General features: G+C 43.1%; 1 protein-coding gene across 1 annotated transcript; it reads right to left on the minus strand.

The window, feature by feature from the left end:
* Window positions 1–27242: 27242 nt before the first annotated feature.
* On the minus strand, window positions 27243–56615 carry TRIM42 (tripartite motif containing 42; the record flags this gene model as incomplete). Its single annotated transcript, XM_082655053.1, has 5 exons — window positions 27243–27329; window positions 42030–42254; window positions 45322–46145; window positions 50534–51231; window positions 56278–56615. The coding sequence occupies 5 exons, from the start codon at window positions 56613–56615 to the stop codon at window positions 27243–27245; spliced, it is 2172 nt and encodes a 723-aa protein (XP_082511179.1).
* Window positions 56616–72089: the final 15474 nt, after the last annotated feature.

A 72089-nucleotide genomic window follows, 5' to 3' on the forward strand; every position in this document is an offset into this window, starting at 1 on the left:
CTTGCCTCTGGGCTGGCTTGGGACTAGCTCTTGGCCTGCAGGAGGCAGTGGGAGTGATACTGTGTGATTTCCCAGGCTAGATTCCTAGCAGCTTTGCTGCTTCCCCTGGGTCTCCTAGAAGCCTTGCTCTTGGGGTGTGGCTTCTCAGAACCCAGCTGGCGTGATTATATGAAGCGGGCATGGGTAGTTGCTCTGGTCGACAGCCCAGGCTGAGCTCCTAGGTGATCACCAGTGTGAGCTGCCAGCTGTGTGAGTGAGCCATCTCGGACCATCTTGGTCAAGGCTTCAGGTGGCTCCAACCACAGCCACTGCATGGAGACCCCAAGGGAGGGCCAGTTAGTCAACTCGTCGAACCAAAAGAATGAATGAATGAATGAACAAATAAATAACTAAATAAATTTGGTTTGGTTTTGTTTGAAGCACAGTGTTTTGCACTGGTTTGATAAGCAGTAGTAGAAAAGGGGAACCATCAGATTTATTATTGTGTGCAAACTCCATCATGGCTGATTTATGTCTTGCAGTTAGCTATGAAGCTATCTGGAATTCCCTTTCTAGAATGCAAGGTCCATCTTACCCGAGTTTTGCTGGGCTTAGGGTCCAGCATAGCCTGAAGCCTTGGCCACATGGGTGAAGGGAGAGGATGGGCAGAGAGGACAGCCTGGGGATTCAGCTTGGGGTCCAGAACGTGGTCTGAGTGCCCTGGCTCAGTTCTCAGGCTCAAAGAGGCCACAGTTTCTGCATCGTGAGTGCCTGTAGTGAGCCCAGCGCTTTACAGCTGTGATGTTAGCTCATCTTCCCCAGAGTCCTGTGCAGCAGAGGTGATCACACCTGTTCTATAGATGGATAAAGAGAGGCTCAGAGATGTGGAGATATGATTTCACCCAAGGTCATGGAGCCAATGAGCGTGGTGTCAGGCTTTGTGTCCATTTCTGCCTGATTCTGAAGTCGGGTCTCTTTAAGCTGAGGCCTGGAGCATTCTTAAGGGGGTACTTCTTCCCCCATTCCAAGAGCTGCCCTTTGGCACCAGAGACATACCACACGCGTCTGGGTGGTGGAGGAGGGACAATTTCTCCTAGAGGGTCAAAACCAAGGCCTGCTGTCCATCCCCTTAGAACCCTGTGGTTCCAGAGCCAGGTCAAGGGTCTTCCCTCTGCTGAACTTCCAACCTGAGCATAAGCGATCATTCTCCCCAGAGCCCTGAATTTCCCAGCAGGGCGGACTGGGGGTCCATGCACAGGCAGGTGTCGAGTGGGGGAAGTACTGCTGCCTGGCTGTGCCGAGGCTCTGTCCACTGCCTTCCCACGCCACCTGCTCCTGTCCCCAGGATCCCGAGCCCATCCTGGACCTCTTCATCAACAGAGGCAATGAACTTGGAGAGGTTTAAAGTGGGAAATGTCTGGGCTCCTCTTCTCCCCAACATAGGAACTTACATTTCCCTGCTAGTGGGCTCTCAGCACGCCTGCTTTATCTTCAGGAAACTAATAAGATGTGCTTCAGCCCAAACAGATTTCTACCTAAGCCTATTATCAGATGGCTTGCCAGTCACTCCCTGTCTACCTGCCTAGCTTTCTGCAGAGACGGCGCCTCCTTTAAATTCCAGACAAACTCATTCTCCACAGTCAGACCTATGGTTTGGGTCAGACTCAGGAAAGCTGTCGGTCACTGTGGGCAGAGGGAAGGGCCTGGCTCATCCAGGGGCAGAGGTGGCACTGCCCATGCAGGGGGCTTTCATGTGGGGAGGGGAGATGAGAGTTGTTACAGAACAACACCTGACGGGGGCAGCATGGTCCAGACACCACTTCCTTTAATTGTCATAACAGCCCTGTAAGGGGAGTATTATTATCTCTGTTTACGGTCAGGAAATTGAGGCTCAGAGGTGTTAAGTGATTAAGATTCCCTTCATTCGTTCATTCATTCATTCAGAAACTCTTTACCACCTCAGTGTGGGTTCCCCTGAAGCAGAGCCTGATGCAGGGGTTTGGGCCTGTGTGATGTAGTGAGGGATGCTCTCAGGAGAATCACAGCAGGAAGTGGGGGAAGCAGGTAGCCTGGGGAAAGGGCTGAACAAGGATGTGGTCTCAGGTGTAGTCTCGCCTTGGCCTGAACCACTGAGGGGGCTCTGGAGTATAAGTAGTGCCACAGAGTTGCCCCACCTCAGACAAGCGGGCTGACCTCTTGAACCCTTGTGTCAGCTGGTCACTGCCCCCTGAGGGTGGTGGTACCACCTCCCAGTGTCCCCGGATGAGACAGCTCCTGTCATCCTAAGGCCATTCTCTGGGGACGGTCACATGTGCCAGCTCTTGTAGCAGGAGCTGGTACAACGGATGCTGTAGGTTGACCTACGGTGACTCATTTCACCCAAGAGGACCAGGGTCTGTGTAGGGTAACCTCGCTTTGCCCAGGACTGAAATGTTCCCAGGCTGCAGGATCTTCAGTGCTAAGACCTGGGCCGTCCTGGTGTTTTGCTGAAGGACCTGCTTTCAGCTTCAGGTTCAGAGGATTCACTGGCAAAATAACCACTCCACACTTCAATAAGCAAGAAATAAGGAAATTTATTATATTAGTAGTAGGTTACAGTATAAGGACAAGCTATATATATACATATACATACGCATACATCATCAATGTGGGAGCACTTACATCTCTATGTATGTTACTAGTTTGAGAGAACGTTCATCACCAAATTGAGACGACAAGCAACATCATCAACCTGGGAGAATTTGCATCACCAGGTTGGGAGAACAAGCAATATGTAAAGAGATAGAAGTGCGTACATCACCAATCCATACCCGAGCAATGCTGAGAGGTCCCTGGAACAGCATTCTGGAGTCGTAGCTGGGAAGCTCCCGGGCCATGCATCCACCCCACTGGTGAGACTTCAGAGTGTCGTCCCGAGGAATCCTGCTTTTATCACAAAGCCGCAAGCTAATAATCATCAGTTTACGTGCAAATGTGCAGCTCTGGCTATTATGTTAAGTGCTTGTGTTTCTAATCGTAAGTCTCAGAATGTTCGCTGATCCCCGGGAACTGGCCAGATTCCCAGGGCCCAGGAAGCTTGGCAACTTATTCCCTTTTCTGGTTCTCAAGACCGACTTTCGCGGCTTCTGCTGGTCAGGAGTTTGGCATGAAACTCTTTTCAGGACCTCTGTTCAGTCAAAGGATTATTATTGCCTCTGAAGCCTGAACAAGACTATTTTATTCACTTCCCTAACACCTGGGCAGCCTGACACTAGTAGTGCCCCCTACCTGGCGGCAAAGGACTCTGAGTGGGGCGCCGACCACGTCTCCTGGATTGCCTGAGGGTCACGACGTGTAAAAACTCTTCTTGGTAATGGGGAGGTAGTGGTCAGTGGTAAAAAGACATGGTCCCTGCCCTCAGGAGCCCAGAGTCTGGCTGGGGAGACCCCCAATAAAGGACAATGGCTGCACTGAGCGGAAGGAAGCATGGGAGACTCAGGGAAGGAGGGGTGGGGCCTTTGGAGGCGGACAGATAAGGTTTCCCAGAGGTGATAGCCAGTATGAAGCTGAAAGATGGCTTAGCTGGGTGAAGACGTTGGGCGAGCAAAGGCAAGGGGATATTCTAACAACGAAGATTTCAGATGTAAAGATAGAAACCCAATTCAACTACAGAAAAAATATGGGATCTCCAAGCACAGACTTAGAGATGCTTCCCGTATTAGTTACCTAATGCTGAGAAACACATTTCCAGTGCTTAGTGACTTAAAGCAGCAAATATTTATTATCTCGCAGTTTCTGAGGGTCAGGATTTTGGTAGTGGCTTAGGTGGGTGGTCCTGATTCCAGGTGTTCTATAAGATTGCAGACAAGATATTGGATGGGGCATCCGAAGGCTCGACTAGGGCTGAAAGGTCCACTCGCATGGCTGTGGGCAAGAGCTCTCTGCCTGTTGGCAGGAGACCTGGGTTCCTCACCTGGGTCTTTCTTTAGGGCTGCTTGAACGTCCTCTGACGTGGCAGCTGGCTTCTCCCAGATTAAGAGATTCAAAAGAAAAGAAGATAGAAGTGACTTTAAGACCTACCTTCAAAAGTCTCACCCTATAATTTCTACCACGTTACATATATCAGAAGCCACTCACCAAATCCAGCCCACCCACAATTCCCCAATTAAGCTCCACCTGTTGAAGGGAGGAGTGCCAAATAATTTGTAGACATATTTTAAATTCATCACACCAGGTTTGACTGGATTCAGGGATGAAAATGAAGTCTCTCTCTCTCATTCTTTCTCTCCTACTTCCTTTTCACCAAAACACATATTAGAAATGCCTTGGCTACTCCTGTTAAACCATTTCCCTCTGTTCCTCATTTACTCAATCAGTGTTTATAAGGCACTTACACAAAGCAATGATTAAGCCAAAGGAATGTATTTCTAACAATAAAATATCAGGCATTGTGGAAGGTTGGTAGGGGAGACATTTTGGGGTAAGAAGGATAACTATCTCCTTGTTCCAGGTAGAAAATGATCTCATCCCATAATAATTAAATGTAAGGGACCACTGTTTTTCATATCTTTTTTTTTTTCGTTTCATCCTTATAGCACTTACTGGCTATGCCATCCTACATGAGCACCAGGGTCCTGGCTATATGAGTGTGACCATCAATGCACAGGGTTCAACACCAGTTACAGGCTTGCAGAACTGGGCCAAATAACCACCACCCACAGCAAGAATAGCAGTTTAAAAATTCCAGGCACTGGTCTAAGGGTTCTATACATATTATCTTGTGTGATTCTCACAACAGCTCCAAAAGGTAAGTACTGGTATTACTGTCATTTTGCAGCTGAGAAAACTGAGGCTCAAAGAAGTTGAGTCAGTTGTTCACAGTTACATGCTAAAATGTGGTGGTTTTGAACCCAGGTAATGTGATTCCAACTGCTCTGCTCTCTGCATTCTGCTAAATTGACTTTGGTTAACACACCACATTCTAGGTCAACGACATGATCCTCTGGGTGGAGACTCGCTTATGTGGGTTGCATGTGGCATCTCCATATGTTCTATGGAAATGGCAGATGGATACTATCGTGAACTCCCCACGACCCCTGCGCCCCGCCCGGGAACATTTTATTCTCCGTGAATCTCCAGGCAAAGTCAGGATTTCAACCACTGTCACTCCCTTGGGAAATATCTTACAAGAAATAGCAAAGTAAATCTTAGCAAAAAAAAAAAAAATGCAGCATATTAGAACAGGAGAATATAGCATAACCGCGTGCATTTTCTCTCTGCATCTTCATACAGGTGCACTGCACTGAGGAGGGGCTCTGAAAGCATGCTTGAGCAGCGTCCTGGGAAAGGCCACCCCAAATGTGGTCATTAGGAATGCGGTTCTCTGCCTTTCCTCTTTCTGGGGCATGGCAAGGTCAAAGCTGCGCACACCTGTCCCTTTGAGGTCAGGTGTGGCCGTGTGGCTTGCATTGGCCGGTAGAATGTGAGTGGAGGTGACATGTCTCACTTCCGGGTGGAAGCCGTGCTCCCTCCCTCTGCTGCAGGGCTGGCAAGGCTGCAGATGACACATGTTCTGTCAGCCTGGGTCTCAGAGCGGCACAGCCCAGTGGGCAAGTGATAGGCATGCAGTGAGAGAGAGAGTTACACTTTTCTTAAGCCATTGTTTTTGGAGTTGTTGGCTACTAGATCATGATCTGTCTGTCTGTCCCCCTGCTGAAGGAATTACCCGAGGTCTCTAATTGATCTAAGGGACAGATCCTGCTTTGGGGACTGCTGTAGCTGGATTTGGGATGGACCCATTGCTCACCTCAAAGTCACACTAACCAAAGTAGATTAAAAATGGAAAATTGGAATGAGGATCATAATGACCCTTGATAGATGCATGGACATTTAATTTTTCAAAGACTTTCTGCATTGATCATAATTTTTGCCCAGAATAACAACAAAAACTATATGTGACAGATTCTCTTTTTCAATATCTACCATCCCATTTGCTCCTCTGCAATGTGACCTTGCCCTTCCTCCATCAAGAGATGAGGTTGATTTCCCAATCCTTGATTCTAGGCTGGACTTAGAGTACTTTGACCGATAGAATAAATCCAGTGGACTTTGTGCTTTGCCTGTTCTGGGAGTAGCACTTAATTGACTGCATCTTGTCTGCTGTGTTTAAGCTCTGAGATGAGATACCATGTGGAGAGACGGGGGGGGGGGGGGGGAGGGAGGGAGGGAGGGAGGGAGAGAGAGAGAGAGAGAGAGAGAGAGGGAAAAGATATATTAAGAGGTACTATTGTGCCAGATATGTGAGTGAAGAAGCATCGTAGAACTGGATTCTCCAGCCCCAGAGGCCCCAGCTGATGCCACGTAGGGCTAAGATGAACCACCCAGCTGGATCCTTCCCCAGATGCATGACCCATATAATCGTGAGCAAAACAGATGGTTGTCTTTAGCCACTATGTTTTGTGGTGGTATGTTATGCAGAATTAGACGACCACAGCTTGAAAACCACAGGAAAACCTGGAGATAGCTAAGGCATGAGTTATTTTCTTCTTTTAAGGGTAAGGAAACTGACACTAAATGACGCTAACTCCTTTGCACGGGATAACAGTGCTCCTTGGTGCAGTGAAAAGGGCTAGAACACACATCTTCTGATTATCAGCCTTGTCCAGGGTTTTTCCACAACAAAAGACATCCTGGCACATAGGATGTTTGGAGCGTATTTTGCAGAGGATCTACGTGACAGGAAAATGAAGCTCAGAGAGACTGAGGGCCTAGCTCAAGCTCACCTGGGGAGTCTGGGCCACTGACCAGACATAATCCCCCACCTTTTGACTCCAGGGTCCAGTTCGCTGCCCTACAGTCTTCTGATTTCTCTATTATCTGAAAGAAGAAGAGCGAATTGCTTGAACAATTAAAATGTGTTTTTTTGCCTTTGTTTCTTGGTAACACCCTGTAAAAGCAAGATCATTCTCAGGGGGGATGGTAAATAAAAAGCTATGAAAGTATCTCGTGGCCACAGGCTGAACATTTGAAGGGAAATTTGCTGAGTGTGAGCTGTACTTGAAGCCAAGGGAACCGAGGAGACAAGGCAGCAGTCTGTTCCCACAGCCGGAGACCCCAGCCTCACTCAGACCCCCCTTGGCCATTTGTTTTCTCAAGATAGAAATAAAAATATAAATATCTTGACATGCTTCATATATAATATTTAATAATAATATATATTATAATTTATAAATTATATAGTTTATATAATGGTGCAAACATTTTATCGAGTGGTTTAAAGCCCGTTACTGTCTCCAATATGTTCTCTCACATCTTTCTCTCTCAATAATGTTACCTCTAGAAGATTTTATAGCTTTCTGGTCACTTCTTGGTCACAAGAACCCTGTTTTCAGGTGTTAAAAGGTCTAGTCAGATCTAAATAAAACCCCTAATCTCTCATCTCACTTCTCTTCTTCCAGGTTAGAATGAGCCAGACTGAGGGATCCACAGTGGGAAAGGAGGGTACAGGGACCTTGTCCTGCTCCCTTGATGTCCTTCCATGGCCCTGCTGCTGGCTCCCGCTCCCACTACTTTTTCCCCCAAAGGTACACCCACAGCATCTTACTCCACCTGGCAGTCACTGCTTTTGAATGAGATTCCATCAGACTGCCTCAAGCCCACTAACTCCTGTGTCCACTGGACACATGGGAATCTCATACATCCTTGTCCCACCAAATGGTGGCAGTGCAGCCACCAACTCTGTCCCATTTCTCCTTGTTCTGACATTATGGGCAGCTACTGTCAGGCTCTGCCCTTATATTTCCAGGCATGAGTCTCTAGGCTCACGTATCACAAATCCCAGAGTAAATTATCAAGGTGTATCAGTTAGCTAGTGGTGCAATAATGCTGTGTAACAAACCACCCGCCAAACTCAGCAACATGTAGCAATAAGCACTTATTCTCACAGTCGTGGGACTTCAGTTCAACTGATACAAGCTTGCCTTGTCTGGCAGCTCAGCTTCAAGTGATGGTTCTAGGTGGTCTTGGCTGCTTGCTGCTGGTTGGGCTCAGGTTTGGTTCATGTGTGTTCCTTCAGGGCCAAAACTAAAGGGGGAGCAGCTTCCCTGGGGAAGCTAAACCCGGGAGATGACAGAAGTACAAGAGAACAAACCATGCACACTTCAAATCTCTCCTAATTACCATGTCTGCTAATATCTTGTTGGTCAGAACAAGTCCCATGACTGAGTGCAAATCCAGAGGTGAGGAGGTAGGTGTACTCTGCTCACCATGGGGTCAAAACAAGTCACATGACCAAGTCCAAAATCAGTGGGGTAGGAAAGAACACCCCCATGGAGACGGTTGATTGGAAGGAATATTTGCTCAATAGAAATCTAGTTTACTACAGTCACTAAGATGGGATTTCGTTTCTGCAGCTCAGCTTCTAGCTGGAGAGCAAACTACCAGCCCTCCTTCTTGCAAGCACCTTCAGCCTCTCCAAAGAGTTCTCCTCTTCCTGTCTTGAGCGGGGGCACATCTTCCCCTCCACAGCAGAGGAAGGGAGGAGACCAGTTCTCGAATCCTACTTCATGTTCAATGAGCTCTCTTTGAATGACTCATCTTCTCAGTTATAAGCAGGATGGAGTATTGGTTACTGGACTGGTTTTGCTGTCCTGTAACTAGTCCTGCATGGATGTGTCTAGGGATTCTCTTTAGAATGGGTGTATATGTACCACGTTTTGTTCTAGCTTTGGAGCTTCAGCCAAGCAGAAGAAAAGTCCAATTAGCTGGTCTCTTTCCACAGGATTATCTGTTTCTCCCCCTACTCCCCTGCAACACCAATCAGTGGACACCTTTCTGTGCCAACATATAAACTCTCATTCCTTTTAATGACCTTAGAGTATTTCAAAGTATGGAGATATCATTATTTAAATACCCAAGTTCTTAAATGGTAGGCATTTAATTTGTTTTTATTGTTTTGTTATTTTGAACAGCTTTACAAGAAGTATTCCTGACATACATCTTTATACGCTTGTTTATTTCCATAGAATATACTTCTAATAGTGGGATTGCTGAATTAGCAATAAACTCCAAAAAATAATTTGTGTTTTTTTCATGGGGAAATTGAAAGCTAACATAATTTTTGCATGCAACATTTCCTTACAACCACTACTGCTAGAGGCATTACTTTTTTACATTTGTGTATACTGGCAATTCTGATGTGAAAGTGGAAAGTCCCAATGGTAAATCTGATTTAGAGTTGAGAAGATACAGGCAAGAAAAACACCTCAGTTGCTCCCTTTTCCTTTCTCTAAATTTTATTGTATACATGCTTGAAAGAATGTATTGCCAGGTTGTAGTGCCAGGTTGAAAGAATATCTTAAGACCCAAGGAGAGACCAGTCACTGGAGTTTCTGGTTCTTTGCAGGATCTCCAGATTCTTTGCTGCAGCAGCATTTTGTGTCTTCTGAGCCAGACTAACCTGTCAAATGCAGGAGTGACAAGGAGGACTGTTCAGATAATACCTAGCCACTTAATGGGATGGACAAGCTAAAGATCATGATTGCATCCAGATTCCCTGAATTCATCATGTACACCATGGAACATAAACTCTTATATTGAATGGTAATAAAAGGTAATATCCCAGCATCTATTCTTCTGTCTTTGTTATTTGAGTAATACTATTACATTGTAATAAATTTAAAATATTTTAAACATTTCTTTTCTGATTATTAAAGAAATACAGTCTCTTTAGAAAGTAGAAGAAATGTATAAAGATGCAGAGAAAGATTTACCCCATAATCTCACCACTTCGAGGCCTATAGAATAAATTTGGTGTTTTGGCCCTGATTCATACAAATATTATTGCTTGGTCTGCAAAAAAGGAGTATCACCCCCTGGTGGGAGCTTCCTGAATTGCAGGTAATGCAGGTGATCGATCATTTACTAAGAAAGAAACAACGGAGAAAAGGAAGTGTTAGATTTGTTCACCTTTATTTCAAGACAAACGACCTTGGAAGATTCAGCAAGAGCTGGGGAGAGGGGATGGAAGAAGCACAGGCTTGGAATCAGAGGAGGAACACAGAGGTGACGGAGAGGGTTTCCAAAAAAGATTCATTTATTCAACTCTCTTGTCCTAAGGCACCTCTGCTTGTTAATATTATTAAATTTCTTCATATTTCATTGGCTACAGTATAGTAAGTTGAAGACAGTGTAAACCTGTTGTTTTTGTTTTTGTTTTTGTTTTTGCGGTACGCGGGCCTCTCACTCTTGTGGCCTCTCCCGTTGTGGAGCACAGGCTCCGGACATGCAGGCTCAGCAGCCATGGCTCACGGGCCCAGCCGCTCCGCGGCATGTGGGATCTTCCCGGACTGGGGCACGAACCCGCGTCCCCTGCATCAGCAGGCAGACTCTCAACCACTGCTCCACCAGGGAAGCCCAAACCTGCTGTTTTGATTGAGTAGCTCTTTGGAAGCAAATTGAAACATAGGCTTCCCACATTTGAAAATCAGGCAAAACTATTTAATCTTTCTAACGTTAGTTTCTATAACTTTAAGAGAGCAAGATGAAAGAAAAAAGTAACAAAGACAAACCAACCAACCTAACCACAACCTTTTTCTTTGGGTATTAGATAACTGGCAAAGTGGCTGTGAGGAGAATCTGTGACCCAGGGACCCTGGAAATGGGATTTATTTGCAGGAGCTAAATAAAAGGGGCATGATTCTCTTCCATTTAAACCGTGCTCTAAAAGGTTTCCACTTTAATTATATTAGTCACTACAGGAGGCCCAATGCTCAGGCATTGCCTAGGCAACCCTCTGTCACAGATGCTGATGCTGCACTGGGGGCTGGGGAAGGGCAGCTAGACCATAGCAGGGATTTCTGACCTTGTCAAGTTTGAGGGTCTCCCTAAATGTCGAGCTATTTCTGGTACCTCCACAGGCTAGTGCTTGTGCTTTCAGAAGCTCTTTCTATATTGCATTTGTTCATTGCCACAGCAGCATCAAATTTGAAAAATGCAAGCTCGTGTGTGGAACAGGTGCTGCTACTTTCTTAGGCTGAGCTCACTGCTTGGTGAACATGCCAATTCCAGGGGCTCTTTGGTCGCTCTGTGGCCCAAATACTGGGCCTTTCTAGGCCAGGAGACCTCTGTAAGCCTTTCATGGCAGTGATGGTGACAGCCCTCCCAAGACTGTCCTGGGAAAAACAGCAAAGAGGCCCTCTTACCCTCATCTCAGTGTAAAATTAAAGAGCTCATAGATGGGCAAATTCTCCTAAATGCAGGGCCTTTGATCTTGGAACCCCTGGACTCCCGCAGGGCAGGGCATGGAGGTTGGATGAGGGGCTTCTGGACTGCATCGAAATCCTGTACCAGATCTTGTGTATGTGTGCTTTTTGCTAGGGTCTGTCATTTCTCCAGATTCTCAAAGAGAGTCTAGGAATTTGGGAAAAGTTCAGAACTGCTCTGCCTTAAAAGATGCAGGTCTCACCAAGACACGGCTGAATGGAATGATGGCAATCGCGTGGATTTTCATTGCAATTGTAGCAACAACTCCCAATTACTGGGCATCTGCGTCAGTCTGGCACTGTGTTTGAGGCTGTGGGGATGTATTCTCCTTCTGTAACCCGTGGTCCTCATGAGTGTCCTTCCCGGTGGGTGTTACTCTCCCCTTTCACAGAGCGAACTCCTGCGGCTCAGAGAGTGTCAACACCCCGCCAGGGTCCTGCAGAGACAGAGTGGCAGAGACTGGACAGGGGCCCAGGTCTGGTGCCTTGATGCTGGTGCTTCTCTGGGAAATCACCCTGGGAAGGTGACAATGGCTCAAATGAGGTGTCCTCCTGGGAATCCCTGCAAATGTGTGAGAGATTTTGCCTTCCTATCCTGTCTCTTCCTGGAGAGCTGGGAGGGAGACCTTGTTTTTAGAGTTGGTGTCAATCTCCTGAGAAAATCCACATGTCACAGGCAAAGTCTCAGGTGAGGTCCCTCCAATCAGCAGGTGGGGACTTCCCTGGTGGCACAGTGGTTAAGAATCTGCCTGCCAATGCAGGGAACACTGGTTCGAGCCCTGGTCCGGGGAGATCTCACATGCCATGGAGCAACTAAGCCATTGCGCCACAACTACTGGCCTGCACTCTAGAGCCCATGAGCCACAACTACTGAGCCCGTGTGCCACAACTTCTGAAACCCGCACGCCTAGAGCCCGTGCTCTGCAACAAGAGAAGGCACCGCAATGAGAAGCCCGTGCACCGCAACGAAGAGTAGCCCCTGCTCACCGCAACTAGAGAAAGCCCGTGCGCAGCAACAAAGACCCAAGGCAGCCAAAATTTAAAAAAATTAAAAAGAGATCAGCAGGTGGATTCTCACCTGCAAACCCACAGAGTGCTGGGCTGATCCCAAGGGAAGGTGCCTCATTCATTTCTCTAAAGCTTAGCCGTTCAATTTTGCCCACACAAGACCTCAGCTGCTTTTAAAGTGGGAAACAAACACTTGAGTTCAGGGTGCTAATGTCCGACACTGGACATCAGTGGCTCTTCTGTCACTGGGGGACAGGGGCCCAAAGCCTCTGCTGAGATGAGACAACAGCACAGAGGAAGAGCCTGTCTAGACCTTGTCACAGGGTCTTGGTTGGTGTCTCTGGGTCCAGGTGAGGACTTGGGCCCCTCTTTCAGTGTCTTTGTCCTGAAGGCCACCTGGATGACTTCACTCACCCTCCATGCCATCCCTCGGGTATCATCTGTCTCCTCTGAGACCCTTTCCCGATTCCCAGGGCGTCTCAGCCCTCCTCCCAACACGACCCAGCCTGCCCTGCACGTGCTGTGCCTTTTTCACTAGGTTTCTCTCCTGAGGGCGGGACAGTGCCCCCCTCATCTCTGTGTCCCCAGCACCCTCCCCATCCCCCCTCCCCCTACCAACCTCTCACCTTTCAGCTTCATTCTCAGACTAGCTGTTCGTGAGAAAAGGGTGTGGGGTGAAGGCAGAGCCCTCACCTATCACAGCCTCCAGGGCAAGGCTGCGTTCTGTCTCAACCTCTCTGTGCCACTTACAAGCTGTGTGACCTCGGGCAAGTTACTTAACCTCTCTGTGGCTCAGTTTCCTCACCAGTAAAATGGAGATAATAATAGTGCCTACGTCATAGGGTTTTGTGAAAAGTAAATGAGTTCGTACATGTAAAATGCTTGGTACGGTGCCTGGAATAGAGTCGTAAATGTTAGCTCTTTTGGTTATAATTACTATTATTCATTTTCAGCTCAACAACATATATATGCTCCTCATTAACCACAGGATAAACTTAAAATTTGTTTTTCATTGACCCCTCTAATCTGGCCACAAATCCCCACTTAGGCTTATCACTCATTGGAGATGAAAAACACATCCCTGTGTATTTTTCCTTCTGACGCTTCTGGTCACCAAATGTGTGAGGGTTTTCCCACACCAGGCAATTGTGCATGACACCAGCTGGGTGTCCTTTAATTCACTTCAAATCTGACATTGTCTACCTGGAGTCAGCTTCAGATCCCACCAGGGAAGGGCTTGGTCCCACAAGACTGTCCCCATTTCAGACCTGTCACAATACCCAGGTCTTTACCTGCATTTCTGAGCCACTGGCTACACATCAGCGTTCCTAAAACCCCTCCTTGGATTTGATCATTTGCTAAAACAGCTCACAGAACTCAGGGAAACAATCACCTATGTTTACTAGTTTATTATATAATAAAGGATACAGTTGAACAGCCAGAGGAAGAGATACAATAGGTGAGGTCTGGGAGGGTCCCCAGTTCAGGAGCTTTTGTCCCCATGGAGATGGGGTGCACCACGCTCCAAGCACACGGATGTATTCACTAGCCCGGAAGCTCCTAGAACCTGTACTTTTGGGATTTTTATGGGGCGTCATCATGAAGGCATGATTGATTGTTAACTCCATTTCCAGACCCTCTCCCCTCTCTGGAGGATGGAAGGTGTGGTGCTGAAAAATTGCAAGCTTCCAGTCACGGTTTTGCCTTTCTGGTGACCAACCTCCAAGAGCCACGTAGGAGCCCACCCAGAGTCACCTCAATAGAACAGAAGATGCTCTCATCCCTTAGGAAATTACAAGCGTTTTAGGAGCTCTGCATCAAAAACTGGGGTCAAAGGCTAAATGTTAGAACAAAAGATTCTCCTAGAGCCCCTATTTACAAGGGTTTTAGAAGTTCTGTATCAGGAACCGAGGGCAGAGACTAATGTATATATTTCTTTTTGTTTTACACTCATGCATTTGACACACTAGTCCAGCTTCTACCTCCTTCTTTGTGCTGTTCCACTGCCTACTTCTCGTTTCTCTGCCCCTTTAATTCCCTTCAACTTCTGTGACCCCAGCGATGTTGCATGCCTTCCATGAAACTTGGTCTGGACACAGAGCCCAGTAGGGGTGGCCTTGACTTTCTCCCACTGCTTCAGCTGTGGAAGCCCATGGAGGGCAAAGCCTGCTCTGTCTGCTCCTCTATTTGGCTGGTGCAGTACTTGGTCAATTTTTATGGAGTGAATTTGTGGTCTACTTTGGTGTTCGGAAAGAAACTTCCTAGGCCTGGTTTTATTAAGATGAAAGACTCCCTTTATCTTGATTTTCTTGGAAGGCAAAAAAAAAAAAAAAAAAAAAAAAATCAAAGAAATAAACCCTGAAACATCTACAGTTTTATATAAAAGGCATTATTTCTGAGCTAAATGATTTTTTTCCTAAAGGAAAATTTAGAAATTGTAGCTCCTGGTGGAATTAAAGGAATGAAAATGTAGTCATGCATAGATTCGCAGCAGCTGAAGAACTCTGGGACTCTATTTTGCTACCTTGTACACTTTGGTAAAAAATTCAAGCTTCTGGGCTCGGTTCAGCTTTGCAGTAGCCCGTGTCCCTTGGGCTTCTCCCCAAATTGCATCTTTTCCTAGATTCAGTCAATTATTTGCCTTGGAGTGCATTCGTTTTTCTGAGAACTTCTACACAAGCTGACTCTTCCGGTTGTTCACTGGCAAAGAAATCCTTTGATTTCAAACCAGAATGTCCTCACAAATCATTTGGAACCCAGGGTGACAGGGAAATGTCCCACCTTATCCCTTCCATCACGTCAGCCCTTCCTTTCCTCCCTGTTCCTTTCCTGTCACAGAGCTGTGCCTCTTTATTTTTTATTGGAGTAGAGTTGATTTACAATGTTGTGTTGGTTTCAGGTGTACAGCAAAATGATTCAGTTCTATGTGTATATATTCTTTTTTCAGATTCTTTTCATTATAGGTTATCACAAGATATTGAATACTGTTCCCTGTGCTATACAGTAGGTCCTTGTTGTTTATCTATTTTATATACAGTAGTGTATATCTGCTAATCCCAAACTCCTAATTTATCCTCACCCCTCGCCAACTTTCCCCTTTGGTCGCCATAAATTTGTTTTCTATGTCTGTGAGTCTGTTTGTTTTGCAAATAAGTTCATTTGTATCATTTAAAAAATACTTTGAATTTTATTTAATTTATTTTTTTATACAGCAGGTCCTTATTAGTCATCAATTTTATACACATCAGTGTAAACATGTCAATCCCAATCACCCAATTATCACACCCCCACCCCCACCACCCCCTCGCCACTCTCCCTCCTTGGTGTCCATATGTTTGTTCTCTACATCTGTGTCTCAATTTCTGCCCTGCAAACCAGTTCATCTGTACCATTTTTCTAGGTTCCACATATATGTGTTAATATATAATATTTGTTTTTCTCTTTCTGACTTACTTCACTCTGTATGACAGTCTCTAGATCCATCCACGTCTCAACAAATGAACCAATTTCGTTCCTTTTTATGGCTGAGTAGTATTCCATGGTATATATGTACCATACCTTTATCCATTATTCTGTTGATGGGCATGTATGTGGCTTTCATGACCTGGATATTGTAAATAGTGCTGCAATGAATATTGGGGTGCATGTGTCTTTTTGAATTATGGTTTTCTCTGGGTATATGCCCAGTAGTGGGATTGCTGGGTCATATGGTAATTCAATTTTTAGTTTTTTAAGGAACCTCCATACTGTTCTCCATAATGGTTGTATCCATTTACATTCCCACCAACAGTGCAAGAGGGCTCCCTTTTCTCCACACCCTCTCCAGCATTTGTTGTTTGTAGATTTTCTGATGATGCCCATTCTAACTGGTGTGAGGTGATACCTCATTGTAGTTTTGATTTGCATTTCTCTAATAATTAGTGATGTTGAGGAGCTTTTCATATGCTTCTTGGCCATCTGTATATCTTCTTTGGAGAAATGTCTATTTAGGTCTTCTGCCCAATTTTGGATTGGGTTGTTTGCTTTTTTAATGTGGAGTTGTATGAGCTGTTTATATATTTTGGAGATTAATATTTTGTCCATTGATTTGTTTGCAAATATTTTCTCCCATTCTGAGGGTTGTCTTGTTGTCCTGTTTATGGTTTCCTTTGCTGTGCAAAAGCTTTGAAGTTTCATTAGGTCCCATTTGCTTATTTTTGTTTTTATTTCCATTACTCTAGGAGGTGGATCAAAAAAGATCTTGCTGTGATTTATGTCAAAGCATGTTCTTCTTATGTTTTCCTCTAAGAGTTTTATAGTTTCCAGTCTTACATTTAGGTCTCTAATCCATTTTGAGTTTATTTTTGTGTATGGTGTTAGGCAGTGTTCTAATTTCATTCTTTTACATGCAGCTGTCCAGTTTTCCCAGCACCACTTATTGAAGAGACGGTCTTTTCTCCATTGCATATCCTTGCCTCCTTTGTCATAGATTAGTTGACCATAGGCGTGTGGGTATATCTCTGGGCTTTCTACCTTGTTCCACTGATCTATGTTTCTGTTTTTGTGCCAGTACCATATTGTCTTGATTACTGTAGCTTTGTAGTGTACTCTAAAGTCAGGGAGTCTGATTCCTCCAGCTCCATTTTATTCCCTCAAGACTGCTTTGGCTATTCGGGGTCTTTTGTGTCTCCAAACAAACTTTAAGATTTTTTGTTCTAGTTCCATAAAAAATGCCATTGGTAATTTGATAGGGATTGCACTGAGTTTGTAGATTGCTTTGGATAGTAGAGTCATTTTCACAATATTGATTCTTCCAATCCAAGAACATGGTATACCTCTCCATCTGTTGGTATCATGTTTAATTTCTTTCATCAGTGTCTTATAGTTTTCTGAATACAGGTCTTTTGTCTCCCTAGGTAGGTTTATTCCTAGGTATTTTATTCTTTTTGTTGCAATGGTAAGTGGGAGTGTTTCCTTAATCTCTCTTTCAGATTTTTCATCATTAGTGTATAGGAATGCAAGAGATTTCTGTGCATTAATTTTGTATCCTGCAACTTTACCAAATTCATTGATTAGCTCTAATAGTTTTCTGGTGACATCTTTAGGATTCTCTATGTATAGTATCATGTCATCTGCAAACAGTGACAGTGTTACTTCTTCTTTTCCAATTTGTATTCCTTTTATTTCTTCTTCTTTCCTGATTTCCGTGCCTAGGACTTCCAAAACTATGTTGAATAATAGTGGTGAGAGTGGACAACGTTGTCTTTTTCCTGATCTTAGAGAAAATGCTTTCCGTTTTTCACCATTGATAATGATGCTTGCTGTGGGTTTGTTGTATATGGCCTTTATTATGTTGAGGTAGATTCCCTCTATGCCCACTTTCTGGAGAGTTTTTATCATAAATAGGTGTTGAATTTTGTCAAAAGATTTTTCTGCATCTATTGAGATGATCATATGGCTTTTATTCTTCAATTCGTTAATATGGTGTATCACATTGATTGATTTACGTATATTGAAGAATCCTTGAATCCCTGGGATAAATCCCACTTGATCATGGTGTATGAGCCTTTTAATGTGTTGTTGGATTCTGTTTGCTAGTATTCTGTTGAGGATTTTTGCGTCTATATTCATCAGTGATATTGGTCTGTAATTTTCTTTTTTTGTAGTATCTTTGTCTGGTTTTGGTATCAGGGTGATGGTGGCCTCATAGAATGAGTTTAGGAGTGTTCCTTCCTCTGCAAATTTTTGGAAGCGTTTGAGAAGGATGGGTGTTAGTTCTTCTCTAAATGTTTGATAGAATTCACCTGTGAAGCCATCTGGTCCTGGAATTTTGTTTGTTGGAAGATTTTTAATCACAGTTTCAATTTCATTACTTGTGATTGGTCTGTTCATATTTTCTATTTCCTCCTGGTTCAGTCTTGGAAGGTTATACCTTTCTAAGAATTTGTCCATTTCTTCCGGGTTGTCCATTTTATTGGTGTAGAGTTGCTTGTAGCAGTCTCTTAGGATGCTTTGTATTTCTGTAGTGTCTGTTGTAACTTCTCCTTTTTCATTTCTAATTTTATTGATTTGAGTCCTCTCCCTTTTTTTCTTGATGAGTCTGGATAATGGTTTATCAATTTTGTTTATCTTCTCAAAGAACCAGCTTTTAGTTTTATTGATCCTTGCTATTGTTTTCTTTGTTTCTATTTCATTTATTTCTGCTCTGATCTTTATGATTTCTTTCCTTCTGCTAACTTTGGGTTTTGTTTGTTCTTCTTTCTCTAGTTCCTTTAGGTGTAAGGTTAGATTGTTTATTTGAGATTTTTCTTGTTTCTTGAGGTAGACTTGTATAGCTATAAACTTCCCTCTTAGAACTGCTTTTGCTGCATCCCATAGGTTTTGGATCGTCATTTTTTCATTGTCATGTGTCTGTAGGTATTTTTTGATTTTCTCTTTTATTTCTTCAGTGATCTCTTGGTTATTTAGTAACATATTATTTAGCCTCCATGTGTTTGTGTTTTTTATGTTTTTTCCCTATAATTCATTTCTAGTCTCATGGCCTTGTGGTCATAAATGATGTTTGATATGATTTCAATTTTCTTAAATTTACTGTGGCTTGATTTGTTACCTAAGATGTGATCTATCCTGGAGAATGTTCCATGTGCACTTGAGAAGAAAGTGTAATCTGCTGTTTCTGGATAGAATGTCCTATAAATATCAATTAAATCTATCTGGTCTATTGTGCCATTTAAAGCTTCTTTTTCCTTAATTATTTTCATTTTGGATTATCTGTCTATTGGTGTGAGGTGTTAAAGTCCCCCACTATAACTGTGTTACTGTCAATTTCCTCTTTTATAACTGTTAGCAGTTGCCTTATGTATTGAGGTGCTCCTATGTTGGGTGCATATATATTTATAATTGTTATATCTTCTTCTTGGGTTGATCCCTTGATCATTATGTAGTGTCCTTCTTGTGTCTTGTAACATTCTTTATTTTAAAGTCATTTTATCTGATACAAGTATTGCTATTCCAGCTTTCTTTTGATTTCCATTTGCATGGAATATCTTTTTCCATCCCCTCACTTTCAGTCTGTATGTGTCCCTAGTTCTGAAGTGGGTCTCTTGTAGATAGCATATAGATGGGTGTTGTTTTTGTATCCATTCAGCAAGCCTGTGTCTTTTGATTGGAGCATTTAATCCATTCACGTTTAAGGTAATTATTGATTTGTATGTTCCTATGACCATTTTCTTAATTGTTTTGGGTTTGTTTTTGTAGGTTCTTTTCTTCTCTTGTGTTTCCCACTTAGAGAAGTTCCTTTACCATTTGTTGTAGAGCTGGTTTGGTGGTGCTGAATTCTCTTAGGTTTTGCTTGTCTTTTGATTTCTCCATCGAATCTGAATGAGATCCTTGCTGGGTAGAGTAATCTTGGTTGTAGGTTCTTCCCTTTCATCACTTTAAGTATATCATGCCACTCCCTTCTGACTTGTACATTTTCTGCTGAGAAATCAGCTGTTAACCTTATGGGAGTTCCCTTGCATGTTATTTGTCATTTTTCCCTTGTTGCTTTCGATAATTTTTCTTTGTCTTTAATTTTTGCCAATTTGATTACTATGTGTCTCGGCATGTTTCTCCTTGTGCTTATCCTGTCTGGGACTCTCTGTGCTTCTTGGACTTGGGTGGCTATTTCCTTTCCCATGTTAGGGAAGTTTTTGACTATAATCTCTTCAAATATTTTCTCGGGTCCTTTCTCTCTCTCTTCTCCTTCTGGGACCCCTATAATGCGAATGTTGTTGCGTTTAATATTGTCCCAGAGGTCTCTTAGGCTGTCTTCATTTGTTTTCATTCTTTTTTCTTTATTTTATTCTGCAGCAGTGAATTGCACCATTCTGTCTTCCAGGTCACGTATCCGTTCTTCTGCCTCAATTACTCTGCTATTGATTCCTTCTAGTGTAGTTTTCATTTCAATTATTGTATTGTTCATCTCTGTTTGTTTGTTCTTTAATTCTTCTAGGTCTTTGTTAAACATTTCTTACATCTTCTCGATCTTTGCTCCATTCTTTTTCCGAGGTCCTCAATTATCTTCACTATCATTATTCTGAATTCTTTTTCTGGAAGGTTGCCTATCTCCACTTCATTTAGTTGTTTTTCTGGGGTTTTATCTTGTTCCTTCATCTGGTACATAGCCCACTGACTTTTCATCTTGTCTATCTTTCTGTGAATGTGGTTTTTGTTCCACAGGCTGCAGGATTGTAGCTCTTCTTGCTTCTGCTGTCTGCCCTCTGGTGGATGAGGCTATCTAAGAGGCTTGTGTAAGTTTCCTGATGGGAGGGACTGATGGTGGGTAGAGCTGACTGTTGCTCTGGTGGGCAGAGCTCAGTAAAACTTTACTCCACTTGACTGCTGATGGGTGGGGCTGGGTTCCCTCCCTGTTGGTTGTTTGGCCTGAGGGAACCCAACACTGGAGCCTACCTGGGCTCTTTGGTGGGGCTAATGACAGACTCTGGGAGGGCTCATGCCAAGGAGTACTTCCCAGAACTTCTGCTGCCAGTGTCCTTGTCCCCATTGTGAATCACAGCCACCTCCCGCCTCTGCAGGAGATCCTCCAACACTAGCAGGTAGGTCTGGTTCAGTCTCCCCTGAGGTCAATGCTCCTTCCCCTGGGTTCCAATGCACACACTACTTTGTGTGTGCCCTCCAAGAGTGGAGTCTCTGTTTCCCACAGTCCTGTCGAAGTCCTGCAGTCAAATCCCACTAGGCTTCAAAATCTGATTGTCTAGGAATTCCTCCTCCCTTTGCCAGACCCCCAGGTTGAGAAGCCTGACGTGGGGCTGAGAACCTTCATGCCAGTGGGTGGACTTCTGTGGTATAAGTGTTCTCCAGTCTGTGAGTCACCCACCCAGCAGTTATGGGATTTGATTTTACTGTGATTGCGCCCTTTGTACCGTCTCACTGTGGCTTTTCCTTTGTCTTTGGATGTGAGGTATTTTTTTGGTGAGTTCCAGTGTCTTCCTGTTGATGATTGTCCAGCAGCTAGTTGTGATTCTGGTGTTCTCACAGAAGGAGTGAGAGCATGTCCTTCTACTCCACTATTTTGGTTCCTAATCTCTCACTGATTCTTATTGAGGCCTTTCTTATATATTTTGCCACCAGGTGACTCCTAAACTGCTTGTTCCAAGTGGAAGGTAGTGTGGGACTGTCAAATGGGGATCACGTGCATGATGCCCTGCTTTTCCAGCTTCTAGGGGATGCTCGCATTATGTGTTCTGTGACCCCCTTCCAGGCAATGGTTGTGTCACTCCAACCTCTATCTTCACATCTCCTGCTTCTCCATTTGTATCATTTTTAAAGATTTCACATATAAGTGATATCATGATATTTGTCTTTGTCTGTCTGACTTACTTCACTTAGTACAGTATGATAATCTCTAGGTCCACACTTGTTGATGCAAATGGAATTATTTTGTTCTTTTTTATGGCTGAATAATATTCCATTCCATTAATATTTGATTACATACACGCATATATAGTACATTGTGTGTGTGTGTGTGTGTGTGTGTGTGTGTGTGTGTGTGTGTGTAAAATTTCACTGACCTTGGAATGGATGACATGGTTCAGATGCAGTGAATGTGGAGCACTTGTGTGCATATATGTGTGTGCCCATATGTGTGTGCATGAGTGTGAGTATATTAGTGTATATGTGTGTGTGTGTGCATGACACAGCTGAGTGTGTGGGTCTGGGTGCTGCTGAGAGTTTGTACCAGGAAGACATGGCAGTGGGCAGAAAGAGGGGTACTTGTGGGTAGCAGTGCTCCTGCCAATTTGGGGTTCATATTATCTCTCCGTTCCCTGCATATACCCCTTTATTTATCTCAGAGCAGAGCAACTGTTGAAATGATATCAATAATTTAAATGATATCAACATTTCCCCACATACCCTGTTTTTCATTATCTCTCAAAGCAAAAAGAGAGACATATAGCACAGGGTAAACTCAGAGTTTAACAACTCAAATCAATGAGCATTTTCTGAGGACCTGTGGTGCCCAGCTCCCCATTCATTCCTGTCTCCCTGCCCTTTTGCAAGCCATCCTTGTGGTGCCCTTTCCTCTGGCCTGTGCCTTGTCCAATTCCTGCCCATTCTTCAAAGGCTAGCTCTGGTCCTACTGCAGCCAGGAACCATCTTCCCACAACTCAGGCCACCATCTAGTGGGTCCCAAATGTTTGCTGGTCTGGGAGAGCGCTGCTCCTCATGATCACCCAGAGGCTTTTAGGAAACACCAGTGCCCAGGCCCCTGTGCTATATAATCTGATCAGTGGCTCTGGGGCGGGCCCAGGGCATCTGTATTTTTAAAACACTCCATCAGTGATTCCAATGCTCACTTGGGATGGGGGTAGCTCCAGAGACCAAGCAATATGCCCAGTTGCTTTTCAGTTGGCCTTGTGGTTAGGAAGCAACCTGAAGGTGGGAACTAGCTTTATGTCTCTCTGGTCTCTCCTGAAGAGCCTAGCTGAGCTGGGGACAGTTGATGTCATTAGCATTCTAGCAAATCACAGAATCACATTCACTGATGACTCGAGTTTGTGCCCCTAGCCCAGGCCTATCCTTTGGGTCCTAGTCTTACAAAATTGTGCCAATTATTAAGCTCGTGTCTCCCAGCCCCTACCCTGCCTTTCTGGACTCAGTCTCTGATGCTGAGGGTGGGGCTCTGCAGATACAGCTTTTTTTTTTTTTTTTTTTTTGCCAACTGTCTCCTTGTGGTTCTGCTACTAGGGGACACCAGAGGAAGACTGGATGCCTTGAAGGGGGTGAAGGCAAGAGCTCCTTTCTCTCTTGCTCCCTTTTCTGGGTGGCATCACTGCCCTTCCCAGTGATGGTCCTTCCCAGCCTGTGGCAGTTTAGCTGTTACTGTCAGTTTCCAGATCTTTTCCCCACTCTCCTAGAACTGGCCTCCTGGAACTCTCCCAGAGACACCAGCACCAGTCTGGCAGTGACCCTCGCTCAGAGATCTGGGCCCCAGCTCAGCAGGGCTCCTCCTCTGAGCCTCTGGTTCTGATAACCCCATCCTCTTCCCTTCATTTCCCCAGTCCTAGGGGTGACAGTGGCTCCTAGGGGTGATAGTTGCCACCTCTGTGTTATCCCAGTGTCCCTTTTCTGTCCTGGGTCCTCCAACATCTATTGAACCAATTCTCATATTCAGTTCTCTCTGTTAAACGGACTGGTGTGTTTTCTGTTTTCCAGACTGAATCAGGCTGATACAATAACCAGCTGCTGCTGTTTGATTCTGCTCACTAGTCCCTCAAGTATCTCCATCCATCCAAGGAAGAACTCTAACATTTCCCCAAACTGAAACTTGTCCATTCTCTCCTGTTTGGATCCATCACCCACCTGGTGCTCAATTCAGAATCTTCGACACCATCCTTGATTACTCTCTCCTGCTCACTCATACACACCCCACTGGTCCGAAAGGGCTCTTGATTCCACCTCGAATCTGTCCCCTCAGCCCAGGTAACCACACTTGTGCTAACAGTCCTCCTGCCTTTTCTCTTGGCTCCCTGCAACTCACTGCCCAAACAAAACCAAAAGTAACACTACTGAAATATAAATAGGGTTGTGACATTGACTGGCTTACATCTTCCTGAGATGCATGACCTCTGTGATGGCCCACAAGTTCTGCCAAGGCCATTTACCCATCCTTCTCTCCTCCTTGTTTCTTGCAATGCAGCCTCTGGGACTGTGTTCCTGTTTTTCTTCCTGCCACAGGACCTTGGCACCTGCTGCAGCTCTATCAAAAATGCTTTTCTCCTCTGCTTGTCACATGACTGGTTTCTCTCCTTTCTTAAGGAGACAGGTTTAAATTCACCTCTTGGGAGCCCTTCACTGACAGCCTCTGTTTTAGTCCGTTTGGTTGGCTATAACAAAGTATCATAGACTGGGTGTCTTATAACAACAGAAATTTATTTCTCACAGTTTTAGGGGCTGGAAGTCCAAGATAGGGTGCCAGCATAATCAAGTTCTGGTGAGGACCCTCTTCTGGGGTGCGGATGGCTGTCTTCTCATTGTGGTGGAAAGAGAGTGAGCTAACTCTCTGGCTTCATCTTATAAAGGCACTAATCCCATTCTTGAGGGCCCCACTCTCATGGCCTAATTACCTCCCAAGGTAATTAGGAAACACCATCACTTTGGGGTTAGGGTTTCAGCACATGAATTTTGGAGAACACAACATTCAGGCCATTGCACCCTCTTTAGAATCGATACCTCCCAGCTCCATGCTCCTTTCCTCCCTAGCACTTTTCATCATTTCTAGTCATCTATATACTTATAGCTTTATCTGTCTTCCTCATTAGACTATAAAATATGTGGGGCAGGGACCATGCCTGTTGAATTTCCCACTGTGTTCCTTGCACCCAAGTCTCATTACAGGTGTGTTAAATGAATGAATGAATCTAGAGTGAATATAAAAAGAAAAAGAAAAAATGTAAGAAGAGGAGAGGTACCAGAAAACTACCATTTTCTTAGCTATCAACTGCACTAATATACTATAAGCTCTTTTCAAGTAGACACTGCACCTAATTATCTGTTCCTATAGCCATACACTGTTGTCTAAAGAAAGACTGATAGAGATGCTGAAATACGTAGATATACAGAGAGATTATGGCTGGACAGAGTGGTGTATATAGATGAATCTCTCTGTTATATTTGGCACATATATATATATATATATATATATACACACACACAAACATATATGTACTACTGTGTACGTGCAGAATTACAAATCACTATATTGCATGCCTGTAACTTACATAATATTGCACATTAACTATACTTCAATTAAAAAAATTTCCTCCTTAACAGTATTTTCCACTTTGTAACATGCTTTCGTGTATATTACTCATTTGAATTTGACGACAATCCGAAGAAGCAGGGAAAGAAACATTATTCTTATTTAATTAAAGAACAGCTCTAAAATACCTAATCAAACCACATCATCATATAGACAAAGAAACTGACATCCAGGGTGAGAGAGGGACTCGCTCAAAGCCATGCAACTGGTTAGTAAAGATAAAGTGCTGGTATTACACCAGATCCTTGTCTCCCTTTTTATACCACAGGAAGGGTCCTGGGAGGGTACACTCTGTGTGAATCATAACCCCAGGGAACAAATGATGTGCAAGGGTTTCTGCATCATTAAAAAATTTCACCTTGTGTTTGGAAGAACAGCTCCGCTACCGCTTAAATGGGCCTCTCACAGAATCCCACTAACTTCTTGGTTGCTGAATGCAAGTTTACACATTCTCTAGAGAGGCAAGATCAGGGTGCTGGTGCTTCTCTGATTCTGGCCATCCTACTTGGCTCTGTGAGTAGGTGTGATCATTGTAATGCAAAATTCATATCATTCTTTTTTTTTTTTTAGTTTAATTTCCTTTTAGTTTATCAGTAGTAAGATCCCTGCTGGCATGTCATTTAATTTGCTCCCCGTGCTAATGATGATTTTGAAGGCTTTTACAGAAATGATTATATGGTAATACCAAATCTGATGGTGGATCCAAGCCATCATTTATAGTAATAGGATCATAACGAAGCTCCCGCGGGTATTCCTTCTTGCAGTGCTGTTTGGGGGTGGGGCAGGAATCTGCTTGGCTTCATCTCACATTATTAAAAGATCATTACTAAGGATCCTTCACAGGGAATGGGGCTTTTCTGGCTCTGATGCTGAGTCTCCGGGCAAAATAATGGGTTGCAAAGCCATGGTCCTCCGGGTGAAGCCAGATGAGCTGGCCACACCCGCCATGGGGCAGCTCATGAAAAGGATGGGATTAGAGGAGGTGGAGACCACTGACCACCGGTCCCTTTCCATGCCCACTCCCACTTCTGTGTGTAGACCCTCATGGTGCAAACTGACCTGTCGGGGATGAGTTCACAGGAGGGTGACTCTGTGTGCCTGCCTTCCAGCAGTAGTTCCTCTGTCCCTGTTATTAATGTGCAATGTGAGTTTCACTGAGCCAGCCACTGGGACAGAATGAATGAGATGCCATCTCTGTCCTAAAGACTGGGGACCAATGAGAGCTCCTGAGCATCACGGGCTGGAAGAGGTGTCTCTGTGGGGGATGGGGTGGGGGAGGAGGGCTCGGGGTTTAGTGAGAACCCAGGAGAGGAAGGAGGTATCATCCCCACTTAGACCACCTGGAGAATCAGCAAAGACTTCACACAAGTGGTTGAGCTAGGTCTTGAAAGACTGGTGGTATTTTCTAGGCAGCAGTGGGGTGGGGTTCAGGAGTGGGTCGTTCCAGGCAGATGGGGCCTTTTCAAGCTTGGGTACTTCACATCGTCTGAAGGGCCTGGCCAAGTTCAGTGAGGCTGGAGCTGACACACGACGCTGCCATTCTTTCCTGCCATGCTTCAAAGAACCATAGGAGGGTGCCTCCCACCAGCCCTTCTACTGCTCTTCCTTTGTTTGGGGATCAGAAAGAGTGAGAAGAGGGAGTACTCTCCTTCTTATGGCTCTGGGGCAGACCTCAGACCATGGGGTTAAAGTTATGGGAAGGCAAGTTCAGGCTCAATAACGAGGAAGCGCATTCTAACGACGTTGGCCTTTTCATATTAAAATAGTCTGCATAGTGAGGGAATGAGCTCCCCATCAATCAGTGACTTGCCCAAACACCGACAGCTAGTTAGACCAGGGTCAACATGCGTACCCAGGGAGCCTGACTTCAAAGAGAGTGCCTTTTTAATTTTTTTCAACCAACGCTACCTCATACAAAACACCACAGAATTCTGAGCCTAGGATTAGGTCCGAGCTCATGGAAACGTAGCCACTTGCTGACTTTTGTATCTTAGTTTCTATTTAATGAGCAAACAGCAAGCCATGACATCAGGCATTTCCTTTTATTAGCTCTTAGTAGACTTCTGCTGAAATGGCTCAGATGTCCCAGGAACATGGTCTACAACCTCGTTGAAGAATGTGGGGAGAAAGATACATATACACACGTGTGTGTGTCTACATATGTCTATTCTGTGGTATGTCTCTGAGGTTGCTGCCTGCCCTGCGGGGGGCACTCAGAAGCGTTTCTGGAGGGCAATCCGGATATTCTTCAGCAGGCCCCACTTAGCTCGGCTCTTCCCACGCCCATCCGGTGTTACCACCTGCAATCAGAAGCAGAGAGCCATGGCACCAGCCACAAGGGAAGCAGCAGCTCCCAGGAGCCCGGCCCCGGCTGCGGGCCAGGCGCTACACACATCAGAGCATTAGCTCCTCATGTCAACAGCCACATGAGGCCGGTGCCATGGACCCCATTTTACCAATGAAAAAACGAAGGCACAGAAGAACCAGGTAGCTTTCCTGAAGTCCCGCAGCTAATATGTGGTGGGGTTGGGATTTCACAGACAAGGTCCCACTTTTTAAGGCAGTTCAAGGACTGACTGCTGATTACCGTGTTGTGGTTGTGACCCCAGGTGGGCTTCACCAGAGATTAGCCCCAGGGGTCCTCCCCCCAGTCCCTAGAAATTGCTTCTGTCACAGCTCTTATCATTTGTAAATTTCACTGAATGTGTTTAATTAATTTTCTTACCAGACGGTGAGCACCTTAAATGGGGTGTGGAGGCAATGACAGTCTTTCCTCTCTGTAATCCCAACAGTGGTTATGGTACAGAGAAGTTTCTTAGAAAAGTGAATGAAAGGTGAATAGAACCATTATTTGTACATCTGCCAACTGTTTCTCTTCGCAGCATCATACTATCTCTGATCACAGTGAATAGTCAATGCTCCCTAGAAAAGGCAGCTTACATTGGGTAGCAGAACCCTCCTAGAGGTCTCACCAACTCAGCTTAGATGTGGAGCTCCGTGCCTTACCTTGAAGGCGGTGGACTTCTCCACAACTCTGGTCTGGCACCATTCCTATTCCTTCCTAATACACATTTACTGAGAAGGCATTTAGGGAGTGAGGTTAAGATCCAGGTATGAGAGACAGCCCACAGGATCAATCAGGATTCATGGGGCAGATGGGGCTAGGGGTGCAGTTTGGATGAGGAAGAGCGATGTTTGTACAAAGTATATGCAAAGGCTTTTATGTTTGTTTTCAAAGGGAAAGGGCAAAAAATAGACACCGTTATTATTATGCTCTCTAGTTTTACAAAATTTACTTTTAGTTTTAGAGAAAACAGGGCTTCATGCAAGATAAAGATTATGTTATACCTACGATGTTAGATTATTCATTGCTGGATAAAAATGGACATAACACATAGAGATAATCCTGATAAGGGTGGTATAAATGTGTAAGATATACACACAGAGCTATCAAGGGGCAATGAGGAAGGAATAACAGTGTTATGGTGGGTTGGGAATTGACTCATAAAAATAGGGAATTGAAGTTCTGCCTTAAAGTATAGTCAGGATCTCCAGAGATAAAGACTTGAGTGGGACATGTGAATGGGGCAGTGGGGAATGAGGTGTGTCTGTGAATCAGAGGATCAGATGAAACAGGACAGAAGAAACAGAGAACAGAACTTGAGATACTAAAGAAATTGAAATGATAGTTGGCATTCCCTCCCCTGCCCAAAAGGCTCAGATGGTCTTTCAAATGAATTCTACCAAACTTTTAAGAAAGAGTTGTTCTAGAAAATAGAAAAAGAGCAATAGTTTCCTAGTTCATTTTTCAAGCTAGTAAAATATTGATTCCAGAACCAGACAAAAGAAATATAAGCAAAATATTATAGGTCTGGTTCACGAATGATGAGAGATGCAGTACTCCAAAACAAAATATGAGCTAACTAAAACCAAGTATATTAAAAAAATAATACATCATGATCACATAGGGTTTAGTCCATGAATGCAAGTAGAGTTTAACATCAGAAAAATCAGTGTCATTAATTTCATTAATGCCTAAAGGAGAAAAGTCATATGATTATCTCAAATAATACAAAAAATTCACAAAGTTGCACAAGCTCTCAGAAATTTAGAAGTAGAAACAATTTTCCTTAACTTAATAAGGTTTATATATAAAATTTACCACTGAATTATACACTTCAAAAGAGTGAATTTCTTAGTATGTGAACTATATTTTAATAAAACTTTTATAAAAAATGAAAAGTCAGAGCACTGTTAAAAAAAACTAAATCAAAAATCATCATAGCTCAATGGAGAAACATTAAGATCAGGAATAAGACAAGGATATTAACTCTCACAGCCACCATTTTCTGTAGGACCAATAGCCCTGGCCAAAGCTATAAGGAAAGAAAAAGAAATAGTGGTTCAAGACTTGTAAGGAAAGAGGTAAAACTATCATTATTTATAGATGATAGGATCATACGCCTGGAAAAACAAGCAGAATCAACAGAGAGACTCTCAGAATAATGAGATATTATTGATATTGCTGGAATCAAGATTATCCTACAAACACAATAGTTTTTATTCTAAACCAGCAGTACATTAGAAAGTATAATCAGATATAAAAATAACATTAATAATATCAACTAAATCTGTAAAATATCTGGTTTAACCAGGAATATATAGTACCTCTATGGGAAGATTTTAAAACTCCATACTATTCTCCATAGTGGCTGTACCAATTCACATTCCCAACAGTGCAAGAGGGTTCCCTTTTCGCCACACACTCTCCAGCATTTATTGTTTATAGATTTTTTGATGATGGCCATTCTGACTGGTGTGAAATGATATCTTGTTGTAGTTTTGATTTGCATTTCTCTAATGATTAATGATGTTGAGCATTCTTTCATGTGTTTGTTGGCAATCTGTATATCTTCTTTGGGGAAATGTCTATTTAGGTCTTCTGCTTATCTTTGGATTGGGCTGTTTGTTATTTTGATATTGAGCTGCATGAGCTGCTTGTAAATTTTGGAGATTAATCCTTTGTCAGTTGCTTCATTTGCAAATATTTTCTTCCATTCTGAGGGTTGTCTTTTCATCTTGTTTATGGTTTCTTTTGCTGTGCAAAAGCTTTTAAGTTTCATTAGGTCCCATTTTGTTTATTTTTGTTTTTATTTCCATTTCTCTAGGAGGTAGGTCAAAAAGGATCTTGCTGTGATTTATGTCATAGAGTGTTCTACGTATGATTTCCTCTAAGAGTTTTAAAGTGTCTGGCCTTACATTTAGGTATTTAATCCATTTTGAGTTAATTTTTGTGTATGGTGGTAGGGAGTGTTCTAATTTCATTCTTTTACATGTAGCTGTCCAGTTTTCCCAGCACAACTTATTGAAGAGACTGTCTTTTCTCCATTGTATATCCTTGCCTCCTTTATCAAAGATAAGGTGTCCATATGTGTGTGGGTTTATCTCTGGGCTTTCTATCCTGTTCCATTGATCTATATTTCTGTTTTTGTGCCAGTACCATACTCTCTTGACTACTGTAGCTTTGTAGTATAGTCTGAAGACAGGGAGTCTGATTCCTCCAGCTCCGTTTTTCTTTCTCAAGATTGCTTTGGCTATTTGGGGTCTTTTGTGTTTCCATACAAATTGTGAGACTTTTTGTTCTAGTTCTGTGAAAAATGCCAGTGGTAGTTTGATAGGGATTGCACTGAATCTGTAGATTGGTTTGGGTAGTATAGTCATTTTCACAATGTTGATTCTTCCAAGCCAGGAACATGGTATACCTTTCCATCTATTTGTATCATCTTTAATTTCTTTCATCAGTGTCTTATAATTTTCCACATACAGGTCTTTTGTCTCCTTAGGTAGGTTTATTCCTAGATATTTTATTCTTTTTGTTGCAATGGTAAATGGGAGTGTTTTCTTAATTTCACTTTCAGATTTTTCATCATTAGTGTATCAGAATGCAAGAGATTTCTGTGCATTAATTTTGTATCCTGCTACTTTACCAAATTCATTGATTAGCTTTAATAGTTTTCTGGTAGCATCTTTCGGATTCTCCATGTACAGTATCATGTCATCTACAAACAGTGGCAACATTACTTCTTTTCCGACTTGGATTCCCTTCATTTCTTTTTCTTCTCTTATTGCTGTGGGTAAACTTCCAAAACTATGCTGAATAATAGTGGTGAGAGTGGGCAACCTTGTCTTGTTCCTGATCTTAATGGAAATGGTTTCAGTTTTTCACCATTGAGGATGATGTTGGCTGTGGGTCTGTCATATATGGTCTTTATTATGTTGAGGTAAATTTCCTCTTTGCCTACTTTCTGGAGCGTTTTTATCATATATGGGTTTTGAATTTTGTCAAAAGCTTTCTCTGGATCTATTGAGATGATCATATGGTTTTTATACTTCAATTTGTTAATATGGTGTATCACATTGATTGATTTCAGTATACCGAAGAATCCTTGCATTCCTGGGATAAACCCCACTTGATCATGCTGTATGATCCTTTTAATGTGCTGTTAGATTCTGTTTGCTAGTATTTTGTTGAGGATTTTTGCATCTATGTTCATCAGTGATATTGGCCTGTAGTTTTCTTTCTTTGTGACATCTTTGTCTGGTTTTGGTATCAAGGTGATGGTGGCCTTGTAGAATGAGTTTGGGAGTGTTCCTCTCTCTGCTATATTTTGGAAGAGTTTGAGAAAGTTAGGTGTTAGCTCTTCTCTAAATGTTTGATAGAATGCACTATGAAGCCATCTGCTCCTTGGCTTTTTTTCTTGGAAGACTTTTAATCGCAGTTTCAATTTCAGTGCTTGTGATTGGTCTGTTCATATTTTCTATTTCTTCCTGGTTCAGTCTCGGAAGGTTGTGCATTTCTAAGAATTTGCCCATTTCTTTCAGGTTGTCCATTTTATTGGCATATAGTTGCTTGTAGTAATCTCTCATGATCCTTTGTATTTCTGCAGTGTCAGCTGTTACTTCTCCTTTTTCATTTCTAATTCTATTGATTTGAGTCTTCTCCATTTTTTTCTTGATGAGTCTGGCTAATGTTTTATCAATTTTGTTTATCTTCTCAAAGAACCAGCTTTTAGTTTTATTGCTCTTTGCTATCATTTCCTTCATTTCTTTTTCATTTACTTCTGATCTGATCTTTATGATTTCCTTCCTTCTGCTAACTTTGGGGTTTTTTTTTTTTGTTCTTCTTTCTCTAATTGCTTTAGCTGTAAGGTTAGGTTGTTTTTTTGAGATGTTTCTTTTTTTAAGGTAAGATTGTATTGCTATAAACTTCCCTGATAAAACTGCTTTTGCTGCATCCCATAGGTTTTGGGTCATCATGTTTTCATTGTCATTTGTTTCTAGGTATTTTTTGATTTCCTTTGATTTCTTCAGTAATCTCTTGGTTATTAAGTAGTGTATTGTTTAGCCTCCATGTGTTTGTATTTTTTACAGATTTTTTCCTGTAATTGATATCTAGTCTCATAGCGTTGTGGTCGGAAAAGATACTTGATATGATTTCAATTTTCTTAAATTTACCAGGGCTTGATTTATGACCCAAGATATGATCTATCCTGGAGAATGTTCCATAAGTACTTGAGAAGAAAGTGTATTCTGTTGTTTTTGGATGGAATGTCCTATAAATATCAATTAAGTCCATCTTGTTTATTGTATCATTTAAAGCTTGTGTTTCCTTATTTATTTTCATTTTGGATGATCTGTCCATTGGTGAAAGTGGAGTGTTCAAGTCCCCTACTATGATTGTGTTACTGTCGATTTCCCCTCTTATGGCTGTTAGTATTTGCCTTATGTATTGAAGGTGCTCCTATGTTGGGTGCATATATTTTACAATTGTTATATCTTCTTCTTGGATTGATCCCTTGATCATTATATAGTGTCCTTCTTTGTCTCTTGTAATAGTCTTTTTTTAAAGTCTATTTTGTCTGATATGAGAATTGCTACTCCAGCTTTCTTTTGATTTCCATCTGCATGGAATATCTTTCTCCATCCCCTCTCTTTCAGTCTGTATATGTCCCTAGGTCTGAAGTGGGTCTCTTGTAGACAGCATATATATGGGTCTTGTTTTTGTATGCATTCAGGCAGTCTATGTCTTTTGGTTGGAGCATTTAATCCATTTACATTTAAGGAAATTATCAATATGTATGCTCCTATTACCATTTTCTTAATTGTTTTGGGTTTGTTATTGTCTTTTCCTTCTCTTGTGCTTCTTGCCTAGAGAAGTTCCTTTAGCATTTACTATAAAGCTGATTTGGTGGTGCTGAATTCTCTTAGCTTTTGCTTGCCTGTAAAGGTTTTAGTTTCTCTGTCAAATCTGAACGAGATTCTTGCTGGATAGAGTGATCTTGGTTGTAGGTTTTTCTCCTTTATCACTTTAAATATGTCCTGCCACTCCCTTCTGGCTTGCAGAGTTTCTGCTGAAAGGTCAGCTTTAACCGTATGGTGATTCCCTTGTATGTTATTTGTTGTTTTTCTGTTGCTACTTTTAATATTTTTTTTCTTTGTATTTAACTTTTGATAGTTTGCTTAATATGTGTCTTGGCGTGTTTCTCCTTGGATTTTCCTGTATGGGACTCTCTGTGCTTCCTGGACTTGATTAACTATTTCCTTTCCCATATTAGGGAAGTTTTCAACTATAATCTCTTCAAATATTTTCTCAGTCCCTTTCTTTTTCTCTTCTTCTTCTGGAACCCCTATAATTTGAATGTTGATGGGTTTAGTGTTGTCCCAGATGTCTCAGAGACTGTCCTCAATTCTTTTCATTTTTTTTTCTTTATTCTGCTCTGCAGTAGTTATTTCCACTATTTTATCTTCCAGGTCACGTATTAGTTCTTCTGCCTCAGTTATTATGCTATTGGTCCCTTCTAGAGAATTTTTAATTTCATTTATTGTGTTGTTCATCACTGTTTGTTTGCTCTTTAGTTCTTCTAGGTCCTTGTTGAACGTTTCTTGTATTTTCTCCATTCTATTTCCAAGATGTGGGATCATCTTTACTATCATTATTCTGAATTCTTTTTCATGTAGACTGCCTATTTCCTCTTCATTTGTTAAGTCTGGTGGGTTTTTACCTTGCTCCTTCATCTGCTGTGTGTTTCTCTGTCTTCTCATTTGGTTAACTTACGGTGTTTGGGGTCTCCCTTTCATAGGCTGCAGGTTCGTAGTTCCCATTGTTTTTAGTGTCTGCCCCCAGCGGCTAAGGTTGGTTCTGTGGGTTGTGTAGGCTTCCTGGTGGAGGGGACTTGTGCCTGTGTTCTGGTGGGTGAGGCTGTATCTTGTCTTTCTGGTGGGCAGGTCCACGTCTGGTGGTGTGTCTTAGAGTATTTGTGGGCTTATTATGATTTTAGGCAGCCTCTCTGTTAATGGGTGGATTGTGTTCCTGTCTTGCTAGTTGTTTGGCATAGGGTGTCCCGCACTAGAGCTTGCTGGTCGTTGAGTGGAGCTGGGTCTTGGCATTGAGATGGAGATCTCTGGGAGATTATCGCCATTTGATATTAAGTGGAGCTGGGAGGTCTCTGGTGGACCAATGTTCTGAACTTGGCTCTCCCACCTCAGAGGCACAGCCCTCACACCTGGCTGGAGCACCAAGAACCTGTCATCCACATGGCTCAGAATAAAAGGGAGAAAAAGAAAGAATGAAAGAAAGAAAGAAAGAAAGAAAGAAGAATATAAAATAAAATAAAGTTATTAAATTAAAAATAATTATTAAAATAATTTTTTTAAAGTAATTTTAAAAAAAAAGAAAGAAAGAAAGAAAGAAGAGAGCAACCAAACCAAAACACAAATCCACCAATGAGAACAAGTGGTAAAAACTATACTAAAAAACAAAACAAAACAGAAAAACCAAATAAACAGAAAAAAGATGGGCAGACAGAACCCTAGGACAAATGGTAAAAGCAAAGCTATACAGACAAAATCACACTAAGAAGCATAAACATACACACTCACAAAAAGAGGAAAAGGGGGAAAAAAAAAGTATCGTTGCTCCCAAAGTCCACCTCCTCAATTTGGGATGATTTGTTGTCTATTCAGGTATTCCACAGATGCAGGGTACATCAAGTTGATTGTGGAGATTTAATCTGCTGCTACTGAGGCTGCTGGGAGAGATTTTCCTTTCTCTTCTTTGTTCGCACAGCTCCTGGTGTTCAGCTTTGGATTTGGACCCGCCTCTGCGTGTAGGTCGCTGGAGGGCGTCTGTTCTTTGCTCAGACAGGACGGGGTTAAAGTAGCCGCTGATTCGGGGGCTCCGGCTCACTCAGGCCGGGGGTGGGGAGGGGTACGGATGCGGGGCGAGCAGAGGCCGACGTGACATTACAGCAGCATGAGGCCCACCGTGCGTTCTCCCGGGGAAGTTGTCCCTGGATCCCGGGACCCTGGCAGTGGCGGGCTGTACAGCCTCCCTGGAAGGGAGGTGTGGAGAGTGACCTGTGCTTGCACACAGGCTTCTTGGTGGCGGCAGCAGCAGCCTGAGCGTCCCATGCCAGTCTCTGGGTCCGCGCTGATAGCTGCGCCTTGCGCCTGTCCCTGGAGCTCCTTTAAGCAGCACTCTTAATCCCCTCTCCTCGCGCACCAGCAAACAAAGAGGCAAGAAAAAGTCTCTTGCCTCTTAGGCAGGTCCAGACTTTTCCCCGGACTCCCTCTCAGCTAGCCGTGGTGCACTAACCCCCTGCAGGCTGTGTTCACGCCGCAAACCCCAGTTCTCTCCCTGTGCTCTGACCGAAGCCCGAGCCTCAGCTCCCAGCCCCGGCCGTCCCGGCGGGTGAGCAGACAAGCCTCTCGGGCTGGTGAGTGCTGGTCAGCACTGATCCTCTGTGCGGGAATCTCTCCGCTTTGCCCTCTGCACCCCTGTTGCTGCGCTCTCCTCCACACCTCTGAAGCTTCCCCCCCTCCGCCTCCCGCAGTCTCCGCCCACGAAGGGGCTTCCTAGTGTGTGGAAACCTTTCCTCCTTCACAGCTCCCTCCCACTGGTGCAGGTCCGTCCCTATTCTTTTGTCTCTGTTTTTTCTTTTTTCTTTTGCTCTACCCAGGTACGTGGGGAGTTTCTTGCCTTTTGCGAGGTCTGAAGTCTTCTGCCAGTGTTCAGCAGGTGTTCTGTAGGAGTTGTTCCACATGTAGATGTATTTCTGATGTATTTGTGGGAAGGTGATCTCCACGTCTTACTCTTCCGCCATCTTCAGAAATTCTCCATTTTAAGGATTTTTAAAACAAAACTTCAAAAGGTCAAACCATGAAAAAAATAATTGATGACTTTGATAACATCAAAATTGAAGATTTCTGCTGTTTCATGACATACACGATGAACAAAGTTATAGACAAATGTCAGAATGGAGAAGATATTATCAATGTCTAAAGCCATTATCTAGACTATATAAGGTCATACTACAAATCACCTAGGAAAAGAAAAATGCAATAGGAAAATGGGCAAAAGATATTTAGCATGCTATTTACAGAAGAGGAAATCCTGAAAACAACCATATGAAATGAAATTTTAAACAATAAGGAGATAGTACTTTATACCTATTGGGCTAGCAAAATAGTAAAAGCTGGATCATGTCAAATGTAGGTGGGGCTTAAGATATGGGGTCCTCATTCATTCCTTATGGAAGAGTACATGCGTGCAGTCCAATCAAGTATGCACACACTCTACCCCCCAGCAATTTCACTCATGCTGTACGTCTGATAGGGGCTGAATTGTGTCCTCCCAAAATTCTTGTGTTGAAGTCCTATTCCCAGTACTTCAGAATGTGACTTATTTAGAGATAGTGCCTTTAAAGAGGCAATTAAGTTAAAATGAGGTCATTATGGAGGGTCCTAATCCAATCTGACTGTTGTCCTTATAAGGAGAGGAAGTTTGGACACACAGAGACACACCAGAGGTGCACTCACACAAGAAAGGGCCCTGTGAGGGCACAGGGAGAAGGCAGATGTCTGCAAGCCAAGGGGAGAAGCCTCAGAAGAAAGCAGACCCACCAAAACCTTGACCTTAGACTCCTGGCCTCCAGAACTGTGAGAAAATACATTTCTGTTGTTTATGCCACTGAGTCTGCAGCATTTTGATGTGGCAGCCCTAGCAAACTAATACAATGTCCCAGAGAAAGTCCCACGTCCCTATCCCACCCACAAAATGTCAGGAATGAGGCTGTTTACTACAGCATTATTGGAGGTCACCTGGGTGTCCATCCTGGCTGAATAGACAGGTAAAACTTGGTGAACAAACGCACACTGTAAAGGATGAGGCAGCATTAGGAGTTAGGGACTAAATGTGCCCAGTGACATGGATGGATCATTAAAAACACAGTGTTCAGGGGAAAACGGTAAGACACAGTAAGTTATGTAACAATACTAGCATTTGTGCAAATTAATAACACATTCAAAACAATACACGCCATGTAAGAACACATAAAGGCAGCAAGATGCACATAAAACATATTAGAATGGATATCTAAGGAGCGTCACAAAAGGAAACAAATACATAAACAAGAAAAGGGCCCTGCATGTACCAGTACTGGTAAAGGACCATGAATTGAGGTGTCTGACTAATTCAACCTTCTGTGTATGAGGTTAAAAATGATAGGTCCAGCTTGAGCCTGAATTAGACTCATTGCAGGGTTCTAACCTATTGGCAGGGCAAGTAGGGAGGGACCAATAGGGTTCTATTTACGTGAACGATCAAGAGGCCTTTGGGAAAAGAATGAATTCTAAGGAGATGACTGCAAACCACTTTGATTTCGTTTCAGGGCATGGAGTCACGGTGAGTATGTGGGTAGGTGAGCAGGTAGTTTTGGGGTAGTTATTCCAAATGTGGACTAGTGTTGGTCACTCAAATTCCTCTAACCCCAACCCCTGAAGATGTGTGTCTCAGCCTAAGGTGGAGTGTCTGCAGTAGGGACAGAAGAAAAACCAGAGGGGGATTTCATGAAACTGAAGTAAGATGCCCAGGAAGGCCAAGCAGCCCTGCTCTGTGGCTGGAGTTCCAGCCTGAGTGTGGCCTGAGCAGGTAGGAAGAAGTACTGCAGATGCTCAGTTTATCTGGCAGGACCACTTCCTGAGCACACGTGAGGCACTGTTGGGGGGTGGGATCCAGTATAGACTGAGAAGGAATTTGAGAGGATGGGTGGGGCGAAGGGTGGGTGCCTTTCCTGAAGAGCTATAGGGAAAGACCCAGAACAGTACCAGTGTGTGAGTATTCTGGGGCCTGAATGTTTACCTCCAAGTCAGATGTAACCTGAGATATCTGGTCTACCTCAGATTGTGGTAGGCAGAATAATGGCCCCCCAAGTCCATGTCCTCCTCCCAGGAACCGGTGAACATTTTATGTTACATGGCAAAGGGGGATTAAGGTTGCTAGTCAGCTGGCTTGAAGATAGGGAGATTATCCTGAATCATCAGGTGGATCCAGTATGATCCCAAGAGTCCTTCAAAGTCGAAGAGGAGGCAGAATCGAACCAGAGGGATGATGGTGTGAGAAGGACTCAGCCTAGCGTTATTGGCTTTGGATATGGAAGAAGAGGCCATGAGCCAAGGAATGTGGGCAGCTGCGTGAAGCCGGAAAAGGGGAGGAAATGAACTTTCCCCTAGAGCCTCCGGAAAGCACACAGCCCTGCTCACACCTTAGATTTCTGATCTCCGGAATTGTTAAGTTAATAGGTAAAACTGTATTGTGTAAGCTACTAATTTGTTACAGCGGCAACAGGAAACCAGTGCGCATGTGGAAAGTTAGATATTTCATAGGAAGACTTCCTGGAAGTTAGCAGAGATTTGCAGTCAGAGGGAGACATCAAGGTGAGGAGGCTGTTTTCAAAAATGGGGGCCGTGGTCATCAGGTACACTGAGGTTTAGATGAAAAGCAGGAGGAGGAACTGAGGTCACAGGGTATGTGATTTGCCTAAAAACACATCTCCATTCCTTCAAAAAATATCAACAAGGCACTGGGGCATTAGAAGCTCTCAGCTGGGGACTTGGGAGCCAAGAGAGGTGAGGAAGGCCGGCACGATGTCCTCGCTGAGCTTGCCGCCTAGCAGACCGGGGGCTTGGACCCAGGTACACCCGCCCAAGTCCAAAGATCTTCCCAACGCATGATCTTGCCTCGCAAGAAAAATAAAAGTGCCGTTCTCACGGCTGTTGCTCTGACAACATTCTCCCAGAGAGTGGTGCCAGGTCCCTAAGGCTGAGCCCACTCTGCCTAGACTTTGCTGCATCTGATTATCTGATTATGGTACAGGGGACGAAGAGCTCCTGCCTTAGATGAGACCTAGGTTCCCACTCAACTCCTTTGAGTTACACGAGTAACTCCTTTGAGTTACATGAGTTCCTCTCTGAGCCTCAGTTTCCTCATCTGTAAAATGGAGGCAATAACTCCCTGCCTTCCGAGCGGTTGGGATGATCAGTGATAATGAATATACAGTGTCTGACACAGAGTCAGCCTTCAATAAGTGAGACCTTTAAAAAGCATTAAAGTTAATTTTCATGCTTTGTCTATTAGACTACATATAAAATCCCTTAAAAAAAAATCAAGCGACAGACTATGAAAATCAAATATAAAAGGTGTTATTTCACTTCCTTTACAAAAGGATGTATGGTGGAAATATTGCATTTTGGATAAGAAATGATTCTGCTGCCTTGTTACAGCATTTTAAATGAAACCTTTCAGGAATACCTGCTTAGAACTGATGCTGAAGGAAAAATACTTCGATTTTATAGGAAGGAGCTAAAGTCATTACTTTTATGAAGCTTTATAAATGTCATTCAAACACACCATCTTCTTTTCATTTGCTATTGAAGCCTTTACTTATGCAAATCATGACAAATGTGAAGGAAAGCCAAGCTTCCCCTGGAATGCTAATATAATCACAAAGAGGGAGGAAGAATTACTTCTGAAGGAAAAATCTATATTGCAGCTCTGTGAGTCAGATGAAAATGAAGCTTCCAGAAAACCTCATTAGTTAGTGCTCTGCTCATTAAGAAATTGTGTTAAAAAGCAAAGAAGCTGGAATGAGTTTCCTTCCCTTATAGGGAGTGCAAATTCATCACATAAACACAATTTCAGGGGGATTGTTATTTCTTGATTGATGGTAAAAAACACTTAACAGCTCTCAGGCATCTTATGGTACTTTGTAATTATTAATTTTATTTATTTAGACGTTCGTTCATAGATTCATTTGTTTGGTCACGTTTTCACTCATGTATTAATTCAATAACCATTAAGAACCATTAAGCTATGTGCACAGTGCTGGTAAAGCATTGTGGCAGAAGGAAAGATGAATTAGACGTGAATTTTGTTTTCAAGGGGTTCAAAATTTAAGATGGATGACAAAATATCTACCTGAGAAAGGCTGACACACTCCTGTCTCTCCACCCCCATCCTTGGCCCTAGCATCTAAAAATGACTTAAGATACACACAAAAAAATATTAGTAACAGCACCGAGTGCGCCCTTCATGAGGAATTAAAAAAAAAATGAGAAGGCAGATCGAATTAGATTGAAGGAAAACTCCACAGTCAAAAGGACCTGCTGTCAAACATGGTAGCAACTGTGGGTGTTCCGTGCTCTGGAGAGAAGAGTATCAACAAGAATTGGTCTATGGGGCAACTGACGGACAGGGTACCTGGCTGGGGTCTAACACGAGGAGTAACCAGGCGACTTTCTCATCCCACGTCCTTCCCGTGTGAGTGTCTGACCTCCGTGGAGGGGGAGGGGATGCACATGGGTGCCAGACTCCAGAAGCAGAGCATCGGGATGGAGTAGAGAGCCCCCTCCGCCTGCCTCCAGGAGACTTGCTTCTGGTATAATGACCAAGAGCATAATCCTGCCCCACCCTACATCCTGCTTCCCTTTATCACCAGAGGTAGCAACCAATCAGATTCTCTTCTGCAAACATGTGACCAGAGCCCAAGGGCGTGAAGCTAGTCAGATTGTGTTGGTCGCACAGAGCATGGGCCAGGAACCTCCAAAACCACATGCAAGCTGCATTTAGGGGAGGAGAAACAATGGGCTAGCTGAAAATGGTGCAGATTTAGAGAGAAGCAGAGATGGAAGGAGGGGCTGTGGGCGACACAGAGGGAGGGAATAGAGAGAGAGGGATTGATTGAGAGATTGAGAATAAACTGATGGCTTTCCAGTTTTTTTGGGTATCAGATGTATGTCCTGGCTGGAAGGGGTCTCATGAGACTCCCTTCTCTCTCGGGCTTTTCAATAGCCGAAATGAATGGATTTATTCTCTTTACTTCTAAAGAATCCCTGATTAAGACTTAATCTACTCTGATTCCTAAGAACACCATCATGGCTGTACAGTAAGATAGCTCTAGGCAGTCTTGACATTTTTCTTCCCTTTCTCCTTTGAATATCAATAAAATTATACCCATGAATGTATTTCCCCTGGGGATATAAAGCAGAATCAACCTTGCATCACAAAAAAGATAGGAATAATCTTGTCCCTTCCATTATTTGGAGTCCATCCTGGCTTACTCACTGGCTATTCCTTAACTTTCAGATAAACAACAAATAAATTTTTTTAGTATTATAAGTATATCCTAAATACTGCATGAGACATACTAACACTAAAAATTTATTCACTGCATTGTATAATTATAAATTAATAATTAAATTTAGATTAATTATAATTTATATTGCTTCAATCTGATACCCTATCCTTGCTTTGATTCACCACTGACGCTAATACTTAACTCTTTTTTTATCCTTCTCACACCACAATTATTTGTTTGCTAGACCCTGAGCTCCGTGAAGGCAAGAATTACGTCTTATTTTCCTCGGAACTCTACATACTAACACAATACCTGGCACAAATGTTTTCTGAATCAAAGCGAACTGACGATTCTCATTTGCAAAGTTGGCTGAGGCCAGAGGCCCTCCCTGTGCCCTTGAGTTAATCAGTTTTCTGGGAGTAGAGAGGGAGGTCATATGGTGGGTTCCATGACCTCATGATCAATCCTAACAGAGCTGCATCCATAATGGATGAAGAACTTCCAACTGAGAAATAAAGTGCCTGGTACCTTGCAGATGTCACTCCACTGCCCAGGACCGTTATCGTTGACGGCTCTCACTTTAAACAGATACTCGGTGTTGGGGGTCAGGTTGTGCAGCTCCAGGTTCTGCTGCGTTATATCCCGAATTTGTGCACAGAGCTCTGCCTGCACATTGTTAGGAGGGGAATTAATGAGTTCGTAGAATTCCATCTCAAAAGAGTCCACGTCTTCTATTGGGCATGTCCAGTAAACCTAGGAAGAAATGAACATGTCAGTGGGTTACTAGCACACACCATTCAGCTTTCTTTCCCATGAAGATCTGTGTCGTGGAATCTCTGGGGTGAGTTTAAGCTGACTCATCCCCTCTAGCTGCTGAAGACTTTGAATTAGACCTTGTGCAACAGTCCTGAAAGGCTTCGTGATGAATCCTGACGTGAGGCTTTCAATGCGTTTCAAGAACAGAAGAATGCTCCTCTGGCTTCTGCTCCTGTCACTGTGGAGGTGAACTTGTCCTCCTGACACCACTAACCAAAGTGGCTACCATTTATTGAACACATATTATGCACCAGATTCTGTGTCAGACATTGCCTGCCTCGTTTAGTCCTCACAGTTCCCTAGGAGGGAGATTTCATTATCCCATTTTACAGTGGAGGCTCAGGAGGCTTACATTCAGCGATTCCAATGGAACCACAGACTACTAAAGTTGAACAGTGTATCTAGTTCAACTCTCTGTTTCATACACAAGGAAGTAGAGTCCCAAAGAGGTGAAGTGACTTATCCAACTCATGGAGAATATATGTTCACACTCAAAGCATAAAATGTCACCTCTTGGGAAGAGGTATATTAACAAGTGTCAATTAGCAGAGTGTGCCTGGCATATAAATATTTTATAATAATTGCATTTTTAAACAGATATTGCATGGTTTATTTAAATGTTAATAAATTTAAATGTTATTGTGTATAAAGTTAATTTATAATTACTCATAAGTATATAAATTTTAAAATTTGTATTGATTTGTATAATTAATTTATAATTTTTTTATGAATTTACACTTTTAAAACTGTACATGTACGTGACTTGTTAATAAAAATTAACTTATCTTTTCTGATTATCAAAACATACTCATTTAAAATACATACCTGGAAAATACAGAAAAATTATAAGGAAAGAAAGAAAATAAACATCTCTTTTAATCCCACAATTCAGTTAATAATTCATTATATTTCTTTCCAATTTTGGAATATACACAAGCACACAAATACATATAATTTGGATTATTATTGCTCTGATTCCTGCTTTCTTTCACTTATTACATTTTATATATGTCCCTATATCATTAAAAATTCAGCAAAGCACCATTTTAATAACTGCCCTATAAGTGATTTACTCCTTCTATAGCTGAACATTTAGGTTGTTTCTAATTTTACACTCTAATAAGTAATGATGCATTGAACACTTTGGGGCATGAATCTTCATTGAATTTTTAATCACTTCCTTGGGAACGAGTTCTAGAAATAAAGTTGAGTTTTTATGAAAAAACTCTTTAGGATTTTTAAGGTACAGAGTGACAAGTATAAGGCTAACTTAAAGAATATTTCCCATGCCAAAAGAACACTGTTAGTCAACCATCACTTGAGAGAGATGCCAACACAGATTTCGTCTCCTGCATTACTGAGTACTATGATTCCTGCGTGAATTACATCCCGTGATCCTGAAATACGGATCAATGCTATTTTTACATCAAATACCACTGTTTGGCAGTAGGTTTAGGTGTCCTATCTTGAGAGTCAATAACTTGACTGGATTTTTTCTGTGTAGGGTCCTTTCTTGAGCTCATCAAGGGACCATTTATAGGTGGCATAGGGTGACTGTTCTCCAAGCCCAAGTACAGAGCAGGTATCACCAGTCCTTCCCCTACAGAGCAAGATCCCGCCCACCTCCCAAGTGGTCTGAGTTGTGTGAGATGAGACCTAATGCCATCCCTGATATAATATCACATACACTGCAGGTTTTGCTGATCTATGATCATTTGGAAATGTAGGTTCAGCTGCTCCGTTGCGGGCATCTGTTACGTGAAGGGCAGAGATACTTTTGCTGTGTCTGACAGCCTATGGGAGGGTATGTTGTACATGTTCTACCTTGCAACATAAGGTCATTCTTGGGGTCAATTATAAATGCCAAGACATAGATTATAATGTCTCAGGAAAATAGAAAAGTAAGGCTTGGTCAGTGTCTGCCTTTCATTTTCTTGTTTTTAGACCCTTGATACTAAATTGTGGTCTGCAGACCGGCAGCAATGCCAACATCTGGAAGTTTGTTAGAAGCGTAGAATCTCAGGCCCCACTGAGACCCACTGAAGCAGAATCTGCATTTTAACAAGATCCTCAGGTGCATATTAATGTTTGAGAACCACTAGTTTAGGATTCAAGGATGCTAAAAGTCTTTGTGAGTGTTCTCGGATCATGGAGACAAAAGATGGGCTCTGCCACATGGAAGCAGGCAGTGGGTTGGCTTGGGAGATATCCCTGTAGGACCCCAAGAGGAGGCAAGATATGCTCTGATAGAATATCTTTTTTCCTCCCTGGACTTTAATAAAACATTCTAGAAACAATTCAATTTAGGTTCAGCTGGATTTGAAAGGAATGTTGAGAGATGCGCCATTTGTTCATGTTAGGCCTAGAAGGTCAAAGAACAGCCATGTCCCCTGAAGCTGGGTGATGGTAGCTGTAGAGGTCTGTGAGACATCCACACACCTCCAATGCCACCCCCCACCCCCTTCCCCAAAAAGCTGAATCTCGGGAGATAAGGATTGGAACTCCATTGGGGATTATCCTTCTAATCTTTCCAAATCATGAAGACTCTGGATAGTTTCTTTAGAAGAAGTAGCAGTTTAGAGGAATCACAGCTGATAGACAACGGAGCCTGCTTTTCTAATTCCAATTTCTGTGCTCCCTCTACTGCTACACGTTCTCCTCTGGAAAATATTACCCTCTCCAAGAAGTCTCTTCAAATTACTTTGTTTCCCAAATTGTGCTCTCTTTCAATAGAGAAGCTGCCTTTGAAGTGGAGTTGGGGCTTTCAGATGTACTTCTGGCTATGAGTTAAATACATTGTTTGGTTTAAAACAATCTTGGGCTACTTAAGATTTTGGGAACTTATCCCTTTTGAATGGACTGACCACAAAGAGTCTAGAGGGACAGATTTGAGTGACCGGACCCTGGAGGTCAAACAAGTAAGTGCAACCTTTCCTGACTACCCCACTCCATTCCATAGCCCACACCCTCCTATCTTCCCTACAGGGCCCAGAGCCTTTCTTACCTTGGCAGCTCTCGGATACACCAGAGTCTGGTAGATAAGAATTGGGCCTGGAGTCTTCAGGGAGCTATCATTGAACGAGTACCAGTTGTGGAAGCTGCTGCTGTCCTGCACAGGCTGGTTTTCTACCCCTGCACTCCAGTAAGTGTAGAGGCTGTCTGTGGGCTTGGCAGGTCCAGCGGACTGGGCTCGCCCGTAGGCCTCCAGACCCATCTCGGTCTTCTCACAGTTGGGGCCATTAAAGGACAATAGGGAGGAGCTCCGCTGGCATATCTGCTGGTTGCTGAAGCTGTGGGTGCTGCAAGTGACCTTCCTGGCAATCATCGTTTCTGAGTGCAGGGGGTAGGGTGATGGCAGGGAGTTCCCCGAGGAACACACCTTCTTGGGCCCTGCGGGGAAGAGTTCGTGGATGGCATTGGAGAGCTCAGCAAAGTCCAAGGGCATGCAGTTCAAGGAGTGGAACCGGAGCTGTGGGTCTGGCCTGTAGGTATTCTGGATGCCGTCCTCGATCTGGTCCACCAGAATCTTGGCCGACTGCAGGAACGCCACTTGGCCTGTCTCCTTCAGGGCTTCCTTGGAGTAGGCGATCAGGCCACCCATCTCGTTCACTTTCATGGTGGTGACATACACATAGTGTTCAATCTCCTTCTGCCTGGACACTTCCAGGTTCTCTATCTGCTCCATGATGGTTTTCTCTTTCTCCTGGAGAATGCTACGCAGCTTGAGGAATCCATTTCTGATCTCTTTGCGCTTTACCTCCTTGTCAGCTTTGAAGCTGTTTTTTAAAATGTTGAATTCCATGAGGTCATTATCAATTTCGTATCGGACTGCAAAACAACCAAGTGAGTTACTTCGGTTAAATTTTTCATTTCTCCAGATGTCAAAGCCAGTGGCAAACTGGAGCAAACTAACTTGGACTCCAAAGATGTGGGTGGAAAGGGAGGGAAACCACTTGTTGCTGGGCTGAAAGATGCTAGCATAGGTTTATAAAATGAATGTGGCCTCTCTCCATACACCCCTCTCTTTCTCCTTGTGTAATACTTCCCTTGGGTAGGACAGCCATCCTTCCCTGGCATACTTCTATCTAGTAATCCCTGCAGCCTTGGGTCTAAAGTTGGGAGTTCAAGGCCACCTTTGATGTTAGTTTTCACCAGACTTCACTTGTCAGCAAGTTTTACTTGAGAAGAGATGATGTCACAAAGTGATGGATTTCCCCTGTGTGAAAACTTAAGCTTTTGCAGGGGTGGGAGAAAGAACTAAATTTCTGATGACTGCTTCTAAATACTGCCTTGCCTTGTTCATCAAAACCCAGCCCTAGACAATGGTGGCAGATCAACAAAGTTCCCCTTCACTGTGTTTGCTCTTTAACATGTTCCTTTTCTCTGCTGGGGACTTTGACTCCCTTGGGTTCAGCTGGGCTCCCTCTCTTACTTACTCCCCACTTACTTTCCAGAAAGCATCTGCTGTTACACTTCAAGGAAAACCGAGTTTATCCTGCCGCCTCTCACGTGGCATTTGGATTTTAAGTTCACTCAGTCATTCAACAAACATGTGACACCTGTTCCATGTCACATGCTTTTCTAGGCTCTAGGGATACAGATATGAGTGTGAGAGGTCACTGATGTTCCAGGCACGCATAAACCCAACGATACTGCAGTGTGGAAGATGCTGGGGCAGGATGAGCATGTAGGCCACCTCTGTCTGTGAAATGGCAACTTCACAGTTGCCATTTATAGGGTCTTAGGCAATAGACAGTGGTTTATAGGGTCTTTATAGGCATTAGGCAGTGATTTCAAGACACGTCAACCTTCTGTGGCCTATGCTAGAGGTAAGGTCCTCCCCATGAAAGGCTGACTCTGCAGTGATTTGATGGGCTATAATCCTCTCCAAATTTTACTCAGCAGTGGGGGTGACCAAGTCATGTTTCTTAACATAGCCCTGGGTCCACAGTAAGTTGGATCTCTGTGGGTGGTGGCACAGAGATGTGCATTACAATAAGAGAAACCCTCGGGTTCTGGCAGACCATGAGAACAGGACCACAGCTGTCTCAGTTACCACCATGACTAGGATGTGTAGAAGTGCTAGAATGGTGTTTGTTGAGTGAAAGCCATTCTGTCCTGTTTTCTAACATCTTTGGGGTGAACGTCAGCAGTGTTGCTCTCTGGCCTGCTTTCTGAAGCCCCCATTTCCTCTGCTCACCTCCTCCCTCACACTGGCCCAGAAGGGATGGGGAGGCAATACAGATGGGGGCTGAACAGGAGACTGTCAGGATGTGATTGCAGTGGTGCTGAGAAATGCTCCCTGCCCTCTCCACGTGCAAGCCCTGCTGTGACTTAGGGCTCCTGAAATTCCACGTTATACATTAATTCCTTTGACTCTTCAATAGTTACTCACTGTTAGAAGAAATCTGAATAGGAAATTCCTTGCTTTATTAGGGATTAGTTAGGCTCCTTAGAGCTGAGTCTGGAGAGGTAGGATAAAAATGTCTTAGATGAGGGGGAAGATGCCCCTTACAAATAAGGCAGTTTTGCAAGAGCTGGTCTTAGAACAAAGTCAAAGCAAGGTCTCTTTCAGGCACTATATTTAAAACTAGGTACTATTTTTTTTTTTTTTTTTTTTGAGGTACGTGGGCCTCTCACTGTTGCGGCCTCTCCCATTGCGGAGCACAGGCTCCGGACGCGCAGGCTTAGCGGCCATGGCTCACGGGCCCAGCCGCTCCGCGGCACGTGGGATCTTCCCTGACTGGGGCACGAACCCGCGTCCCCTGCATCGGCAGGCAGACTCTCAACCACTGCACCACCAGGGAAGCCCAAAACTAGCTACTCTTTATTAAATGTTTATATAGATCCAATCCATACATTATCCTGTATCACACATATGGATCATATCTATATATTATCATACATTACATATAACTTCAGAAGAGGAAGATGTTGTTTCCATTTATAGATGAAGACACTAAGGCTCAGAGAGGTTAAGTGACTGCCCAGTGTCACACAGCAAGTAACTAGAAGGACCCAGGGCCTGTCCCTAATTCTATTTGTCTAACTCCAGAGCCTATGTTCTTAATTGCTCCAGTTGCCCTTCTCAGTGTTCTGTGACATCAGAATCACCTGGGGTACTTAAAAAGGAATCCAGCCAAGCTCAGGCCACGGGTTCCGCCTTAAGAAAACCCTCTAGGAACCAATGGGGGCTTCCATTGGCCTGGCAACGTGGCTCCTGTAGGCTTTCTTTAATATAGGGGCTTCCCTGGTGCTGTTCCCAAATTGAATAAGTGTCAATTGACAAACAATGTTTCTAGGCATGGAGCAATTGAGAAATCAAGTTATTCCTGAAATATTCATGCTGGTGAGAGGCCCTGGGGGACATATTTAGCAAAGTCTGCCCCGACCCACTTCTATGTCCAATGGGACCTTCCTGTGCAGCTCAGCGGAAAGCTGCCTCCTTGTCGATCTGTTCAGACCTGTTTGTATGGACACTGACATTTCTGACAGGGGAGAGGCTGGGTTGATCTGGAGCACGCTGGTCATTTGACTCTAGGCCACCACGTAGGGAAACAGACCACAGGTGTGGTGGTGGTTCCCATTGTTTTTCAATCTCTTTATCTTTAGATTCTGGTCACTGTTTAGCAGAATAGGTTGTCAAATGAATGTTGTGGAATTAACATGGACTTCGGAGTCAGAGAGACCGGCTCTGCCATTTACTAGGGGACTTGTGCCAGTTCCTTCTTGGAATCCCAGTTGTCTATCCTGGGGTTGGGGTGGAATATTAGTGCCTGTACTGTAGGATTATGGAGAGGATTAGACATAAGTCCTCTAAAAGGCCCCGGTAAAATAGGTCTCTGTTCAAGGAAGCTATTCCCAGGGGCAAAGAGCCTAAAAGGATCCCCGAGATCCTCATGTCTAACCTGGTGGATATACGCCCAGAAATTATTGGGCTCTTTGCCGAACCCTGTGAAATATCACTGTACTGGGTTCCATCACGAAAACCTGAGTCAGTTTCCCTTATAGAAACTATAACTATATTATATGTAGCCAACATAAAATAACCATGAGCAGGCGTGCAGAGGAAAAGTGAGCTGTTGACTACAACCTTACTGGCTATTTCTGGGTTTTCCCATTATTATGTATTTGCTATCAGTTCCTTTACTGTGCTGCTTGCAACTTCAAGGGAAATTTAAAACTGTGGTAACTCTCAGCATCGACTTAATTCTTTTCCCCTTTAAATTGGGAAGATACTGAAGAAATCCATCTTTAGGGACAAAACACCTTAGAAAGGCTCACAGAACTTCAGGATACTACAGGGTCAATCTCTTCCTTCTCCAAAGGAAGACATGAGGCCCAAGGTCATGAAAATTATAACCAAGATTATAGAATCTTTATGTACTTATTATGGGCTAGATCGTTTTTTGCATGCTTCAGTTAGAGTATCTCATTTAATCCTCACAACCACCCAATGAGGAAAGAACAAATTGTTCAGGGAAGAACAAATCTGACGTCGTATTAGATCTGTTCCTTTTGCTTTAACCTTTGTGCTTTGTTAACATGTGGTTAGTCCTGCAGGCTCTGCACCTTTTGTAAAAGAATGTTGCCTATAGCCTGAAATATACGGGATAGCCTATTCTCAAGGCTCTCATCTTTAAAAGTCCATTCACATAGAGATAAAAAGTTGCAGAACAGAGAATAACATTTGTCTTGTTGGAGGTTTGCAGGAACATCGTGACCTGACCTATGTGGACAGCTGCAAGAACAAAGGATACAGACACCAAGAAGCTTGCAGCAACCAACCTGACCTCTCCCTCACCTTGCTTTTAAAAGTGCCTTGCTGAACCCCCTCCCAGAGCTTGGGGTTTTGGGGGACAGGAGCCACCTGTCTCCTTGCCTGACCCTGCAATAAATCTTTCTCTGGTCCAAACTCCAACCTATTGTCAGTTTGTTTGGCCCCACTGTGTGCCGGGCACACGAACTTGCATTGGGTAACACCATTATCCCCATTTTATAGATGAGAAAACCAAGGCACAGGGAGGTTAAGTGGCTGGCGGTAGTTGCCAGATGTGGATTCCAGGCCACTGACTTGCAGCCTGGCTCAGTGTCTCCCAGGGCTTGGACTGCCCCACCAGGTGGAGGTAAGGCTCTCTCTAAACAGATCCTCCCAAATCACCTTCCCCATCAGTTCCTGAGCTAGGAGTGCTGGAGGGAGAAGAGGGGACCAGGACCTGCTTTGAACTTGGCGATGGCGCTGAAGAGCGCGGCAGCCCTCTCGGAGCAGGCATCGATGAGGCTGATGGTGTCGTGGTCATTGTGTAGGGCAGTCTTGCAGAAGCTGCAGAGCAACGCGTGGTCGTTCCGGCAGTACTCAATGACGCGGCTGGACGGGTGGTGGATGCAGATCTTCTCGTCCTGGTCCTCGGTGCTGGTGTCCACGAACACGTGGTCCTGCATGGCCACGTCCGAGTGGAAGGTCTTGAGGCACTCGTTGCACAGGTTGAGGCGGCAGGTGATGCAGCGCTTGTAGGCGATGCTCTGGCTGCGGCAGACCTGGCAGACGATAGGCCCGCTGGAGCGGTCGAAGCGCCACCTGAGGTAGCCATGCTGCTGCATGTAGCGCTTGGTGAGGCGTCCGCGCAGGTAGTTCTCGGGCAGCAGCATCTTGTGGCTGTAGGGCATGCAGTGCGAGCGGTTGCACACGGGGCAGATGAGGATGAAGAAGTTCTCGGTGACCTCGGCGTGCTTCTGCAGCTGCCGCAGGCACTTCTCGCACAGGCTGTGGTGGCAGGGTAGTATGAAGGAGTGCAGGCGCAGCTGGCTGCAGATGGGGCACAACAGGTGGCTGACCAGGTTGCTTTTCGCGGGCATCATCTTCACCTTATCCAGTTGCGTGTCGCTGCTCCCGATGCGCAGGGCCATCTTGGAGCTGCAACGGGAAGCAAACACGGGACCTCAGGAGGAGAGCTCCGTTTCTCCACCTCGGAAGGAACCGGGGTGTCACTGAGCTGCTTTGTGGTGTGATGGGGAGGGGCATGGCTGTGCCGGGGTGGAGTGGGGAGCGGGCGGATGGTGCCTGGGTTCTAAACCCCCCTCCACCATCCTTTAGCTGGGCGACACCAGGTAAGTTAATTAACCTCTCTCTGCCTCTCTCCTCGTTATAAAATTCGTACTCGCCTGATAGAGTTTCTTGAGAAAATTAAAATTGATTTGAATACCTGCATGGCCTTAGAGCAGTCCCTGGAACACAGTAAGTGCGATACAACTGCTTGTTAATTTTTGAGCAAGAGAAAAACAGTCCAGAGGGGCTGGCACTGTCAGCTGGGTCTTGGGGTTCTGTTGGCCCTGGATAATATCACAGAACACCCACAGCAGACAAGGCCATTCTGGGACTGTGATGGAGCAAAACAGAAACAAGACCACTTCTTCATGTTTGAACTCAGACAAAAGCAAGAACATTGTCCAAACCACAAAAATGATCAAACATCCCCTGTCCTGGTTAAGGACAGTGACTGCTGCTTTTTCACCAGTTGCAGCATCAGGCTCAACTCTGTTCTTCCCACCTTCTAGGCAAGATTTATTAAGATACCTAATAGGAGATTTACCCCTGCGTCCTCACCTAACATGCGCCTAAATCCTGTAATCACTTAGTGATGCCTTCTTACGGAGACACCTCACACTTGCTTGTGGTGTATCTCTCAGTTGTTGCACTGGGCCAGTAAATCCAGTCTCCTCTGGGCACTGACATTACTATTGTGTGTGAAATGGAACATAGAAGAAGGTGGGCAAAGTGTTCTTCACAGGACACCAGGAGGTTAGTTGCCCAGCCAAGCCCAGCCCCCGTGTGTTCTGATCACCAGACCTCAACTATGACCTAAGGGGCTAGGTGTTACGGGCGGGTTGCACATGGTGAAATGCGCTTTAGAGTTGCACTTTTGAGATAAGTTTCTTCACCTCTCTCACCCTCAGTAAATCAAAGCTCACAATACTACTTCCTTCATGAGGATTTTAAAGTCCCCATGAGATAATCCACGATAAGTGCTTAACTCCCTGGACATAGTAAGCATTCAATGAATGGCCACTATAGTGACTCCCCTCTGTTCCTAGCCAGCTCATGTCCACAGCAGGGGAAAACAGTGGTCAAGTCTATGAAAAATATGTGCTTGTACGGTGTGTGTGTGTGTGTGTGTGTGTTGAATCTTTCTCTAATATCTGAGGCTGATTTCATATATTGTAAGAACTATGGATGAAGTAAGTGCATACTTGTAAACTTTCAAGTGCATGTTCTAAGAAGCTACAATCAGGGCAAAAGCAGTTTATGAAAATAAATGAATTAGCCATGGGGATGGAGGTATAAAACATACTTATTTGGACCTAGAGTCTGTCATACAGCGTGAAGTAAGTCAGAAAGAGGAAAACAAATACTGTATGTTAACACATATATATGGGATCTAAAAAAAAACAATGGTTCTGAAGAACCTAGGGGCAGGACAGGAATAAAGACACAGATGTAGAGAATGGACTTGAGGACATGGGGAGGGGGAAGTGTAAGCTGGGACGAAGTGAGAGAGTGGCATGGACATATATACACTACCAAACGTAAAATAGATAGCTAGCGGGAAGCAGCCGCATAGCACAGGGAGATCAGCTCGTTACTTTGTGACCACCTAGAGGGGTGGGATAGGGAGGGTGGGAGGGAGACGCAAGAGGGAAGGGATGTGGGGATATATGTATATGTATAGCTGATTCACTTTGTTATACAGCAGAAACTAACACACATTGTAAAGCAATTATACTCCAATAAAGATGTTTAAAAAGAAAACACACTGATTTTGTGACTATTCCTATCCCTTCTTCTCTGTTTGTATTAGCGATGTCTAGGGGTTGCGTTTGGCATTCTGCCTGTGTTCTCTTTTGCGTTCTTGCAGTCCCTATAAGCCTCTGGATCCTTCCCCATTCCCTTGGCCAGGGACCCAGGTCTCAGAGCCCAGGCAGTCAAGGGTGATACCCGAACATGTTGGAAGGGAGTGGCACCATGGGGACAGTGCCGGTTATGGAGACGCGGGCACCTGGATAGCTCATCCCTTAGAGATCTGCATGCTGGTGTCCAAGCCTGCCAGACTCAATGTTCTCAGCTCTGCTCCTTCTCTGCTTTCTCAGCCTCTCTGCTTTCTCCTGCTCCAGCTTTGGAGGGGTCATCTGGAGGGGGGAGGGCAGATGTATACATGAGAGCTGGGTGGATTTCTCTAGTTTCATAAGGTGGGGCTATGAGAATCAGTGTGTAATATAAAGGGAGACAGCACGAGAAATCAGAAAGAAGGAGGGAGAGAGGAGGGTGCTGGGGAAAGAGAAAGACAGAACAGGGAGAAGAGACAGGTGTTAATGGCCCAGGGAGTTGGGGTGAAGGTGAAAAAGGAAGTGAGAAAAAGAGATGAGTAAAGGCAAAGGGGGATGAATGAGATCAGACTGAGGCAGGATGAGGAAAATGCTGAGAAGGAAGCAGTGACGAGGAACAGGGGAGGCGGTGGGCCAGACACCAGGAGAGAGGCCAGGTGGAAGATAAGCCTCAGCGGACCCAGCACCAACCCCCTGACACTTGCAATAGCATCTCTGATCATCGTCAGAAAGCCTCAGGCTTGGACTTGGGCATTCAGTGGTCATGATTCCACGCCACAACCATCACCAAGCCCAGCAGCCTTGTCTTTTTGTTGAGATAACTGGCCTCTGCTCCTCTGTACCGTGGCAGCCTCCTCGCAAATTTAGGCCTGTTCCCCTTGTACTTGGGTTCCCATATATCACCTGGCAAGTCTCCTGGCTTCCCTTCTTTTTCCCTCCAGGCCATTCTGCACTTTAGCGCCACCTGGGGGCAGGAGAGTTTTTTAAAAATTCTGATGCCCAGGACATACCTGAAGCCAATGAAATCAGAATGTCTGGGGGTGGGGGCCAGGCATCAGTAGTTTTTAAAGATCCCCAGGTGATTCTAATGCAAAACAAGGTTTGGGAGCTACTGGTCTAAGCATCTCCAAAACACCAGTGTCATCCTTCCCCTGTTGAAATGGGCTTGGTGACTCTTCATTGCTGATGTGCAGGAAATGGGGCAGTTGAGAGGAGAGAGGGGTGTGAGAGTTACTTTCTGCACCTTAGAACTTCTGCACTTGAATCCAGAACCCCTGGGTTCTCTGTTCGTGCAAACACCATGCGAGGTCCATGAACTGAGAGTAATTTTTATTAACCAGCTACAAAGGGCTGAACTGTGAGAGAGATCATATCCTTCCCCTGAATTCACGGAGCGTTTGCTCACAAAATTGTTTTTCCAGCCTCGAAAGGCTTCCAACCTGCCTCTCATCTTTCCGCCTCTCCAAGTGCTGTCATCTTAGAATGCTGAGTTTTGGTCTTTCCCCTCTAAGAAGTCTGCCTCTGCTCTTCCAGATGCCCCTCATGTGTGACATGAAGAGACCGCCTTGGTCAGGGCAGGAAGAGGCTATGCAGTGCCTGACACAGAGGGTTAATGCCCTAAGTGAGAAATTGCGACCCTCAGTGCCATGACTTCTGGGTAGGAACAAAGAGAAGGCTGGCAGGAGCTCATGGCCACCTGGGGTACTTACACAAGCCATAGGGGTCGAAAGCGGCCTGTGGAAGTTACTCTTTTCCAATGAGTGTTGCAGATATCAAGGGTTCAGAGGAGGAAGGGCAATTTATATTTTTATATCACATAACAGATTTCAAAGCAATATTAAGCCCCTGAATCATCGCAGGTACCATACTGTCTATTTTGCAGGACAGCATTTTAATTTAAGCATACAGACTCTAGGTTCAAATTCTGACTGCATCTTACTAGTTGTGTGATCTTGGGCCACTCAACCTCTCAAATGCTCAGTTTCTTCACTGGTGTGATGGGCATGAGGTAGGGGTTACCTGGGGTCACGCACGTGGTTCCCGGCAAGTTGCTTACACACTAAGTATTAGCTATTAGTATTTTGTAGAGGTGAGAATGGTGGGGTTCAGGAGAGCTCAGCACTCACTCACACAGCTGAGGGAGCTTGGGTTTGGAACTCAGGTCTATACTGATTAGTGACTGTTTAGGACACGTACACTTAATTGCTACAAAGTGTAGTTTTTTTTTTTTCTTGCAGTTGAGGTAAATTTTATTGCTACATTTTGAAACACAAAAAATATTTAAAATAATAGCACCATTGAATATATGTTTTTACTGTTACATCAAGTGCAAAACAGACTTTATAGTATTTTTAGCTCTTTTTTTCTTCTAGTTTTATTGAGATGTAATTGACATATAGCACTGTATAAGTTTAAGGTGTACAACATAATGATTTGATTTACAAATACCACACAGTGATTATCACAGTAAGTTTAATGAACATCTATCAACTCGTACAGATACAAAATTAAAGAAATAGAAAAAAATTAAAAATTAAAAAAATTTTTCTTGGGCTAAGAACTCAGGATTTATTCTCTTAACTTTCATATGTAACTGACAGCAGCGTTCATTATATATATCCTGTGGTACATCACATCCCTAGTAACCTATCTATCATAACTGGAAGTCTGTGCCTTTTGGCTGCCTCATCCAATGCCCCACCCCTACCCCCTGTCTCTGGTAATCACACATCTGATCTTCTCCTATGAGTTTTTTTGTTTTTGAAGAGTAATTGACCTACAACACTATGTTAGTTCCCGTTACACAACGTGTAGTGAGTTGCTATTTCTATACATTTCAAAAAGAATATCGCGATGTCTAGTTACCAACTCTCACCATACAATGACTGTGTGATATATTTGCACCAAGACATATTGTAACGAGAGTTAATTGCTCCCAAGTTCCTGGCCTCCCTTTTTCAGATAAAGAGGTGGAATTGGGGCGGGGCTGCTGACCTGCCCTGTCCCCACAGCTGGCAGGGGCCCCCCGCCCCCAGTTTTCCTGAGCCCCGGCGGCCCGCGTCGGTTGCGCGGCACTTACAAGGTACGGATGCTGGGTAGGTGCCTCCTGCGGAACGTGATGGCGGCATAGCGGCAGCAGCGGCTCTCATAGTACTGGCACTTGCGGTTGCTGCTGGTTGTACAGCAACACTTACAGTCGGGGTCATTGGCCCAGGAGCAGCAGCAGAAGTGGCAGTTAGGGCTCTCGGAGAAGGTGCAGTGGCAGCATTGGCAGTCGCGCTCATCCTTGTAAGGACAGGGAAAGCAGGTGCAGTTCCGCTCCGAGGTGAAGAGGAACTTGAAGCACAGACAGGAGCATAAGCGGGGACACCTCTGCCATGTGAAACATGGAGCGCAAAGACACGTGGCAGTCTCCATGGCGCCTACACGATTGCCACCCGCTCCCTGGAGCTCTTGGTGCCTCCTCTACCAGGATCCTGCTGTCCGTTCTCCCGTGGAGGGGTCCTTCCTCCCCTGGATGAGGCAGTCAGCTTGGAGGTTTCAAGAGGTTGGCTGTTGTGAGGCCTTCACAGGCGGTGTCCCTGCTAGGAATCTCACGGGCTGGCATTTACATAGATCAGTTCCAGGCCATTTGCTTATGTCACAATCCCTGTCTCCCCACCATATCTCACCACACAGGATAAGAGGGAGGGTGGGATCTGGGGGGTAGTGGCAGGTGGGCTGACAGATACTCCCTGTTTCCAGAGGACCAGCTCCAGAGGAGTGTCAATGAAGAGAGCATCCTGTCCTGTATCACACTTTGGGTTATTGGCTGGATTTCCGAAGCTATTTCTCTTTGCTTGGTCCTTTTCCTGCAACTTGGGCAAGTTGACTTCAGGGTATGTCTTCATGGGCTGAAAGCCTGGGTATGATGCATTGGAAAATACAGACTGACATGATATTCCTCTCCTTGGGCTTTTTTTTGTATTGATAGAACCTTTATTTGATGAACAAAGTGCAGTGTTTACAAACAATAATACCACATATAAAGGGAATCACCATTTGGAGAAAGAATTAAAGGAAAAACAGATATAGGTTCTTTAAAGCACTTCTGTCAGTAGTGATTGAGTTTATCAGTTGCTGCATAGTCACTGCTGATTTTTATGAGGCTTCAGGCGTTAGTCACTGTGAATATTTCTTGGCATTTTTTGCAGCCTCATGGGGTTAGACTGAGACTCAAGCTCTGTTTCCTACGCCCCTGCACTCTTCCCCAGTTCTATCTCACTGTATCCCTTTTATTAAGAGGCTGGAACTCTACATGAGACTCTTTATCTCTTCTTTTAGTATATGCTCAGCATCTCTAGAAATGACCTTCTATTTTAGGAGAGAATTTTGCTTTCCACTTTATGCAGCTTGCAAAGATCGAAAGAGCAGAAATTTCATTATCATACCATATATATAATATGAACACTGTCTTATTTTTTCCAGAAAGAAGCAGAGGTGGGAGCTGAATTTGGCTGTAGGAATTTATTGCATAATATATTCTCTCTTCCTATGATTATCAACTTTATAATAAGAAAGAACATTCACTGAGTGCTAACTGTTCCAGCCACACTTTGATTTTAGATTCCTACAGATGAGAATTTTGGATCATAGGCTATATACTTTATTTATGTATTTATTTATAATTACTAAATTGCTTACTTAAATGAATGTGACAGTTCATACTGACAGCAGTGGTGTATGAGAGACACTTTTTCCACACATGCTTTCTCAAACAGAGTTTTATCAATATTCCTATCTGTTCTCTAGACACAGAGGTTTGAGTTTCACTCCTGAATTTATTTTCATCATTGGTCTGTGCAAGACTTCCTCTTTTTAAAAGAAAAATAAAATTTTTATTAAGATATAATTCACTATTTAAAAAAATTATTTATTTTAATTAATTAATTTTTAAAATTTTGGCTGTGTTGGGTCTTTGTTGCTGCGCGAGAGCTTTTCTCTAGTTGCAGCGAGCGGGGGTACTCTTCGTTGCGGTGCGCAGGCTTCTCATTGCGGTGGCTTCTCTTGTTGCAGAGCTTGTGGGCTTGTGGGCTTCAGTAGCTGTGGCTCTCGGGCTCTAGAGCACAGGCTCAGTAGCTGTGGCACACGGGCTTAGCTGCTCTGCGGTATGTGGGATCTTCCTGCACCAGGGCTCGAACCCGTGTCCCCTGCATTGGCAGGTGGATTCTTAACCACTGCACCACCAGGGAAGTCCCATAATTCATTGACTATTAAACCCACTGTTTTAAAGTGAACAGTTCAATGGTTTTTAATATATTATATAATATATTATATTATTAATATATTATATATATTATATTTTAATATAATATATTATATATAAAATATATTGTGAATATATTTTAATATATTCACAATTCACAAGATTGTGTAACTATCACCAAGATTTATTTCCAGAACATTTTCATCACCCCAAAAAGACACACTGTACTCATTAGCTATCATTCTCTATACAGAGACTGTGCCCCATCCCCACAGTCTCTGGCAGATATTAATCTATTTTCTGTGTCTATAGATTTGTCTATTCTGGACATTTCATATAAATGGAATCATATAATATGTGGTCGTTTGAATCTGGTTTCTTTCATTTAACTTAATGTTTTCAAGGTTCACGCATGTATCGATATTTCCCTTTTTTATGACTGAATAATACCTTTATAATAATACATTTGGATTGTTTCCACTTTTTGGCCAATATGAATAATGTTACTGTGAACATTTGTGTACAAGTTTTTGTATGAACATGTGTTTTCATTTCTCTTGAGTGTATACCTAGCAGTGGAATTGCTGGGTTATATGGTAACTCTATGTTTAACTTTTTGAGGAAATTCCAAACTGTTTCCAAAACAGCTGCACCATCTTACATTTTTACATTCCCACCAACAATATTATGAGGGTTACAATTCCTCTACATCCTTACCAAAACTTGTTATCATTTTTTAAAAATAATAATTATTATAGCCATCATGGTGGGTATGAAGTGGAATCTCATTGTGGTTTAGACTTGAATTTCCCTGATGACTAATGATGTTGAGAACATTTTGATGTGCTTATTGGCCATTTGTATATCTTCTTTGGAGAAATGTCTACTCAAATCCTTTGTCCATTTTATTTTATTTATTTTTTTAATTAATTAATTAATTAATTTTTGGCTGCATTGGGTCTTCGTTGCTGCACATGGGCTTTCTCTAGTTGCGGTGAGTGGGCTCTAGTTCGTTGCAGTGCGTGGGCTTCTCATTGCAGTGGCTTCTCTTGTTGTGGAGCATGGGCTCTAGGCACATGGGCTTCAGTAGTTGTGGCTCGTGGGCTCTAGGGCACAGGCTCCATAGTTGTGGTGCATGGGCTTATTTGCTCCGCGGCACGTGGGATCTTCCCTGACCAGGGCTCGAACCTGTGTCCCCTGCACAGGCAGGCAGATTCTTAACCACTTTGCCACGAGGGAAGTCCCCCTTTGCCCATTTCAAAATTGAGTTGTCTTTTTTATTGTTGAGTTGTAACAGAGTTCTTTGAATAATATAGATACTACACCATTACCAGATATATGATTTGTAAATATTTTTTTCCATTCTGTTTTTAGTCTTTTCACTTTTTTTCACAGTGTCCTTTTTAAAAATTGTTTTCCTTTTTTGCGGTACGCAGGCCTCTCACTGTCGTGGCCTCTTCCGTTGCAGAGCACAGGCTCTGGACGCGCAGGCTTGGTGGCCATAGCTCACAGGCCCAGCTGCTCCACGGCATGTGGGATCCTCCCAGACCGGGGCACGAACCCACGTCCCCTGCATTGGCAGGTGGACTCCCAACCACCGCACCACCAGGGAAGCCAAAAAAAATTTTTATTGGAGTATAGTTGATTTACAATATTGTGTTAGTTTCAGGTGTACAGCAAGTTCATAGTGTCCTTTGAAGGACAAAAGCTTTAATTTTGATGAAGTCTAATTTATCTATATTTTTGTTGTTATTGCTTGCTCTTTTGGTGTCATTTACGAAACCTTTGCCTAATGCAAGATCATGAAGATTTATACCTATGTTCTCTCTTAACACTTTATAGTTTGAGCTATTACACTTAGATCTTTGATCCATTTTGAATTAATTTTTAAATTTGATTTGAGAAAATCCATTGACCACAGATGTACAGTTTACTATTGGACTCTATTCTATTCCTTTGATCTATATGTCTATCCTTATGTTGACCACACTGTTTTGACATTGCAGCTTTGTAGTAGGTTTTAAAATTGGGAAATGTGAGCTCTCCACATTCTTTTTTCTTGTAAAGATTATCTTGGATCTTCTGAACCTCATGTATTTCAGTATAAATTTTAGGATCAGCTTTTCTATTTTTTCACAAGAGGCCATTAGAATCTTGACAGGGATTGCATTTAATCTTTAGATGACTCTGGGGAGTACTGCCATCGTAACAATATTAAGTTTTCCAATCCTTGAACACAGGATGCTCTTCCATTTATTTAGGTCTTTTAAGATTTCTGTCAACAATGTTTTTTAGTTTTCAGTGTACAAATCTGGCACTTATATGGTTAAGTTTATTCCTAAGTATCTTTTTTGGATACTACTGTAAATGAAATTGTTTCTTAATTTTATTTTTGTACCGTTCATTGTTAGTGCATAGAAATATAACTGATTTTTCTATATTGGTCTTGTATCCCGCAATGTTGATGAATTCATTATTAGCTCTAATCTTTAAAAACATTTTTTTAATTTTTTTAAACTTCATGCCATCTGTGAATAGAGATACTTTTAAATGATGTTTTTGAATATGACACCAAAAGCATAGGCAACAAAAGCACAAATAGATGAGTGGGACTACATCAAACTAAAAACTTCTGCACAGCAAAGGGAATAATCAATAGCATGAAGAGGCAACCTATGAAATGGGAGAAAATATTTGCAAACCATATATTTGATAAGGGGTTAATTTCTAAAATATATGAAGAACTCATACAACTCAAGAACAAAAAAAAGACCCAGATCGTCCAACTAAAAAGTGGGCAAAAGACCCTAATGAACGTTCTTTTTCCAAAGAAGACATACGGACAGTCAACAGGTACATAAAAAGGTGCTCAACATCACTGATCGTCAGGTAAATGCCAATTAAATCCACAATGAGATATCACCTCAGGAAGTGGAGAAAAGGGAAGCCTTGTGCACTGTTGGTGGGACTGTGAAATGTTACAGCCACTGTCAAAACAGTATGGCAGTTTCTCAAAAAATTAAAAATAGAACTAACATATGATCCAGAAATCCCACTTCTGGTTATATAGCTAAAGGAAAAGAAATCAGTATCTTGAAGAGATGTCTGCCCTCCTATGTTCATTGCAGCATTAGTCACAATAGTCAAGATATGGAAAAAACTTAAGTGTTCACTGAAAAAAGTGGAAAAAGAAAATGTGATCCGCACACACACACTCGTACTGGAATATTCAGTCATAAAAAAGGAAATCCTGCCATTTGTGCGACAACATGGGTGAGCCTGCAGGATATTATGCTATGTGAAATAAGTCAGGCAGAGAAAGACAATTATTGCATTACCTCACTTATATGTGGATTCTGAAAAAAGAAGTCAAACTCATAGAAACAGAGAGTAGAATGGTGGTTTCCATGGGGGTTGGGGGATATGGACAGATGTTGGTTAGGGAGTACAACTTCCATTTATAAGGTGTATAAGTTCTAGGGATCTTATGTACAGCATGGTGAATAGAGTTAATATTATAGACTTGAAATTCGCTAAAAGAGTAGATCTTAAGCATTCTCACCATACCAAAGGTTATGGATGTATTAATTAACTTGATTGTAGTAATCGTTTCACAGTTTATATGTATATCAAGTCATCAAGTTGTATACTTTAAATATATACAATTTTACCTCTTAATTATTCCTCATGTAAAGCTGGGGGAAAAAAAAATAAACATACAAAAATCAATGACCAAATGTCATGAAGAACCTAGGGGTAAGACAGGAATAAAGACACAGACTTACTGGAGAATGGACTTGAGGATGTGGGGAGGGGGAAGGGTGAGCTGTGATGAAGCGAGAGAGAGGCATGGACATATATACACTACCAAACGTAAAATAGATAGCTAGTGGGAATCAGCTGCATAGCACAGGGATATCAGCTCGGTGCTTTGTGACCGCCTGGAGGGGTGGGATAGGGAAGGTGGGAGGGAGGGAGACACAAGAGGGAAGAGATTTGGGAACATATGTATATGTATAACTGATTCACTTTGTTATACAGCAGAAACTAACACACCATTGTAAAGCAATTATACCCCAATAAAGATGTTAAAAAAAAATCAATGACCTTCATATACACAAACAAAAACAGAAGATGTAAAAGGAAAAAATACCCATTTACATTCACAAACAAAACAAAAGCAAAAACCAAAGTATATAGGTATAAACTTGACCAGAAAAGTTCAAAATCTATATCAGGAAAGCTCTAAAACACCCTTGAAAGACTTAAATGTAGACTTGAGCAAATGGAAATATGTACCATATTTATGGATAGGAAAACTCAACATCTTAAAGATGTCAGTCTCCCTAAATTAACACATTCAATGCAATTCTGATAAAAATAGAATTTTTTTCTGATGCTAGAAATGTTGATTACAATGTTTACTTAAAGAACAAATAAGCAAGAATAGTCAGGAAAATTCTGATGGAGAATAGAAATAAGGGGTGTACTTGTACTAAATATTTTTTAAAAATTTAATGCCTCTATAATTAAACAGCATTGGTGTTGGTGAAGAAATAGACTGACACTGAAAGATAAATAGAAAAATACAAATAGACCAAATTGCATATGGAAATTTAATATGTATATAAAGGCAGCATCTCAGGTCAATGGGGAAAAAACAAGGTACTTAAGCTATGTGGTTAGGAGGATTAGATAGTCTTCTGTAAAAAAATAAAATTTAATCCATTCTTCACACCAAGATAAATGCTGAGTGGATAAGAGATTTAAATGTGGTGAAAAACTAAATCATACAAATAATAAAAGGAAACATGGATTAATGGCTTTGTAACTTGGGAGTGGGGAAAACCTTCCTAATTATGACAAAAATGCAAAAGCAATAAAGGAGAAGATTGATAAATTTGATTATGTAAATAAAAATATTTTAAAGGACTGAAACAAAACACAAACAAAAAAGTGAAACAAAACCCTCACAAAAGTACCCAACCCACCCCCCATTAACAAAGTAGAAAGATAATGAAAAATTGAAAGCAATGTGTAAACTATGGGCAAAGATTTGATATCTTTAACATCTAAGGAGCTTCTAAATATTGTAGATGGAAAAGATCAGGTTTCCTTCAGAAAAATGAGCTAAAAATATGAAGTTTAGAGTAAAAATGTTATTAGCCTTTAATCAATATAAAGGTTCTTACCTTTGTTCATCATAAGTGAAATGCAAAATAAATCAACACTGAGATACCATTTTCCACCCATCGGATTACCAAAATGGCAAAAAATTGAGAACATACTCTCTTGGCAAAGCTCTAGATGAACAGAAGTTCTCATGTATTATTGGTGAGAATGTTACAAATGGCACAAACACTAGGGAGGGGAATTTGACATAATTCTTGAAATCTCATCTACCTGTTCACTCAGCAATTCCAGTTCTAAGACTTTCTCCCAAAGATATACTGACAAAAATGCAGTAAAAGTTCATTCATGGTGTTATTTATTACAGCACTATTTGTAATAGCACAAGACTAGAAACAATCCAAATGTCCATCATCGAGGAATTGATAAACTGAAGTACATCCACACAGTGGTATCTAATGCAGTTATATAAAAGAATGAGAAAAGACCTCTGTTGATTGTTTGAAAATGATTTCCAAGGTATTCTTCTCAATGCAAAAAGGTGTAGAAATGTGCATGTAATATCCTACCATTCATCTCAGAAAAGGTCTTAAGTCATTGGTTTATCCTGACATATGAGATAGAAGGATAAACCAGAAATTTAGATTTATGAGGGAGTGCAAGACCAAGGTTGAGGGGAAAATATATCTTAATTTATAGAATTGATTTAGAAACCACTTAAATATTTTAAATAATTATAGCACAAAATTAAACTAAAAAGAGCAATCCTAATACTAAAAGCAAAATGAAAACATGAGCCTGTGACTTGAGTTGGTGGCATAGCCATACAAAGAGGAATTGTCTTGTTAGTTTATTTTTTTATTAAAATTTTTTTAACATCTTTATTGGAGTATAATTGCTTTACAATGGTGTGTTAGTTTCTGCTTTCTAACAAAGTGAATCAGTTATACATATACATACATCCCCGTATCTCCTCCCTCTTGCGTCTCCCTCCCTCCCACCCTTTCTATCCCACCCCTCTTGGTGGTCACAGAGCACCGAGCTGATCTCCCTGTGCTATGCGGCTGCTTCCCTGTGCTATACTAGCTATCTAGTTTACATTTGGTAGCATATATAAGTCCATGCCACTCTCTCACTTTGTCCCAGCTTATCCTTCCTCCTCCTCGTGTCCTCAAGTCCATTCTCTAAGTTAGTTTAAAACACGGTAATTTGATTGTACATTCCCAGTGGGGTTTATCCCTAAGTAGAAGCAAAACAAAGCAAAGAGAAATCTTATGTTCCTTCAGTAATCGTATTGTTAATGGTAGTGTTGGTATTGTTATTCTGAAAGGGTTGTGTGTGTATTTTTCAATAAAATAAATGAGAAATTTTGTTGATGTCAATGAGAATCACAATTTTTGGCATGGGAGAAAACATACAGATGGGTGACTGCTGAAGTTAAGAAAATCAGTAGTCCTGATTTCAATTAAAAATACCAATATCAACTCACGATGTATTTTACCTGAAAAAAAAATTTCTTAACTCTGGCCACTGAAAAGGTCAAGAAACCACAACTTATCCACTAATAATGAACCCCCTTGTGGTCTCTGAATTTCAGCAACACGAACCAGGGCTCTTTGGAGAAATGGATGATCCCAGGTCTGGGGCAGGAAATGTACAAGACAAATGTGGGTTTAGATCTACATTTTACAAAATTCCACAGGTCCCTTTTGGCACTAGTTCTTTTAGCTTTGCTAGAGAATATAGGACAAGAAGAACAGCATGCCAGCAGGGCAGGGGAAGGAGTGACAGCTCAGGTATAAAGGAATGAGACCAAATGAGTGGGTATAGTGATGCTGTGGTGCACCGTCCAGGTATCCTTGTTAAGTCTGAGATACTCACTCCTCTTGTTGTCTGGAGTGTTGGCTGCTCGCAGCGCACACCTGAATCTTTCTCTGGAAATTGCTTTCAGTGGAGGAGAGCTGCCTTGCTAAAGATTACACCCCTATTCAGGGAGCAGTCCTGCCTAAATTGGGACCACTTTAAAGGGCCATCCCAGCTACTGAGGAAGTCCTATTAGAATGGCTGAGGAGTCCAGTTGTAACTATATTACAGTTTAGCTCTTCCCGCTGCACAATCCTGTTTTCTTCACTCCCTAAAACCCTCCCCAATAAACCTCTTGTGCATAAATCTCCACCTAGTAGTTTGTTTCTTGGGAAACCTGGCCCAAGAGATGGGTATGGGAGCCATTCTGGCTTATAAGCCCCACCCCCATATAAGCCAATATGTTTTGTTTCCTCCCAGGGGAATAACTTCCAGGGGTCCTAGCAAGGGGCATGCACAGTTACAAGAATGCATTGCATTCAGAGAAGCTCAAACTATGGATTTCCCCTAGGTATTTATTTATAGTTAATTCATAGTCCTCCAGGCAAGGTATAGTTTACTAACTAGAAGTCATTCCGTAAGCAAGGTTGCCTGGTAACATAGATGACTTCCACCTTGATTATGTTTCCAGGGGAACAGAGCTAGGAAGTTAACTCAAGGTCATTTTTCTCATAGAGAAAGAGAAAGAGTTTGTTAACCCTTCATTCACATTTAAAAACCTATGAATTCATAAAGATAACCAAAATAAAATAAAAATCCCAACGATCCTCTCTTAGAGGATACTAGGAAACTAACTTGTTACTTTGAAACCTTGTAATAAAGGGAGAGAATTTATTTAGACTCTGTTGTATGAACTATGCTTCAGGATAATGAGTTGATAAAGGGAATTTTCTCTTTATAGAAGTATCCCGGCTAATAAATGAAGAGGGATGGAATTGAATTATCATCCATTGCAACTCCTACTGAAAAGATGAATCTAGACAATATCACCAGGGACTGCTAATAGATGACTATATTAAACAGTAAATGTAGGGACTTCCCTGGTGGCACAGTGGTTAAAATTCTCCCTACCAATGCAGGGGACACGGGTTCTAGCCCTGGTTCGGGAAGATCCCACATGCCACGGAGCAACAAAACCCGTGCGCCACAACTACCGAGCCCGTGTGTCACAACTACTGAAGCCCAGGCACCTAGAGCCCATGCTCTGCAACAAAAGGCACTGCAATGAGATGCCCGCAAAATGCAATGAAGAGTAGCCCCTGCCCGCCGCAAATAGAGAAAGCCCTCACACAGCAACAGAGACCCAACGACCCAGGAACTACTAATAGAGCCAAACCAGAGACAACCAGACATTGTTGGGTCATTATTTTTTTTAAAAAAAACCTCATTATTTAAAAAAAAAAAAAGACAAAAACTCTACCTGTGCATTTTTGTGTACTATGTGTATATGAGAGGGAGACCAGAGGGGTGTTGACATGGGTTCCTTGGGGTCGGGGGAGTGGGAAAGTGTTTGGGTGGATGCTGGAGAGATGAGGCTGCTGAAAAACGCTGGTAAAAATATGAGGAAGCTATGACGTGGCCCCTGGCAGGTGGGCTCTATAGCACGAGCATGGGTTGTGGGATCAGGCTGCGTTCCGGTTCAGCTTTGCCCCTTACCAGGGGTGTCAACGTGGAGAGTTCAACAGTGTTCATGGAGCACTTCCTGTGTGCCTGGCTGGCCTAAGAGCTGGTGATACAGCAGTAAAGATGCAGTTCCTGTCCTTTGGAAGCTGTCATGCTAATGAGGGAAGGAGAAAGGTCGACATGTATAAGTTGCACAGGGTGCAATGGGCATATTGCTTACCTTTTATGAACCTCAGTTTCCTTATTCATAAAACGAGTTACGACATCTGCTTCACAGGGTAACTATGAGGTTTAAATAGGTACAACATGAGTCTCACTGCACCATCTTGGGCCACAGTCTTCTGCAACCTGTTGGTATTTCCTCCAGGGGCGGGAAGATGAGCACTGAGAGTGGGTAAGGTGGGGCAGGGGCTTCGGTCAGGGAAAGTCAGTCTGAGAGCTAAGACAGAAGAGTGAGGTAGAACTGTATGATGGTTTCTTGAGAACACAGAAAAAAGGAGCCAAATGAGTGCATTTATCCTTCACTTGAAATCATTCACTTCATGCTTACTACCTTATACAGCAGTGAACACAATAGACCAAGATCTGTGCCCCTTCAGAGGTAATTATCCAAAAAGCAGAGACAGACAATAGACATTAAAAGGAATAAATGAGTAAATTCTGTGATACATTAAAGTTCTATGGGAAAGAGGAAAAGCAGAGCAGGGGAAGTGTATTAGTTAGCTAGGGCTGCTGAACAAAATATCACAGACTGGGTGGCATAAACAGCAGAAATGTATTGTCTCACAGGTCTGGGGGCTGGAGGTCTGGGATCAAGACCAGGCTCCCCTGCAGGCTCTAGGGGAGGATTTGTACCAGGCACCTCTCCTAGCTTCTGGTAGCTCCCTGGTAGTTCCTGTGGCATCTTAACTTCAGTCTTCACGTGACATTCTCCCTCTCCGCATGTGTGTCTCAATGTCCAAATTTTACCTTTTTATAAGGAGACCAGTCATATTAGACTGGAGGCCACCCTACTCCAGGATGACCTCATCTTAACTAATTACACTGACCATGACCCTATTTCCAAATAAGGTCAGATTTGGAGTTATTGGGGGTTGGGACTTTAACATGGATTTACAGAACAGGAAGGGAGATTGAAGTGTCCAAGGGGTTGAGCAGCCTGCAGTGTTAAATAGGGAATCTTGTTGAGAAGGGGACACTGGAGAGAAGGTTTGAAGGAGGTAGGGAGTGAGCCATGTAGATATCTGGAGAAAAGAAGGGTGTCCCAAATAGAGGGGACAACCAGTGCAAAGGCACCTTGGCAGGAATGTGCTTGAGATTTTCCAGGAGCAGCAGGAAGGCAGCATGGCTGCAGCAGAGAGTATGTGGAGTGAACCAGCAGCTGAAGTCAGATGGGATCAGGCCCAGATCATGCAGCCCTTGGAGGCCCGTGAAGGACTTTGGCTTTTATCAGGTATCAGTGGTTCTGGGCAGAGTGGCTATGTTGATAGGACACTGTGGATGGGTGGGGAAGTGGTTAGGAAGTCATGGCTGTGACCCAGGTGGGAGATGACTGAGATAAGACTGGCATCCTCTACACCCACCCCACTGTTCTCCATTCCCCATCACTCATCTTAATCTCTAGCGGTTCTTTAATCCTTGAAGAATGTGAGCTGGTAGTGGCTTAAAGAAATGTTTTGAATGGTTGTCCAATGAATCCTAGGTTTTGGAGGCAGTGCCTTGGGGCCATGTGAGGGTGCAGGAAATCCTAAATGGAGGAACTCCCAGGTATTCCCACCCATTCCCCCTGCCTCTGCTTCATTGCCCATTTTATCCAGAAAATTCAATATCTATGGTTTGTATAGAGGGGCTCATTAAAGAGTTTTATTTGAAAGCAAGAAGATTCCTGCTTCTTAAAAATTACCCATTGTCTTACAGCATTTCTCCTGTCTGAGATATTTTAAAGCCCTCTAACTCCAAAGAAATGAATCTCTAACGGTGGAATTTTAGACAATGGTTCTACTTGTTTTGCTACAAATAGAATTTTTTACTTCATCAAATAATAATGATGATGACAACGATAACTAATATTAATTGAGGGCTAAACTTGCCCGTGTTTAGGATCCTGCCTAGGATTATAAAGAATGAAGCTATTCATAGTCATAGATTCGTGAAGTCATTCATGTTGGAGCCTGGAGAGCTTGTAACAATATTCTAGTTTCAACAGTCTCATTTTATTTACAAATAACTGAGAGAAATGTTGACTTGGTCGAGGTCATCCAAGAACAGCTGGGTCTAGAATCCAAGCGACCTATATCCCAGATCCCCAATTTTCCCATTACATCCTGCTGGAAGGCAGGTGTCCTCAGACTAGGATAAGGAGTGCCATATCACAGCTGTTGAAACAAAGGGTAGACAGGAAATGAGTGCTGAAGACATTTGATGTGACATTTACCGTCCCTGGGAGTTCAGGTTTATAAGCTCCACCACATTTAAGAGCCTTTTAAAATCTCTAATTGCTCATTTATCTGATGTTACAAAAACAGTCTCCACAGATACAAACTGGTAGGTAAACAGCTTGTTGAGAATTTATTTAAAGTGATAAACTAACATAATGCATCTTCTCTTCAGAGAATTGTCAAAAGCACAGGATTGTACCACAGTTTGTAGTAATATTTCTTCTGGAATCATTATTGGCTGTGGCCTCCTAATTATCTGGGAGAATATTTCATTTCTTGATCCACGAGCTACTGCACTGTAAATAAACCTGCCAGTTCCCATGGGGACAAGTGGATCAGAGTAACCTAGTGAAGGGTAAAGAGGATAATTTGGGGGTTGGTCAGATCTGGGTGTGAGTTCTGTCTGCCTCTTAGATCTGTCTTACTTGGGGTAAGCACTTTAGTTCTCAATGCCTCATTTTTCTCTTTGGTTAAATGGGAATTATAATATCTACCTCACAGGCCGGTTGTAGGACTTAAGGGAGTAAAGCCTATAGGGCATCCTCTGCCATGCCTGGCTCTAGTAGGTGCTCAATAGTGATCCACTCTATTGGGAGGCAGAATAGAGATGTGACTTGAAGGCCAAGTGCAGTCCTTGGACCAGCAGCCTCGGCACACTCCAGTTGGGGGCTTTGGAGTCAGTCTGGCTGGGTTCAAGTTCCAGTGTGGTTACTAATTAGCTATGTGGCTTTGGATAAAATCACTTTCTCAAAGTTGCTGTTTGTTCATCTGTGAAATGGGAAGGATACCATAGGAGGACCCAATTTATGGGTCATTTTTATATATCAGTGAGATGCTGCAGAGTCTCTCGCCATGTCTGGCATGTGAGAAATCACTTTTAGGATTCTCTAGAGCCTGCCGTCCATAAGCAGCAACCCTGTGGTAAATAAAAGTAATATGACAGCTTGGGATAAAGGAAAGCTATTTCCATTCACCTGCTTCCAACCAAGGTATTAGATGTCCAGACCACAACCTACCACCTGTTTGTCTCAGTACTAAATCTTATTAGCGGTTAGCACACTTTGGGAGCAGAAGAGGTGAGGGGAGAAGAGGGCTGGCAGCTGGCTCGAGCATCTGATAAGAGGGTCATACCAGCAGGATTGGAACAGACCTGACGGTCATCTGCTCCAGCCACTGTTGATACAGCAACACTCCACCAGCAACCTCGACTCAGGCACCCTCAGCCTTTCCTCGTACTTCTCTGGTGTTGGGAAGCTTCTGCCTTCTGTCTGAGGAAGCCCATTTCAGTTCAGTTTGGGAGATCTCTAGTTCTTGGGAAGCTCTTGAGTCAATATGCAGTAAGACTCAAGGAAACAGAGTCAGTTTGGAACTGCTCTAGACTGAATATTTGTGTGCCCGCCAAAGTTCATGTGTGGAAACCTAATCTCCAGTGGGATGGTATTTGGAAATGGGGTCTTTGGGAGGTGATTAGATCATGAGAGTGGAGCTCTCATGAGTGGGATTAGTGGCCTTAAAAAAGAGACCCAGGGCTTCCCTGGTGGCGCAGTGGTTGAGAGTCCGCCTGCCGATGCAGGGGACACGGGTTCGTGCTCCGGTCCGGGAAGATCCCACATGCCGCGGAGCGGCTGGGCCCGTGAGCCATGGCCGCTGGGCCTGTGCGTCCAGAGCCTGTGCTCCGCAACGGGAGAGGCCACAACAGTGAGAGGCCCGTGTACTGCAAAAAGAGACCCAAAGATTTCTTTGCCCCTTCTGCCATGTGGGGACCCAGCAAGAAGACTTCCATCGACAAACCAGGAATGAGTCCTCACCAGATCCCAAATCTGTACCTTGATTTTGAACTTCCCAGCCTCCAGAACTGTGACAAGATAAATTTTTTTTGTTTAAGCCACTCTGCCAGTGGCAGTGTGAATGGACTAAGACAGGAGCTATATCTCAGGGTTGGGAACAAGGTTCTTCAACGTATTATTTTCTTCTTATGAAATCATTTGGTTGATTTTTATTCATTAACCAATTTGGGGGACATTTATACTCCCAAATGGTAGACACATTTTTTTTTTCTATGACATATTCACATGTTTAATTCACAGTAAAAGATTTTTGAATTCCACAGGAAAATAAGTAGTTTCCTGATTGGATTAAGTAAACAACCTATTTAATTTGTATTAGCTCCAAGCTACATTCAAAACCTCATATGTCTCTCGTGCTAATTATATGACAGGGAACATTAGCCTTATTATTCAGAACTCTCATTTTATGACTGCCCTGAGTTAGCTTAACAGTAACTGGTCAATGTCATCTACTTGAACAATCTGAATCCTTGCCCCCCGGCAAATCCTGTCTTCACTGGGTAGAAAGGGTTCAGCAGTTGGGTTCCAGCCATCAACACTCCCTGTAGCAACCAAATTTCCCCTCAATAGTTAGAGTTAATCATCCCAGGCAGAAGAGTAATCCACTTCTTTGCTTGTTGGATCACTAGCACGCAGAGTCCAACTTGACCAGCTCTCAATCTTGACTTTCAATTCAAAGGACTTCCAGTGGCAAGTCATCCAGTGGCAAGACTTCCCTCTTGGATCTAAGACTTGTAAAAATAGT

The sequence above is a fragment of the Grampus griseus genome, assembly GCF_964374135.1.
Source record: "Grampus griseus genome assembly, chromosome: 5".
Classification (NCBI taxonomy): Eukaryota; Metazoa; Chordata; class Mammalia; order Artiodactyla; family Delphinidae; genus Grampus; species Grampus griseus.